At 56.0% G+C, this 67,449-nt stretch overlaps 5 protein-coding genes and 1 long non-coding RNA gene across 10 annotated transcripts; 2 read left to right on the forward strand and 4 right to left on the reverse strand.

The window, feature by feature from the left end:
* Positions 1-4,923: 4,923 nt before the first annotated feature.
* Positions 4,924-15,900, reverse strand: OSBPL7 (oxysterol binding protein like 7). Of its 3 annotated transcripts, none has more exons than XM_082678489.1 (22): positions 15,773-15,900; positions 15,539-15,664; positions 15,311-15,364; positions 14,586-14,699; positions 14,120-14,230; positions 13,907-14,024; positions 13,126-13,229; positions 12,680-12,772; positions 12,464-12,596; positions 12,281-12,375; positions 12,002-12,097; positions 11,194-11,331; positions 10,506-10,599; positions 9,339-9,571; positions 9,056-9,193; positions 8,143-8,206; positions 7,966-8,044; positions 6,857-7,001; positions 6,614-6,758; positions 6,401-6,527; positions 6,068-6,190; positions 4,924-5,899 (listed from the first exon to the last, which is right to left on the reverse strand). In XM_082678489.1, the coding sequence occupies exons 1-22, from the start codon at positions 15,845-15,847 to the stop codon at positions 5,791-5,793; spliced, it is 2,514 nt and encodes an 837-aa protein (XP_082534615.1). In that variant the 5' UTR covers positions 15,848-15,900; the 3' UTR covers positions 4,924-5,790. The 3 variants fall into 3 exon arrangements, with proteins under 3 accessions (XP_082534615.1, XP_082534616.1, XP_082534614.1); XM_082678490.1 differs by having other exon boundaries at positions 9,339-9,586; XM_082678488.1 differs by having other exon boundaries at positions 12,002-12,375.
* Positions 15,901-18,626: 2,726 nt separating this feature from the next.
* On the reverse strand, positions 18,627-24,940 carry MRPL10 (mitochondrial ribosomal protein L10). 2 transcript variants are annotated; one of them, XM_082679048.1, is made up of 5 exons: positions 24,864-24,940; positions 22,812-22,981; positions 21,411-21,575; positions 21,012-21,156; positions 18,627-20,291 (listed from the first exon to the last, which is right to left on the reverse strand). In XM_082679048.1, the coding sequence occupies exons 1-5, from the start codon at positions 24,913-24,915 to the stop codon at positions 20,035-20,037; spliced, it is 789 nt and encodes a 262-aa protein (XP_082535174.1). In that variant the 5' UTR covers positions 24,916-24,940; the 3' UTR covers positions 18,627-20,034. The 2 variants fall into 2 exon arrangements, with proteins under 2 accessions (XP_082535174.1, XP_082535175.1); XM_082679049.1 differs by lacking the exon at positions 24,864-24,940 and adding an exon at positions 24,702-24,819.
* Positions 24,941-25,404: 464 nt separating this feature from the next.
* On the forward strand, positions 25,405-29,619 carry LRRC46 (leucine rich repeat containing 46; the record flags this gene model as incomplete). The annotated part of the gene is given in 9 exon segments (XM_082679422.1): positions 25,405-25,414; positions 25,515-25,620; positions 26,883-26,897; positions 26,899-27,040; positions 27,883-27,929; positions 28,221-28,330; positions 28,520-28,589; positions 28,891-29,039; positions 29,288-29,619. Coding segments are annotated over 9 exon segments (981 nt in total).
* A 592-nt stretch (positions 29,620-30,211) lies between these two features.
* SCRN2 (secernin 2) lies at positions 30,212-33,857 on the reverse strand. 2 transcript variants are annotated; one of them, XM_082679182.1, is made up of 8 exons: positions 33,777-33,857; positions 33,220-33,393; positions 32,735-32,916; positions 31,941-32,140; positions 31,281-31,496; positions 31,019-31,184; positions 30,746-30,926; positions 30,212-30,515 (listed from the first exon to the last, which is right to left on the reverse strand). In XM_082679182.1, exons 2-8 carry the CDS (start codon positions 33,391-33,393, stop codon positions 30,357-30,359), a joined length of 1,278 nt encoding a protein of 425 aa, XP_082535308.1. In that variant the 5' UTR covers positions 33,777-33,857; the 3' UTR covers positions 30,212-30,356. The 2 variants fall into 2 exon arrangements, with proteins under 2 accessions (XP_082535308.1, XP_082535307.1); XM_082679181.1 differs by lacking the exon at positions 33,777-33,857 and having other exon boundaries at positions 33,220-33,567.
* On the forward strand, positions 33,740-37,827 carry LOC309838175. The gene is made up of 3 exons (XR_014298326.1): positions 33,740-33,832; positions 35,270-35,432; positions 37,672-37,827. It is a non-coding gene; the product is annotated as an uncharacterized lncRNA (long non-coding RNA).
* A 2,518-nt stretch (positions 37,828-40,345) lies between these two features.
* On the reverse strand, positions 40,346-41,473 carry SP6 (Sp6 transcription factor; the record flags this gene model as incomplete). Its single annotated transcript, XM_082679631.1, has 1 exon — positions 40,346-41,473. The coding sequence occupies one exon, from the start codon at positions 41,471-41,473 to the stop codon at positions 40,346-40,348; it is 1,128 nt and encodes a 375-aa protein (XP_082535757.1).
* Positions 41,474-67,449: the final 25,976 nt, after the last annotated feature.

Below are 67,449 nucleotides of genomic sequence, written 5' to 3' on the forward strand. Positions count from 1 at the left end.
AGAATCAGGGTGCATCAGTCCCTGAACTCTTCAGGCCAGGTGGCCGGGTTAAGAGTCTGTACCGGGGGCTTCCCTGGTGGCACAGTGGTTAAGAATCCGCCTGCCAATGCAGGGGACGTGGGTTCAAGCCCTGGCCCGGGAAGATTGCCGCGGAGCAAGTAAGCCCCGTGTGCCACAACTACTGAGCCTGCGCTCTAGAGCCCACGAGCCACAACTACTGAGCCCACGTGCCTAGAGCCCGTGCTCTGCAACAAGAGAAGCCACCGCAGTGAGAAGCCCGCGCCCCGCAACGAAGAGTAGCCCCCACTCGCCGCAACTAGAGAAAGCCCGCGCACAGCAACAAAGACCCAACGCAGCCAAAAATAAATAAATAAATAAATAAATGAAAATATAATCTGATCCTGCCTGCAACCTATTCAGAGTCCATATTCGGGAAAATTCTAAAAAAGAAAGTCTGTACCAGGAATAGGTGAGCAAGACTTAGCCCAGAGCAGCCTGTGAGGGTCCCTCTGAAGTCTCTGCTGCCCTCCCTGACCACCCAAGGGGCACAGAGACAGGTCCCAGGGGGAGAGCACTAAGCCCCACCTCCTTTTCTGCCCATGCGGGAACCAGAGGGTCTCTGAAGGGGGAAGTCACTTGTGCAGTGGGCCCTTTCCAGGAAGAGGGCATCGTTAAGCTAATGGCCAGCCACAAGGGGCCCCCTGAGCTTTCCCTAAGGAGGATCCCAGGCAATGTGACCAGGGATCTTTAAGGTGCCTGTGAAGAAGGGGAATAGTAGGGCCTTTGTGGGACAGGCCGAAACCAGCGGACCGAAACCAGCGGACTCGAAGTCAGGCATCAACACCTTTGCATCCCAAGCAGGCGCTGCAGACCCTGAGGGTATCCCCACCACTGCCCCATGCTGCTTTCCTTCTCCCTGTAGCAGAGCCAGCGGGAAAAGCCCACTCACAGCCACCTGGGCTGCATGCCGTTGGGGAGCAGGGAGGTGGGTGCCTCCAGCTTCAGGGGATCAGATCCGGACCCTGTCCTCCAGGAGAGGAAGTGAGGTGTCCCCTGAGAGCTGCAAGTCAGCACATAACGACTCCTCCCAAACCCCTGCACTAGATGACCAAACTCTAGCAGAGCTTCCAGCAGCCTGTGTCCCTAGGATGAGCCCAGTCCCCTCAGATGCCTGCCTGAGAAAACTCCACACTGCCAGCAGAATTCACTGCTTGTTCTAGCCAACACCTGACACCGGGCCCTGACTTCCTTTTCTTAGAGCATTTACTAAGAAGGGCTTGTAATTGCGACTCCTTCCTCCGTCCCTCCTCCTTCTACAACAAGAGTGTTTTTCTCAAGGACCTGAAAACCACTACTTGAAATGCAGCCATCAGGAAGGACAGAGGTCCTGTCTCCCAGTCTCTCTCAGAGGACAGGATCCTAGGATGATCGCTGCTCGCGGGCACCCTGGCCTCATCGCACTGACACTGCCGACCCTTTGTAATTTTCTCTTCTCTGAGCTGCTTGAGGCCCTGCTGTCCTTCCCCACTCCTTCATTGTCCCCTTAACCGCCCAGTCTCCTCTGCACAGATCAGAACAGAGCTCAGCTCTTTCCCCTCCTGTCAGTAGTCACCGAATAAAATCTGTTTTCACCACTTCAGCTAATGTCCGACTATGTTTACCTTTGACACTGGCTCCTGGCCTGGTTCAGCACTCCCTCCTCTCTGCGACTCACTACAAACACACAAGCACGCACCCCCAACCACCCTTTATTCAGAAGATCCAGGGACTTTGGGAGGGTGCAGGTTATAAGTGTTCTGGTCTTTTTTTCTGGGCTTTTTTGCCCCTTGCTACCCAGGTATCCCCATCAGCAATACAGTAGCTAATTTTTTTTTTTTTGGCCATGGCACGTGGCTTGCGGGATCTTATTTACCCCACCAGGGATCAAACCTGGGCCCCACCAGTGAAAGCACCGAGTCCTAACCACTGGACCGCCAGGGAATTCCCTCAGTAACTAAGTTTTAGGGTTTTTTTGATTTTTCTTTATGAATTTTTGAATTGTATTTTATTTTTTTACAACAGGTTCTTATTAGTTATCCATTTTATACATATTAGTGTATATATGTCAATCCCAATCTCTCAATTCATCACCCTGTCCCCCGCCGCATTCCCCCCTTGGTGTCCATACGTTTGCTCTCTACATCTGTGTCTATATTTCTGCCCTGCAAACCGGTTCACCTGTACCATTTTTCTAGGTTCCACATTTATGCGTTAATATACGATATTTGTTTTTCTCTTTCTGACTTACTTCACTCTGTATGACAGTCTCTAGATCCATCCACATCTCTACAAATGACCCAATTTCATTCCTTTTTATGGCTGAGAGTAACTAAGTTTTAAAAGACGATTCTAATCTGTCTCTAGGTGGAGCGATTTGGGGTTGGAGGGTCCACGGCAGGTGAGGTCAGGACGGTCAGCTCTCACCTGCCCCCCTCACCCTCTGCCACCACCCTCGGGTCCAGGTTTTCCCCTGCTGTTCAAGCTCTGACCTTTGCTCATCTGGGAAAGCAGGTGCCCGGCTTTACAAACCGGTGTGTCCCACCTTGCCTCTTTCCCAAGCCGAGTCAGGATGTGGACCGTTGAGCCCATATCCTGCCCTCGGCCCAGGCCCGCCACATCCTCCCAACAAAGCCAGGGGTCTGTGCCTGGGCTGGGCTGCCCTGAGGCCCCACGGTGAGCAATCCTGCTGTGAGCCCTCAGCTCAGACTAGACTGAGAGGGATTTGAGAAGGAGGCCCAGCACTTCTTTCTCAGACCAGACTTGAGCTACACCCCCAACTGTCTTCCTGGTGCCCAGGAGGTGGCCACCACCCTCTGTACCCACAGCTGCTTTTGCCCCTTCACACTCTGTCCACAGAACACAGCCTGCAGTCAGAAATCCAGGCTCCCCTCAGCCTGGCCTTAGCGCCCTGTCAGCAACGATCCACCAAACCCTGGCTGGATGGGGAGGGCTTCTGAGAGACGACAGTCCTCCAGCAGGGAATGCCCCCCAGCAAGAGCAAAACCAACCTGACCACCTTCACCGCTGAGGGGAGAGGATACTGGTCTCGACGGCAATAGCCACAGACGGCTTGGCTCCTGTGGGCAGAGGAGTTGCTAGTCTCCTGTCTCCACTACAAAAATAACTTTGGAATTTGGTCTATTTGAAACTCTAGTTCTTAAAATATGTGGAAGTTGAACACAGGCTGGTCAGTCAGGCTGTGTGTGGCTCTGGGTAGAAAGGGTGGGGGAGGAAGACAGTGTACCTTGTTTTAAAAAAGACCCTGAATGTGTGCAGGCTTTGGCTTTTTTCTGGAATGGGTTGAGGTCATTTCTGGTGCATGGTGTCAGGACAAGTGTGTTCCTTTTAGCACCTTCTGTAAATAAACTGTGGAAATGTGGACCCCACCCACCCACCCCAGGGGCAGGGGTGGGGGTGGGCTGGAGGAGAGGGAAGAAGAAAAGGACTAGGATTGGGAGGGCTGTTGTAGCTCAGGGGTCCCCTCTGTTCTTGCTGCCCCCTGAGAAAGCATGACCAGCTCTTGGGACATCCCTGCTTCTCCCTGTAGCAGAGCCAGTGGGAAAACCCCACTCACAGCCACCTGGGCTGCATGCCGTTGGGGAGCAGGGAAGTGGGTGCCTCCAGCTTCAGGGGATCAGATCCGGACCCTGTCCTCCAGGAGAGGAAGTGAGGTGTCCCCTGAGAGCTGCAAGTCAGCACATAACGACTCCGCCCAAACCCCTGCACTAGATGACCAAACTCTAGCACAGCTTCCAGCAGCCTGTGTCCCTAGGATGAGCCCAGTCCCCTCAGATGCCTGCCTGAGGGAGCTCCACACTGCCAGCAGAATTCACTGCTTGTTCTAGCCAACACCTGACCCCGGGCCCTGGCTTCCTTTTCTTAGAGCAGGGCCTGTGTGTGCAGTGCGGTGGGCTGAGGGGCTAGGAGACAACTAATGAAATCAGGAGCCTGGACATACATTCTCCTCTAAGACACAAAAGAAGCCAAATGAAGGACCACGGAGTCCCTGAACAGAAAGGCAAGGCACTTGACCAAGATCAGAACAGCTTTGGAATAACAGAGCTGGGACCTGAACTCAGTCGAGGCGGTGCGGGAGGGGGAGAAATGCAGCTCGCCCTGTTCTCCCATCCCTTAGTCCCTCCCCCCTCCCCCCTTCCCTTGAAAAGTCACTGAGGGGGTGAGAGGGTGAGTACAGACCTGACCGAGGATGCTGGGGGTGGGGGCAGCTTCTGTGCCAGAGGGCGACAGGGACCACACAGTTTTCTGCCTGCTTAAGGAGTTTGGGTTTTCCCCTGAGGCGCTCAGAAGCAATGGATGTATCTGAAGCAGGTATGAGGTACAATATTTCTCTTTTAAAATATCACCCTGGAGCTTCCCTGGTGGCGCAGTGGTTGAGAGTCCGCCTGCCGATGCGGGGGACACGGGTTCGCGCCCCGGTCCGGGAGGATCCCACATGCCGCGGAGCAGCTGGGCCCGTGAGCCATGGCCGCTGAGCCTGCGTGTCCGGAGCCTGTGCTCCGCAACGGGAGAGGCCACAACAGTGAGAGGCCCGCGTACCAAAAAAATAAATAAATAAATAAAATAAAATAAAATAAAATATCACCCTGAAAGCCAGCATTAGAATGGAAGTGACTGGAGGCTCCAAGGATACTGCAATAGTCCAGGCGAAAGTTGATAAGGGCCCAGCCTAAGCTAGGTGCAATCACGAGAAGGGGTCAGAGAGACACTGAGGCAGAAGTGACGGGAGGTGAGGATTCAGGGAGAGAGATGACATTGGGTCTTTAGCCCAGGTGAGTGGGGAGCTATGGGCCTTCACGGGGCTTGAGCGCACGTGTTTTTCAATGAATGGTCACAGGCCAAAGTTTGGGACAGTCTTTACTGGAGTTTGGAATGTCATAGCAATTCACCTTAATCAGAGGCAGACTGGTAAAATGAGCAGCAATGGTGGCGGACCCCCCACAGGGGACATCCGGCCTACACGAGGAATCCTGCTCGCCCGCAAGCAGTACACAGGCACACGCACACACTCTCCTACACAAACCAACACTCTCATGAGTGCTCGCTCACTCCGGGTGGGTCAGAGGCCAGGCGCCCTTCCTGCCCTGTCTGCTCTGGGGGATCCACTGAGCTGAGACTGTAGGAAACCACTTGAGGACCAGGGACGAAGGAGCTGCAGGCGTTTTGCAGTTTGGGAGAAGGGGATCCAGGAGGATAGGAGAAATTGCCAGGGCCAAGCAAAGGGAGCCCCTCTGGGCCAGGGCAGGGGGAGAAGATGCTGGAGATGGGGCATGGGAGGGACGGGGGTGGGAGAAAAGGCCATCCCCTCTCCTTCACTCACTCCAACCTCACAGCTGGGGCCTGAGTCCTGGGCATGGGAATCCTGGGGAACGTCGAGGGGTCCCCTGTGTCCTAGGAAGGCACTGAAATGGGGAACAGATCCTGGAGGGCCTGGAGTCTCCCCCAAGTACCCCAGGGGGTAAGGAAGGGGTTGACAGAGCAAGGAGGGTCTTACATGCTGGTTGTCTGGGGCAACAAGACTGGGGAAGCACGAATACTGCTTCCCACCCCAAACAAGGGGTGGGTGATGGGCTGAGATGCAGCCCCTCTGGCCGGCAGAGGGGAGAGGGCCAGAGCCAGGGCTTCCCCTTTGGTCTCCAGGGCAGTGAGTGGGAGAGCCTGGCCTCGCCCATGTGTCCGTGGCGGGGTGGGGGCAGGAGGGGGGACCGGGGCCTCCTGCCCCTGGGGCCTGGGCTACCAGAGCACGGCCCCGTCCAGGTTCCCGTAGCCCGGCTCGGCCCGCAGCCGCCAGTATGTGTTGTTAGTCACCCACCACTCCTTCCCGCTGCTGTCTGTCTGCCGCCTGGGGGGAAGGGGGCCGTGGAAGAAGAGGGGTGAACACCCAGCACTGAGGCCGGGGTCCCGAGACGCTGCCTTACGCTGCCAGCCCCACTCAAAGCAGGAAGGGGCTAGTGGGGAGGAGGAGGGGGGCCTGGGTTGCAGAGAGACCTGGAGAGGGGGGCAGAGGCACCTGAAGAAGCGAGCCTGGTGGACAATGTTGTTCTCCTCCATGACTTTGCGCCTGTCTCGCTGAAGCTGCTCGATCCTTCTCTTCTGGGCCTCGGCGGCCTGTATGTTCCCCTCCTCCAGGTACCTGAGCAACCAGACGGCAGTCAGCGGAACTGCCCACTCTCAGAGGCCCCCAAATCCAAGGCCGCTGTGCCTGCCCAGTTCTGCCCCCAAACGGGTCCCATCTCCCCGAGGCAACTCAAGGAAGGAAGGACATAGTCCCAGGTCTGCGTGGAAACCCACGTGGGGAGGGAGGAGCCCGGAGCTTCCGGAGCGGCACCCGCCTGGCACTGACCTCTGGTCTGGCCGGAGCCGCGTGTCTGTGGAAGGTAGGGACCGCTTCAGCTCTGCCGTCAGCTCATTCAGCTCCAAAGCAAACTGAGTGAAGCCGAAGTTGCGCTCATAGTTTGGGGGCATTGAGTCTAGGGGGAAGGCAGGGGGCTGGGGCAGGTGGGCTGTGCACAGCTGCCCTCACCTCTGCCCAGCCCACCCCAAGCGCCCCACTTACTGGGTTTCCAGATGCACTGACTGCCCGGCGGGGGTCCCCGGTACAGGCCCTCGGGCCACTTCCCGAAGAGTCGGTGGAGGACGCGGCCGCTTCGGCTAAACACGGCACCCTGCACCTCATGGACGTTGGAGCTCCAGTACTTGGCCTGGGGTGGGGGTGGGACAGAGGGCTTAGGGAGGTGTCCCCTCCTCTTCCCCGGGGCGAGCTGCTGGGACGGACAGGTGGGGCAGGGAGGCCACCCACCTTGCAGAAGGTGATCTTGCAGTGGCAGGAGCTGTCCTGCGTGTTCCGGATGAGCACCTCCCCGTAGTGCTCAATCCAGCGCTGGCCACTCAGGATGTTGTGAATGCAGGACGTCACCTTGTTCCACTCAAAGTGGTCCCCAAACCTGAGAGAGACAGAGCATGGCGGGGGGCAGCTGGCCGGCCCTGGGGAACAAGTGCCACCCTGAGCCGGGGAATGCCTGTCTCATCAGAGCAGGTCATGCGGGTCTGGGAAAGGAACCCTGGGGTCCTGGTTCCAGCTCATGGTCCTTCCATGAAGGATGACATATTTATAAAGGAAAGCAGCCTTCACAGAAAGTATTCAACTAACACATCTCCATCTGTTGAGAAAGCTCCAGAGGGCCTAAGTCACAGGGGTAAAAACATAGACGGGTCTATGTCCTTGGGATATATGTCTGTTCACATATATCAGCCTGTTTACTCCCCACTTCTGTCGAATATTACTTATTACTCTTATTTTATAGACGAGCAGACTCAAGGCTCTGGGGCATCAAGTCTTTCTGCCGCTTGTCTAATTAAGCAGCAGAACCAAGACTCCCGCCCAGGACTTCTGACCCTGAAGTCCAGGGTCTTCCCCACCCCTGCACTGGCCTCTGGTTGCAGTTCCCCACCTGTAACATGGCGAGATGAGGGTGCTTCAAATGTGGTTTGTGAGCAGTCCTGAAATCACTTTAGAATCACTTTAGGCTTGTGTGCGTGTGTGTGCGTGTGTGTGTGTGTGTGTGTGTGTGTGAGTGTGTGTGTGTGTGTGTGTGTGTGTGTGTGTGTGTGTGTGTGTGTGTGTGAATGGGTTACTGTGCACTGACTTGAAGTCTCAAATGCATTCCTTACTGTGAGTCATGGTCAAAAAGTGCGAAAGCCACTTGATCAGGTGACCCTGACGAGCCCTTCCAGCTCTAAGACTGTTCACCTTTCTTTACTGACAACTGCTGTTAACCCAGGTATAAATGTACAGACACTGCCCCACCCTGAGCCGCTTCAGACCAGGCCTCTCTCTCCTGTCCCTCCCACGTCCCCATCCCAGCCCGGGGAGGATGGCCTGTAGGCTGGGCCTGTGCCTACACTCACCTGGGCAGGCTCACATTGACCATCCCCACAGGCACAATCTCCAGGGATTTGCCCCAGAACTTGTTCTTCCACTTCATGTCTGGAGTTGGGTGGGGGAAGGAGAACGACTGCAGAGATAAGACCAGAGTGTTCCAGCCCCTCCCCCATCTGCGCTTCACCCCCAGCCCCACCCTTTACCTTGCCAGAATATGAAGTTCTCAGACTCCGCATGGCACGCCGAGATGGGGGGGTGGTGGGAGACCTTGATGAGCAAGGAAGTCTTCTAGAGGCTGCTCTGAGGACCCTGGGGTCTGCTCCTGACCCCAGGCCCCCAACATCCCTCACCCCCATCCCCAGTTCCCCTGGGAACCAGAAGACCAGTTAGTTCCAGGTCTCTTGTCTAGGTGTCCTTGGCCACCACCCAAATTCCATCTCCCTCTCCTTTCCCACGAGGCCCCTATGTTCTCCCTTCTCCCTCCCTCCGCTCTAGGGCCCTCCTTGCCGACCCTGTGCATGGTGTCCTCCAGAGATCCTGCCCAAGTCCTCTAGCAGTGACAGGTGGGGCCTCCACCCATGGCCTGCCTGAAAGCCAGCCCTCCCATGAGGACCCTCTTCCCTAATCATCTTCTCCCCCAAAGCCGATTATCACCCTGCAATCTCCACAACACACCCTCGGAAAAACTCGGCCTTGCCCTCATTAGAACAGCTCCCCATCTGGAACCTTGAACTCAGGGATCCCACAGCCTGCCCTCCTTGCCTCTCCCCATCCCCTGGCGCCCACGACTGCCTGAGTGTTCCCTACAAATTGCAATTCTAAGCATGTCACTCTACTGCTTAAAACTCTCCCGTGACTACCCGTGGCCTTCAGGATTTAAAAACCAAGCAACCAACAGAGCTGAATAACCTCCTATGAGCTTCCAGAATCCCAGCTCTAGAACATGGTACAGTAACTCCTTGTTTGAAGTCCCTCTCCCCAAGGAGCGGGGAGCTCCTCCCTTGACGGCCCGACTGTCGGGTGTTCTCACCCACGCCCTGGCCCCTTGAAGCCCGGGTGTTCCCCGGCCTTGGCCACATGGCTGCCCCAACCAGCCCACTTCTTCCAGGGCCTCACCTGCTCACTGATGAAGCGGAAACCTCGGTCGGGCCGCTCGCACTCGTAGGTCTCCCCCAGGACAGGGTTGAAGGGCTTGCAGCCCGCCCGGTGGTATGTGGAGGAGTAGGCTGACACTGCGAAGGCTGCGATGTACACCTGCAGGGGGCGGGGCGCCGGGGGATCAGAGGAGATGCCGCCCTGCCAACACCCTACCATGAGCCAGGACGGGGGCCTGGGGTGGGCCCGGTAGACCGGATCCTGGGAGGTGGCGGCAGCCTGGGCGGGGGCTGGGCGGACCCACCATGCGCTCGCAGGGGTCGGTGGTCTGGCTGGCCTGGTCCAGAAGGCTGCTGTACTCCAGCTCCTCGCAGAGCCGCTGCAGGGTGCTGAGTGGCTCGTTGAGCTGCACGGGCATCGACACCTTGGACAGGTCCTTGCCGATGTTGTTCCACAGGATGTTCCACAGGCTCACGTCGGCCCCGGGCCCACTGGCCGCAGGTAGGCATCGGCGGCGGGGTGGTCCCACGGCTCCTCCTGGAACACAATCCCGGGGCCAACCCGCCTGTCACTCTGCCTTGGGCACCTCGCATGCAGGCTCACGGCCTCCCGAGCTCCTGAGGTGCTCCCAGGTCTGCTCGCTCCCAGGCCCCAGGCTCGACTCACTATGGGGCAGGCGGCTGGGGGCTAATTCTTTTTTTTGGGGGGTGGTGGGGAGTGGTTCATTCTTGATGAGCTCCTGGGGATTTAGGTGAGCAGCAGAGTTAAGAACCAGAGGACAGTTCCCACTGTTGGAAACAGAAACCCTGCACCCCAGAAGCCCTTCCTGACTCTCACCCTTGGCTTCTGCTCCGTTTCATGAGCACAGAAACCAATGTCAAAATTATTCAGCCCAGGGCTTCCCTGGTGGCGCAGTGGTTGAGAGTCTGCCTGCCGATGCAGGGGATGCGGGTTCGTGTCCCGGTCCGGGAAGATCCCACATGCCGCGGAGCGGCTGGGCCCGTGGGCCATGGCCGCTGAGCCTGCGCGTCCGGAGCCTGTGCTCCGCAAAGGGAGAGGCCACAACAGTGAGAGGCCCGCGTACCGCAAAAAAAAATAAAAAATAAAATAAAACAAATAAAATTATTCAGCCCATTTTATAGATGAGGAAACAGGCTCCAAGAAGGAAGATGACACGTACAAAGCCACACTGCTAAAAAGCGGGCCCTTCTGCCTATCAGGCCCACGCGAGCCTTCGCAGAAGCCCAGATTGGAGACTAGCCCCAGGCTGAGCCTGCCCCGCCCCCAGGGCCACCCCTGGAGCACAGTCACAGCTTAGCCTTACTCACCCTCAGGGTCACCCCTGGAGTCAGCACCCGAAGCCATTAGCCCACCAGTACTACAAGGGACTACTTCCCAAGGGGCCTGGGCCTGGACGAACCCCGTTGCTGTGCCCACCTCCTGCCCTCCCTCCTGCCCGTCTGGCTGGCACCTTTCTGACAGCGCTCAGCTCCCCTGAGGTCGAGCACCTCCTCGGACAGGCTGGTGGTGACTTCACTGGTGCACGACTCCTCCTCCTCTGAGCCCTGGGCCAGGGACAGATGACAGGCTGGGCAGACTAGGCCTCCCCCAGGCAGCTGGACAGTGCCCAGGGCCTGGCAAGAATCTGCCCAGCTAGCCCTTTGGTGGGAAGGGGAAGAGAATATATTTGGGAGGGTCTGAGCCCTAAGACACTGCCCTGGGAGGCCTGGAATCACGGCGTGCCCTGCCACCTTGGGAGGGAGAGGGCCTGGCCTTACAACTAGCAGGGAGACAGCTCAGGAGCTTGGCGGGACACTGAGGGAAGGGAAGCTGGGGATTACTGGGATTCAGGGTCAGGAGGGTGAGCATCAAGGGAGTGCTAAGGCTGAAACGAGGTCACAGAAAGATGACGGGGTGCAGCTGAGACAGCAGTTTCAGTAGAACCCATGGGGATGGAGCACATCAAACTGGAAGAAGGGTCTCCAGCAGAGATTTCTAAGCAGGGCCGCACAAACCCAGCAGATCTGGACGTGTTCCCAGAGAAGTGGCCGAGGTGGTTAGAAAGGACTTGGGAATCCACAGATTCCAGTCTCCCGGGACCGCACCCCTCTATTCCCAGGGTCCCTCCTCTCTCACTACCAGCTTCCCCGCTCCCTCACCTCATTCTCAGAAGAGCTGGCAGAGAGGAGAACCTCACAGGCATCAAAGAACTCTGTGTGGGAATCAGCGAGGGAAAGGACGCTGCTCTGGGACAGCTGAGGGGTCAGCTCTCGCCCCTTCATGTACAGAGCTTCTTGCTGTGGGAGCGGGACAGGTGTCAGGCCCAAGGCCCAGCCGGGAGAGTCAGGCAGGGCTCCCCTGGCCTGACAGCTCCCTTGTGAGGGAAGTGTGACTGGGGACTTTTACTATCTGAGTCTGAGACCTGCTGAGCAGGAGAAGATGCGGAGGGGAGCGAGTGTAGTGGGGTACGAAGGCCTGGTGGAAAGATCCTGGCCTGGAAGTGAGGAGACACGGGTTGCATGATAACTGCCTGGGCACTGACTCTGAGCCTGGCTCCAAGCCCTTTGCGTGTATCAACTCCATCAATCCCAACACTCACCCTACCAGGGAGGTGCAATTATTACCCCCACTTTGCAGATTAGGACACTGAGGCTCTGGGTCATGAAGCCAGCATACAGTGGAGCCAGATTCAAACCCATGTAGTACGGGAGCCTGGGCCCATCAACTAGATCCTCTGAGTCTCAGTTTCCTCATCTGTGAACTTGAGGGTAAGAATCACTGCCTCACGGGACTCTGACTTAAAAACAAAAGCACTCTGCACGCTGTTAAGAAATGACCCAGATGTGGCTGCTGCCCGTGTTCCGTGAAAGGGGCTGGAGTTTCAGGTCTGAACGCCAACCACGCCTTCACTTCTGCTGAGAAAGAAGGCCCAGAGGAATGGTCCCCACAGCCCACCCCGGCTCCCACCTCCTCGGGGTTGAGGGAGCTGAAGGAGTCTGCAGTGGTGTCGGAGGACACGGACAGCGAGTGGAGGCGCCTCGGGCCAGCTGCGGCCTCAGAGACCTGCAGGGAGAGGGTGAGGGCACAGGTGCCGGGACGGGGCGGGTGAAGCCCTCCCCAGCCTGCCGGGCACAGCCTGCCTCCTCCAACCTCCCTTCCCGGCCCAGGTCCGGGACCACCCCCAGGCCTGCAGTCCTCGGGGCTCGGGCCCACTCCTCCCACTGGCCACCCTGCCCCCAGCCTCACCCCCAGCCTGGATGGATCCGAACCCTGGTGCAGGTCCCTCAGTCGGTCCCGTTCAGTGGTGAGGGCGGCCAGGACACTGCTGAGCGAGCTGTGCACTGTGGGGGCAGGCCGGCCATCAGACTCCCTTCCTCTCCCTCTCCCTCTCCCCGCCTGCCCCCAGCCACCCCCAGGGCACGCACTCACCCTTCTGAGCCAGGGCCCAGAAACTGCGCTGCACGTGGGCATAGTCTGGGGGTGGCAGCCCGCGGGGGCCCGAGGGGTCCCGGGACTCCAGGTAGCGAGATAGGTTGGGAACAGAGCCGTGGAGACGACCCACCTGTAGGCGAAGGGGAGGGGTTGAAGGGTGCAACTCCTTCAGAGCCTCCCACCCAGCATCTCGGGGTCCACACCCCACCTCACCCGCCCGATGGTGTCGTCCTTGGCAAAGCTCTGTGTGCACCATATGCGGCTGGTCCGCTTCCCCTTCTTGGGTCTCTCGGTCGTCACCGAGGCCTGGCAAGTCGAGGTGAGGGAGTTTCAGTCTCAGGGTGGGGAAGACCACCAAAGCCGGGAGAGAGGTAGACGGTCATGAAGGAGGACGCAGAGACACCAGCATCCCGGAGGCAGAAGACCGACAGCCTGGCAGCCGCCTGGGCACAGGAGGAAGGGGTCGCTCCAAAGGGGCAGAAAGACAACCCTGAGGCGGTCTGGACACGGTGGGGAGGGGCAACGGGGAGATGGTGGCTCTCCAGGAAACCGCAGCATATAAGGGGGACTGGGGACCTGTCCGGGGAAGTGATGGAGATGAAGACAGCAAGAGCGGAGATAGCCCTGGGCGGGCCCCTGCCTCCTCCCCTGGACCTTACCTGGTGTGTGGGGATAACAGGGGCTGAGGGGATCCGGGGCAGGGACTCCAGGCTCTGGAGGAGTCTGTGGAGTTCCTGGAGCTTCCCCTGACACTCAGAGAGCTCTGCGGGAAGGATGAATGAGGAAGTCCCTCTCCCAACACTGGCCAGGCCCCCCAGAGTCTGTCCGTTAGCTTCCCTTCCTCCTCCAAAGACTTCACCAGCAGCCACGGAAATGCCGACACTGGCTGCCCTCCCCCACTCACGAGCCCAAAGCAGTTCCCAGCTCCCACCCTTTGGTCTGGCCTCACGGAAGCGCCCGCACCCCAATCTGCACTCTGTTCCCAGACCACACCTTACCTCGGCCACCTCCACACAGGCCAGGGGGCTCCCACTCTCGCTCTCCCCCCTTGGTTTGCATTTCCCTCTCCCAGGCCAGCATCGCAGCCTGCAACTCCAGGAATCCGGTTCTAGTGCACACCCCTTCCCTGGCCCTACTCCTCAGGACCCCTCCCTGTGTTGGCATTCTGGATCTTCTTTTTCATGAGTCCTGGCCCTGTGTCCGGGTCTGTCTATATGCCTAGAGCACGAGCCCCATCATTCTCTGTAAGCCTGAGGCTCCCCAGGGCAGGGCCCTAGGAGACCTGATCAGCCTAGAGACGGAGGCTGTCTCCCCCATCAGACTGGGTCTCCCAGAGGCAGGGATGGAGGTAACATTTTCTCCTCCTTGTGACTGCTGATGCCACCTAGATGCAATAGCATGGGCCCTTCCCACGGAGGCGCAGTGCCAGGGGCCCCTCACCATGAGAACAGCGGTCTAACCCATCACTGTCCCTCAGCCAGGAAGACACCTTCTCCTGAGGTCCAACCCCTGGCAGAGCCGAGGCACTACCCGCTGCCGGAAGCTGGGCACCAGGAACCTGTGGGGTGAGTCAAGGGTCAGCAAGGTGCCTGCCTCCCTGAGTCTCATCCTGAATCCCCACATCATCTGTCGCTGCCCCAGGGCCCATCTTACCTTCCGGTGAGTGGTGCTGGGCAGCAGGCTTCGGGGCACATCCAGGTGCTGGGCCAGGCGGTGGGCACGCAGCTGAGCCACCCAGCTCTGGAACAGGTCCTGTGATTTGATCTGCAGAGGTGATGGAGAAGGGGAGGGATGCATGAAAGGGAGGATTGCTTTCTAGAGGCAAGAAGTTGGGGCTCTGGTCCGCAGGCAGGCAGGGTCTCTCCCTATAGCACACAGCTTGTGCAAAGGTCCCTTGCGGGGAGGCAGAAACAGCTTCTGCAGGTCTCCAAGCCTTCAGCTCTGTTCCTGTTCACACAACAGCCAACAGGGCCAGTTTGCCATTGGCTATTGTACATGGTAGGAACTCCCTTCTGGTCAAACTCAGACAGACCCTCGGCCCCTGTCCCTCTCTCCTGCGTGCCCCAGTGCCTCTGACAGGCTGGGGACCAAGCCACCACCTGGCTCCCAGGGATGTCACCTTGAGGTGGTAGATGTTGTCTTCAGTGTCAAGGTCAATGCGCTGGGCCTTTTTGTTGATGGACATGACCGACAGTCGGACATCAATGGAGCCATGGAGCTTCCCCTTGGTGATCTGGGGTGGAGAGATCGGAGGGGGAAAGGGGGACTTGTTTTAGGCCACCAGGGCCACCATCACTGAGGTCACGCTAGGCTCAAGGGCCAGGCAGCAGGTTCACCCTCATGCCCAAGTCACAGTATCAGCAGGACTTGTCAGTCGTCCTCCTGCGCACAGGACACCCCGCTATGTCAAGTCACAATCTGAGCTCTAGGCAGTCACAGAGTGAGGAAAACTTTTCCCACCCTCAGGAATCTGCGAGGCTGAGAAAGGAGCACCTTCTTGGAGAGAGCCTGGGTGTCCAGGCCTTTAGTTCCTTGTTCCTGCAAGAGCAGAGGACAAGGACGACGATGATAAAGCTCTCATGCCTTGGGTACTTATTTTATGCCCGGCACTGTCCTGAGAGCCCTCACCAAGACAAAGACTCTATAAATGGGTGGCTGCACTCTCTCCACTGTAGAAGTGAGGAGCTGAGGCCCAGGGAAGTAACCTGCCCAAGACCCCACACCCAATAATTGGTGTCCCTGGGATTCAGACCCTGCTCTGGGGGATTCCAGAAGCCCCCTGCCCGCGCAGGGCACTCTGGGGCCAAAGTCCTCCCTCATCCCCCAGCCGAGGCCCTGACTCACATCTTGCCGAGTCGTTGCGTAGTGAAGGATCCCATCCTCGAGCACAAAGTATCTCTGTGACGTTGCCCAGAAGGGACAGGGCCCGGGGGGCAGAGAGGAAAGGATGTGGGGAGAGAGCAACCATACAGAAGTTTCTTCTGACACACAAACAGACTGTACCCCCCGGCAACCCCACACATCCCCGTCCGGCGTCCCCATCCGGCCCCTCCCCTTGCCCTGCCTCCTTACCTTGTGCCAGCCTTTCAGAGGCCACTTCCTCTTCTTGAGCAGGTGGCCTTCCTGCCTCTCGGGCATGATACCCTCTGCCCCCAGCCGGCCCCGAGGCTCCTCCACTACCTCCCACAGCTCGGAGGCCTGCAGTCCAGGACAGAGTTGGGGAGCGGCCGGTGAAGCGACCAGCTCTGCCTTTTTCCCCTGTGGGCCAAGCTCGGCGCGCCCACTGCCTACTCCCCACCCTCAGACCTGCTGGGCACTGCTGGGCTTGGCGGACTGTGTGCTCTCAGCCAGGGAGGGAGGGTCCCGCTCTTGGAAGTCCATGGGGAAGGGAGTGGCCACTCCCTGCTGAGGACGTAGAGGAGAGTGGAAGGGGAAAGATGTCACCTTGTCCTGAGGGGGCCCTTGAAGCAGAGAGAGACCCTGTTAGCACAGACTCGTCTATCACCTTCCCCACCTCCAGCCCCTCTTGCACCCTCTGGGATGAGAGCCCCCGAGCACATCTTCCGCTCACCTGCCACACCTCTCCCAAGCCTGTCCCCACCCCACTCTGGGCAGGTCTCAGCGCCCGCTGCCCAGAGAGGTGGAGCGCGCAGCAGGCAGGCCGGTGCCAAAAGAAAACCTCGAAAAGTCAGCCCTGCCCCACCTTAGGCACTCACACGTTCCCCGGCTCCAGGAAACACCCCATGCTTTCTCTGGAGGATTCCCTGGGGGTAATCAGAGGTGAGGCAGGGGAGTGAAGGAAGAGGCCCCAAAATAGGACAGAGGAATCCAGAGACTAGACATGCGAGATCTCAACCCAGCTCCTCTTCCGCCAGGATCCCTGAGCCCAGCACCACAGCATGGAGACTCCTCTGCCATCCCTTTACAGAGCCCCCCAACCTCTTGACCCCAGCTCCCCACCAATTGGCCTCCATATCCTCTAGTTCCTGGGCTCCCATTTTTCTGCCTGAGGAAACTGAGGCCTGAGACAGCCCGCATTTTCCCCTGTGCCTCCCATCAATCGCCCCCCTAGGATGCCCACTTCGGACCCTCTGTCCCCCCGTCCCCCAAGCCTCCTTTCTTTCATCCCCATCCCTGGGGCTCCTAAGAAGTACCATCCACCTGGAGAGAGCGGGGGACGAGCCACTGGAGACACATGCCAAGGACCGCACAGGCCCCGCAGCAGTGCCCACAGGCGCCCTTGGCACCAGCCCTGGCCATCCTGGCTCCACGGGGAGATCCATAATGCATGAGGCTGTGTGTGTGAGATGGGGGAGGGGACTGGAGGGGCAAGGTTGGCCTGAAGCTGGGGAAGCAGCCCAGATCTTCCGGTGGAGCTGAGGCCAGGAGGGGACAGGGACGTGGTGGGGTGTGGGTGGCCAGGAGGTCAGGGCAGAGGGGCCCATGCTACCAGAGGCTGACCTGGGGGGAAAACTCCTACATTCAGCCATTGAAAGTTAACAAACTCTCCAGTGTTTTGGGTGTCTCTGTGCCCTTTTCCTGGCTCCGTGGGATCCTGGCCCCTCACTGCTTGCGGGTGGAGGGGAGGCTCTGTTAGTAGAGGGTGCAGGTCGAGGTGAGCCAGGTGGGTGCCCCCTTTCCACCTCCATTCCCGCCCTCATCTCTGGAAGAGCAGACCCACCAGCTTCAGGTGAATGTCCCCTTCTTGGGGAATGTCAGCTGATGCCAGCGCGGCCCCCTTACCCCAGGGTCCATGGACACCAGTGCTCCTTGGCCCGCGCACCGCTCCGCCTCTGTCACCGTCTCCGAGCCGCCAGCTCCCTGCTTACGGAGCTGAGCAGTGGCGGCAGCTGCAGCAGGAACCAGGAAGGAAGGAGACGTCGGAGCCTCCCCTCTAGCCGGATCTCCTCACCTCCCCCTCCCCCGGCCCCTCCTCCAGCCAAACTCTGGGCAGCCGCTCAGCTCTGCCCCCCTGCTCCCCGGAGGACTCAGGGCTGAGCCGACTCCCCAGCACCCAGAAAGCTTGGGAGTGAGAGCAGAGTCCCCAGTGGGCACAGTTCCAGATAGATCACAGAGGACTAGGGAGCTGCTGGCCCCAAGCTAGTGCTGGTAAAGAATTTGCTCACACTAGTATGGCCTTGACCCCAATTAGTACCCAAGGCCATTTCCTTATTAACCCCTGCCTCTCAGTTTTACATCTGAAAATAGATTGTGGAATTTGGAGCCAGCAAAGCTTTCAGGTTGACAGAAAGGGAGGGGTGACCCATGGAACCACAGCTGACAGTGCCAAAGGCAGTCAGCAGGGCATAGTTCAAGAGGGCCACAGTGAGGCTGTCACTGGGGTTGATGCCCCACCAGGTCAGGACCCATGGGGGCCGGAAGCACCTATGTAGTAAGACACCCCCCACCCCCCAGCCTACCGAGTCTTTGGATGGTGGGCAGGTCTGGGGCGGTAACTACCTGGCTGTTAAAAAGCTAGCTGGAGCCAACTCTAGTACCCTTGGCCTCCCTTTCTGAATACCTTTGCCCTTCTGCCGGAGTACTGTGTGCAGTTGCTCAATTCTAATTAAAAATTACCTCTTGAGAAAGGTCTAGAATTCATTCAAATGAATATGAACTGGACTGACAGCTTTAAGTGCAGTGCAGCCACTTTCTGGAAAGAAGTGGGTTTAATGCTGTGGTTTCAGGCAACGCCAGCAGGCGAAGGATGCAATTCGAGGTTCTTCTTTGATTCCCAATATGACATAGGCCACTTCCCCAACCAGCCGTCCCATGGGCCCTGGCTTACACATCTCTCAGGAGATGCCTGCTCTCTGTTCCATTCAGAACCTCAGCAGTCCCTGCCACCCCAGGAGGGCGTTGTTAGCACCTGGCAGGGTTCTGGGAGTCAGGGAGAGCACTGGGCACCACTGGCCAGACCAGCTCTGGCATCCAGGAGCCTCAGGGGCCTTTTAATTCAGCATCCCTGGGCAAAAGGCACAGAGCTGGGCACTGTGGAGAGCTGGTCCTGAACCAGGGAAGGAAAAGCTGCTGCAGACCATCACTGCCAGAGCAGTGTCTGCCCAGGACTAAGGAAGCTGTGGCACTGCTCCTAGAGCAATGATCAACTAACTCCCCGCATCACCCGCGTCCACCCGGAATGCGCTCCAACCAAGGACAAGGGCAGGCTTCTTGTCATACACCCCCTCTCCATTAAAAACCTCCAGTTCCCTGAGACTTGGATGAGGCCTCCTACTCAAGAGCCCCCAGACCCCCTTATTAAAACAGAATCCTGGCTTTCCCTCAGCTCCTTTTTTTTTTTTAATAAATTTATTTTATTTTTGGCTGCGTTGGATCTTCGTTGCTGTACGCGGGCTTTCTCTAGTTTCCGCGAGCGGGGGCTACTCTTCATTGCGGTGCACGGCCTTCTCATTGCGGTGGCTTCTTTTGTTGCGGAGCACGGGCTCTAGGTGCGCGGGCTTCAGTAGTTGCAGCACGTGGGCTCAGTAGTTGTGGCACAGGCTCTAGAGTGCACGCTCAGTAGTTGTGGTGCACGGGCTTAGTCGCTCCACAGCATGTGGGATCTTCCCGGACCAGGGCTCAAACCCGTGTCCCCTGCATTGGCAGGCGGATTCTTAACCACTGCGCCACCAGGGAAGTCCCAGCTCTTTTGTTTTGAACCACCTGAGATGGGCCAGATACTGGACAAAGTGGGCAGCTGCCTTCAAAAGGACAAGCACTTAAGCAATGCCATTTGTGGGAGCAAGTACAGGGAGGTAACAGGCTTGGACATGGGAAGAGGAAGGATTTTCTAGGAAGAGAAGTGAGTCAGAGATGACCTTGGGAATAAGTCTACAGGGAGGATAAGCTTGTCAACAGCAAAACACAGTAAGTAAAATGCATTTCACTTTATCATAAAGCAGTGCTCCCAACTTTTCCACGACATGGCACACCCTGAGGGTGCAGAATTAACACCCAAGCACACTTGGGACCCTAATGAAAAAGCTTTAGTGTAGAAAACCAGGCAGCATCTTCAGAGTAGCAAGAGCCTGGCTCAGTCCCTGTGCTGACTCTTGCCAACTGCATGACCGTGGGCGGGCTATTGAACTTCTCCTCCCCTTAGTCTTCCTCTCTGTGAAATGGGGATGACATGTGAGGAATACAGGATCTAGCACATGGAAAGGGAGCCTGGCACAGTAGGCTCTCAACAGATGCCACTCTCAGCACAATCAATTACTCAGTTGCGCTATTCTGGCACATTGGAGCCACGAGGGGATAGGCTGGGAGGCACGTGCAGCAAGGGCAGTGAACACAGAAACCAAAGGCTTCTCCGCCTTGGACCTGGAGAATGGAAAGAGACCGCTGCTATCAGGTCCCAAGTTGGGAAAACTAGGGACAAAGACAGTGATTACGAGCCACCTCCGTTCTGAAATGGGATCCCTCTGCATCTCTGGGTTGCCATGTACTGGAAGAGATCTTTGTCAGTGAAAGCCAGGTAACAAACGCCACTCCTCACCCCAAGTTCCCCATCTCTCTGACAGCCAACGGGGCAGAGTGTATTTATGGGCAGGCTGGGTACAAGAGGCTGGCTACGAGTCCGGAACAGCGTCGGGAGGATCCGGCTGCCCACTGGCTGGCACGACAGGGTCCTCCTCGTGTTGCTGTCTGACGTACTGATCCAGCAGGGCAGTCAGCCGGAGGGGCTGGTGCTGAAGCAGGGAGTGGGTCTGGGCCGTGAGGAGGGTAAGTCCTCCTACCAGCTCCCCCTGCACCAGGGCCAGGCTGGGGAGCTTGGAGTAGTTGATGAAGCCCTGCCTGCTGAGGATGGTGTCATCAACGCAGCCACCTGGAAGAACACAGGATCAGCGATGCTCCCACAACTGCTTTTCTTCTCCAAAAATAATGGTCCAACCCTAGGAATCTGCTCTCCATTGCCCTTTTCTACCTCCCAGCCTTCCCCAAAATCTGGTTCCCACTTGTGCCCCGCCCCACTCCCACTGTTTCAGATCAATCCTCTCCCTTCCTTCCTAACTCTTCCCTAGAATCCCTTACATAATACATCTACCTGGTCCAACCCCCACTAAGTCAGTTTCCTAAACTTCCTTGAAGAACCATGGAGTGTGTGTTTGGGGCGGGGGGGGCGGGGTGGGGAGAGTCTGTATAATAAACACAGATTCCTGCCCCCCAACACAGACCTGTGAAATCAGTACTCTCTGAAAGAAGCACCTCCAGGGACTCTCGGCGCCAGGGGAGTCTAGGAAACATTGCTCACTACCCCTCAGCACCCTTCACTTGGGCTATTTGTTTTAAGTATCTTTGTCTTTGTGGGTTTCAATACCCACTACCCCCTTGCTAGACTCAAGGTGTCTGAACGTCCCCTCCGCGGAGTGACACACACAAGCAGCCCTCATCAAATGGTGCTACCGACGCAGGCTCCATCGCGAGAGGGTGTCTCCTCCAAGCATGTCCGCAGTTTTACCCACACAAGCCTTGCAGATGGCAGCAGGCTGCTCTAGCACCCACTCCCCTTCACCCTCACCCCCAACTGGCAGGGGAGCTTGCTCACCCAACAGCGGCAGGAAAGGCACACTCTTCAAGATTCGCACCATCTCCTTGACCTTGGGCTCTTCACTGACCAGCAGCAGGTTGTGCCCCACAAAAAGGGGCAGCAAATTTGGGTACTTGGAATCTTCCAGGAAGGACTTTAGGATCTGGAACAGCAAGAAAGAAGGGCTTACTGGGGTCAAGTAGGAGAAGGAGTCACCCACCTTGGTCACAGGCCACACCAGGCTGAGGGCTCAAGCCGAGGGTCTCCTCAAACCCTAATCACAGATTAGGCCCCGGACTAGAGGGCTGCCGTGGCAGGGAGGAGTCAGGAGTGCCACATCTTGGGAGAGATGCTGGGGTTTGAGATGGGGGTGAGGGAGGGGAATACGGCAACCCACGCCAGGGAGCCGTTCTCTACCTGGTTGGGGAAGACCTTCATCAGGATCTTGTGCCTCCGCAGCCGGTGCCGCATGAGAAGCTTGTCCTCCGCGCTCAGAGCCACGTTCTGGCAGACAGCTATCATTCGGTTGTCTCGGAAAACTGCTGCTATCTCCCGACGGAGGAGCCGGACGAGGCCTGTCTCCTGCAGTCAGAAAAGGAGGACCAAGGGGATGTAAAATGCCCCGTCTCCTTACAACCCTTACTCCCTCAGGGACAGGTGCTGGAGCTTCCAGTGATGCCCTAATGAAGATCAGGGTACAGGCAGGAGAGCTGGGCCCCTGACTCTGAGACATGTTCTATCTCCCACTCCATCCTTTCATTTCCATTTGATAACCACAGGCTTTACAGCAGTGTTTTTATTTTTTTAATTTAAAAAAATTTTATTATTGGGACTTCCCTGGTGGTCCAGTGGGTAAGACTCTGTGCTCCCAATGCAGGGGGCCTGGGTTTGATCCCTGGTCAGGGAACCAGATCCGGCATGCATGCTGCAACTAAAAGGTCCACATGCCACAACTAAAGAAGCCCACAGGCTGCAAGGAAGATCCCATGTGCCACAACAAAGACAAGGTGCAGCCTAAATAAGTAAATAAATATATAGTTTTAAGTTTTTGTTATTATTCTTTTTGGCTGCATCGTGTGGCTTGTGGGATCTTAGTTTCCCAACCAGGGACTGAACCCGGGCCTTGGGCAGTGAAAGCACGGAGTCTTAACCACTGGACTGCCAGGGAATTCCCTAGAGTAGTGTTTTTAAAACCTGAGAATGCTCAGTCCCCTTGGACTGGACAGCAGTCTGATCCAGCAAACATTATTTTGATAATAATACTGTCAAAATCATTTAATTATCCCTGACACTGTACTCATGCTGAACTATTTTACCAATTATAAATACAAGATCACTCTTTTGCAATGTTAATTCAAAATTGAGGTATTTTTACAGGACAGGACTTCGTTTTCTCAAGACAGTGTTTCTCAAAGTTGAGAACTTGTGGAGCTGAGAACCACCATGAAGTTACCAGTTCTCCACTGGTCTTTTTCAAGGACAAAAAACCTCGTGTTGTTCCTCTAAGAAAACATGGAAGCTTCAAGACGGGAGCGATGTTCTCTCCTACCTCCGCCTGTGTGGATAGCTTTCACACACACATTTTTGGAGACAAGAATGAAGGAAATCCAGGAACCCTGTCCAAACCACAGAGCCCAAAAGGCCGACGCAGAATCAAGTGCAGATTTCATTTGAAAGTATCTGGACTACAGGGTCAAAGTGGGGAAGTAATGATGTGGATGACCATGTCCTGGAGTGCTACTTCATTATGGCCACAGAAACAAGATCACTTTAATCCACCATCGCACCACCAGGCGACATGCCCAGCCTGTTTCTTACCTCCTGGGGGGGCCTGGGAGGGGGCGGCAGGCATCTGGGGTTGACAGCAGGTTTGGGGGGGATATACTCAGTCACAGCCATCAGCTTCTGCCGTTCAAAGTGCATCACACGACGGTGACGGGTAACAGCCTTGGAGCCATAGCGGACAAGCTGGCGGATGGGCAGCTGGCCTGGGAGAAGAAACGGCCATATGGTGAGAAGCAGCCTCTTAGTCTGCACCAGATGGACAAAACCCACCCCCTAGGCACAGACAACCAGAGTTCACAGAGCTAGCCTCAGCACTGAGTGGGACAAGGAACTCTGCTAGAAAGCCTGAATCCCCGAACCTTCTCTTCTCTTTAATTGGTGACCTTAGCTCAGGTGCTTGATCCTTGGAGGTGCCCATTTCTCCAGCTCTTTATGCAGAGATAAGGAAAAAATGAGAACAAAGGAGAAAGTATTTTGAATACATTTTAAAAAGGAGGAGAGAGCTGGGCAAATGTTTCCTTAAATGACCAAATAAAAATTTTAAGTTTGAGAGCCATATGGCCTATCGCTACTACTCAGCTCTGCCACTGTATGATGGAAGTAACCATGGACAATATGTAAACAAACAGATATAGCTGTGTTCCAATACAACTATGTAGGAAAGATGGTGACTAGTCCTGCCATAGTTTGCCAACCCCTGCTACAAGCCAGTGGTTCTCAAAGTGTGCACCACCACCACCCCTCCCCAACCCAACATCAGCATCACCCAGGAACTTGTTAGAAAATCAAGTTCTCGGGCCCCATCCTAGATCTACTGAGTCAGTAGCTCTGGAGCGGAGCCCAGAAAACAGTGTTAACAAGCCCTCCAGGTAACGCTGATGCTGACTAAAGTTTGAGAACCACTGCTCTATGCCTTGCTCCTTCCCCCGTGATTTGAAGCAAGAGGGAAAAGTTATACTGTCCTCGCAGCTCCCCCAAACAAGTCTCCCTCCTCTCTATGCTTCTTGTTTACAGGCATTGCTGGAAAGCACCCCTCAGAAGACAAGGGAGCCACTCGAAAGCCCTAAGCCAAGGTAACCGCTTCACGCTCAACAAAAGGACCCAAGCTAGAGCTTCCCACTTTCAGCCCTTCCCAAGGCCGGAATGGGATCTCAGAGAAAGGTGCAGCCAGAAGGTGGCTCTAACAGTCAGAGAGCATGGAGATTTGCTTAAGTGAGAGGTTTTCTTGCCAGTGGCCACAAAACCTAACTGTTAAGTTAGATCAGATGGAACAAGATTTTTCAAAAATTTTTGCAGTTTTATTGAGATATAATTGACACACATGGAACCAGATTTTAATCTCTCTCCTGCCACTTACTAGCTGTGACCTTGACCAGTCACTCAATTGGTCTAAACTTGAGTTTCTTAATCTGTAAAGAGGGGAAGATAATGCCTTCTTCAAAGGACACTTTAAGGTTTAAATGAAATAATACATGTAAAGTATTTATCACTGTGCCTGACCTATATTACATACTCAAAATCATTCATTAAACAAATATCTATAGCCTGCCTATTACTGTCAGGCACCATGCCACATGCTGGCTATGCTGAATGAACATGGGTTCTGACATTATGGAGTTTATAGTCTAACAGAGAAAACAACAAATAAAGAAATGCTAAATTAGATTGTGATAAGGCGAAGGGGTCAGTAAACAGGGTGAGAGATACAGATTTAACAGGGGAAACCTTTGCGGAGGGTGGCGAGGGAAGGCCTGAGATGACATTTAGGCTGAGACCTTAAGGAATCTCTGGAGGCAGAAAGAGCTGGGTGGTGGGCTAGAGAAACCCCAAACAAGGCAGGGGGACTGGGGCGTCGAGAATAAATACTGCGGTTGTCGCTGACGTTTTTGCTGTGTTGTCGTTATTACTAGAGTCTGGACTCACAGGAAATTAGATGGGGGAAGGAGGCCGGCGATCTAGCTGGGGTCAGGGGTCATCAGGAGGTGTCTGGGATCAGAGATTTCGGGACGGGATTAGTAGTAGAGGAGGGAGACGAGTAGAGAGCATCGGCCGGAACGCGCCGAGAAGACGTGGGCCGCTCCTTACCCGCCTGGGGCAGGAGACCCCCTCGCAGCATCCCAGCCACGGCCGCAGCCATCGCCACCGGAAGAACGGCCCGGAGCCTAGCGAGACGGAAGGAGCTAAGGATTGTGGGTAGTCCCAGGGCCGGAAGCGGAGGGCGGAGCCGTCGGCTGGAGCAGCAACACGAATGCGCCGAGCCCGGCACCGGCGAGCCCGCCCTCCCGGATGACCCATCTGGCGTCCAGTCTCCTAGCAACGACGCTAGACTCCTCCAACCGCTCTTGCCCTCCGCACGCGCCACCATCTACCTACAAGCCCCCTGTAGGCGGCCAGTAAAGCCCCTATACACCCCTCAAACTCCAGACCCTCCACTTCGATTTACTTTCGTCTTCTATGCCACCCCAACAATTTGCTCTGAATCAACCCCTTTCCTTTGTCCCCCAATTCTCTGAGCTTCTCTATCCTCATACCATCCTGGGGCTCCATTCCTCCATTCCCAGGGGCTGTCCAAGCTGCTCTGCTCCTCTTCGTTCAAATCCCTCCCCAAGCCAGCAGCTTTTAGATCATGCCTGGAGGTGAGTAGGGAGGTGGGATGTTGGGTAGAACAATTGACTAACAGTAGAGTCAGGCCTCCAAGAATCAGGAAATGTAACAATTGGACTCTTCTTTTCACAGATAAGCCTGCCCAGAGTCCAGAGGAAGGCGGTGTGTGCATTACTGAAGCCCTTATCACGAAGCGGAACTTGGCCTTCCCTGAGGATGAGGACCTGTCAGAGAAGATGTGAGTGCATGGGAGAGGAAAGGGGTGCTGGAATATTGAAACACACAGGATGACCAGTCCCCTGAGCTCTACTGATCTGTCAACTTACCTTTCTTTGTCCCTCTCTTTACTTAACTCCACACATTCAGTCAGTGGCAATGTCCAACTTATTCTCCCTCCTTAAAAATCATTCTATTTCTTTTTCACCATGCCCACTCAATTGCTTTCAGTCAGGGTCTTAAATAAGTCATCACCTCTCAACAAACTCCTAATTAGTCTCTCTACCCCCAGTCCAGGCACCTTATACTGTTGCCAAAGTGATCCTTTTAAATGACAAATCTTATAGAACCTGACTCCCTGGTACCTCCAGAATAAAATCCAAACACCTTAGCCTGAGTTGACCTCTGCTGCCTTTTCAGCCTTATTTCTTGCCACTCTCCATAAGTGTGTGATTTCTCTAAGACCCCGTGTTCTCACATCTTAGCACCTTACTACTCAGAGTGGTGCTGGGACGAGTGGGAAGCATCTGCATCACCTAGGAGCTTGTTAGAAATGAAGAGTCTCAGGCCCACCTACTGAATCAGAATCTGAACTTTAACAAGACCCCCTAAGGGATTCATGGGCACATTAAAGTTCAAGGAAGTCTGGATTCGCACATACTATACCTTCTGCTTGAAATGCCTTCTCCTCATCCCCCCTCACCTTCCTGGCTAATGCCTACTCATATGTCACCTCCTCCAGGAAGCATTCCCTGAACACCCCAGTCTGAATGCAGTGTATAATCCATGGTCTCCCTTAGTCCCTTGCACATGCCTCTGTCATCCACTTGTCATAGATGTTTGGCCAGCTTCCCTAGTAGTGATGGGCAGGGACTCTTTCATTTGTCTCTGATGGGCACTTACTAAATGTTTGGGGATTAATGAATGGGTGGGTGGAACAAGTGATCTTCCCTCCGTGGACCACTCAGAAGGGAGGTGAGGAAGGATCTTCCTGCAGAGATTGTCCCCTCTCTGTCCCAGCCCAAGCTGGCTGGAGGAAGTCTTCCCCTGCCTCTGCAGGAACCGTAAGCTGCCATCACCCAGTTTCCCAGTCCAAGGGCCCTTACTCACCTCTCACTCTTATCCCTCCCAGTGCTACTGGCAGATACCCAGGTCTCCAAGTCAACCCAGGTTCCCCGATCTAGACCCCGCCTCATGAGTCAAGCAGGTGTGCCTGACATCTGAGCAATCACTGAGCCATCCACCCCCTCCTTGAAACACCCTCCCCTCCGTCTTCCTCCTAAGAGACCACAGAAGTGGCCTTGTTAGCCAACCCTGCTGACCGTTTGCCCAGGTTCCACACGCTTGCTGAACTGCAGACTGTCCGCCTGGACCGGGAGGGAATTACCACTATCAGGAACCTAGAGGGCTTCCAGAATCTTCACAGCCTCTATCTGCAAGGGGTAACTTCCTGCCTCCTGCCCTTACTCCTCCCTGTGGACAGGACTGCATCCCCTGTGGGCCATGTCTGTCTAATCTGAAAGGAGCCAACCAGGTCATCTTGCCCATTTACTGGTGTTCAGGCAGGCAGACCTTCATAGAAACTGTTTCCAGATGAATCAGGAATTATCTTGAATTGAAAGACCAATCCACCCAAAAGACATGCTGACCATGCTCTTGAGTCACTGTTTTTTTGTCAGACAATTCTCTTGTTCTAGAAGTCCTTCTTGATGTCTGCCCTAAATCTCTCACGTTATATAGCTCAAGTCCATTTCCTGTTTTGAAAAAAAGGAAGAAGGAACCACAAGATTCCTCAGCATCCTTCAGAACCTTGAAGGCTTTTTGGTGGTGGTGGTAGTGGGGGTGGGTGGGTGGTTGATCTCCAGCCTCCCTCAGGTTGAATATACCCAGATCCCTTAACCTTCCCCCACAGAAACCTGACAGACCAAAGTAGTATAGGTACACTGTCCCCTCCATGTGTGTAATCCACCACCAAAGCCTTTTCCCTTTCCCCGTTTCCCCTTGGTTTCCTTCTCTGATGTCCAGGTCACTCTTTGGTTGTGGGGTGATCAGGGTACTTAAATCAAATTTAGCCCAGCCCCAAGTTTATGCCCTCAACCATCCACCTGGAGAAAACAAATCATCCCAAGGTAGTGACAACCAGTTCAAGAAGTGGGATGATCATTCCCAAAGTGCCACATCTCCAGCCTCAAGAGTAGACATGGTCTTGGGGCTCTGTCCCTTTAAAAGGCCCCCCATTCAGCTGACCTCAGCTTGGTTTCCCCAACTCGGTTTCTTCCTGCAGAATAAGATCGAGCGAATTGAGAACCTGGCCTGTGTCCCCTCCTTACGGTACGTGGTGCCAGGGCTCAGGCAGGGTGGGGGGAGGGAAGAAGAGGGAGGATGAAGGGGAGGAACCTTCGGGGGTAATACCCCGAAGAACTGGCTCAGATCTCCCCAAGCCCGGCTGCCGGTCAGCCGAGGACCCTGCAAGCCTAGCTCTGCTTCCCTCACCCCAGAAGGCCATGCGTCCCCACTTATCATCCGGCTGCCTAGCCAGGGGGCCCCGGACGCCTGGTGCCCCCGTCCCCCGCTTCAGCTGTTCTGTGATTCAGCTGTCTCTCCCCCTCCCTTCCCCTACAGCTTCCTGTCTCTGGCAGGAAACCGAATCAGGCAGGTGGAAAACCTCCGCGACCTCCCACACCTCCAGTTTCTGGACCTTTCTGAGAACCTGATAGAAATACTGAAGCTGGGTAGGAACGTCCTTGCCCTGGCTCATGGAATAAGTCCCAGTGGTGCCCTCCCTCCTCTCTGCTCTCCCTCCCCGTGCCTGCATTATCGGCACATCCTCCGGGGCTCTGAGGGGCTGTGCAAAGAGGCAGTGGCTTTAGACAGGAAGGTGGGTGTGAGAACCTCATTATTCCTCTCTTTGCTGTGTGCAGATGAATTCCCCGAGAGCCTTCTCATCCTCAACCTGACTGGAAACAGCTGCACTAACCAGGAGAGCTACAGGTGAGGAGGAAGTGAAGGTGGGAAGAGAGGGGTGATGGCCTGCAAACCTGGGGGGGGGCCATCCCTGGCACCTTCTCCACCCTCACTCCAGCTCGAGTTGGGCCCCTTTGGCCTTCCCACCCCCCATAATTCCACTTGGGGCCTGCCCTCAGCTGGCTGGCCTGACCACAGGCCTATCTTCCAGCTCGAGAACACCTCCCCTCCTGGCGTGGCTGCTGTGGCTTGTGTCTGTGCATCCTCCCAGGCTCCACGCGCAGGCGTGCCCTTCTGAGTGGTAGCCTCTGTTCTTTCTGCCCTGCAGGAGGCTGGTGACAGAAGCCCTGCCACTGCTCCTGGACCTAGACGGGCAGCCTGTGGCAGAGCGCTGGACCTCGGATGAGGAGGATCAAGCCTCAAGCAATGAGGACGAGGAGTTCCCAGAGCTGAGAGGCCCGTTCTGCTCAGAGCGAGGTGACCCTGCTTTCCAAGGCTCGCAGCATCCCCAGAGCACACCCCTGCCTGCCCTGTGGGATCTGAGAGAAGCTAAGACAGCAGTGGTGTCTGGGGACGTGGTCCCAGGGCCAGACCAGTCTGGGCATGCAGGTGACTCGTCCTCCCCACCCCATCTTAGGCTCCTCCTCATTAGGGATGGTAGGGGAGAGTCTGTTCCTGCTAAGCCCGGGGCTCCATCCACCACCCACCGTCCTGGCCCCTCACAGGCTTCCTCAAGGAGCTGGAGCAGGAGACGAGCAGGCACCGGGAGCACAGGCAGCAGACAGCCCTGCTGGAGCACCTACTGAGGGTGGAGATGCGGCCCGCCCTCACCGACCTCCCACCGCTGCCAGGGGCGCCCATGGCCGGGAACAGCAGCCCTTCCGTCCCTCCCAGGCAAGGGAAGGAGACATCCCCGGAGCCCGTCTCCTTGCCACAAGCCTCCTCTGCCACCAAGAAACCATGCCTTCCGGCTTCCAGGAGCCAGCAAAGCACTGTTCGGGCAGGGAAGGGGGCCCCCAGCACGACCAAAACTGTGACCGAAAAAATCAAGAAGTGAAGCGCAGCCCATCGCTACCAGCAAAGCCCCAGGAATACGGACGAGCGAAGAGTGGAGTGGGTCTCCCCTCCCCCACAGAGCCCTCGCCTGTGACAGGAGCCTGTCCCCAGTAAAGTATGTCCAGGCTCTGCATGTGTCTTCCGTGTCACTTGGGGGAATCTCAGGGGAAGCTGTCAGTAAAAGCACCCAGAAACAGTGGCAGGAACACAGAGCCTGATTCCAAAGAATAGGATCTTGCAGGAACTACCCAAGGGACTGGCACCCCGTCTCAGGCCATCTCGCGGTGCACACATCTCACCGCCCCCCCCAGGGAGTGCCCTTCGGAGGTTCAGATCAAGGACCAAAAAGCTGGTTCTAATCCTCCCCACGTAGCGGCCACCTGCTGTGCCAGGCATGCATGCTCCTCCGTGTACACACACCCACACGCCTGGCGGCCACCTCCTCTCCCCACAGGGCCTCCCAAGACCTTCACCAAGTCAGAAGAATGCACCGCCCAGCAAGGCACCCAGAGGCCCTGCAGCCACCTCAGGGCTGCCCTTTGCCCTCTCTTGGCTCTCCCACGCCCACTGGCCCTGGACACTGAACGAGGAAATAGAACACATTTATTAAGGCAAAGGCTGACACGGCCACTCAGAACAAGGCGGAGGCAGTGAAGGGGTTGCTCTGTCCCTCTACCCCAGGGGTCCTGTGCCCACTGCAGCCCGCTGCACCCCAGGCCAAGCCGGGAGGAGCCGGGCTCAGGCATATGCCCGGCTCTCCTTCTCCACAAAGGCCTGGAAGAGGCTGCCCAGCTCCTGGGGCGGTGGGGCCCACTCCCTGGCCAGCAGCCCCCGCACAGCCTCCAGGCCTTTCTGCTCCAGGTCCCGCTGCTTCTGCCGGAGCTGCTGCCCACGATCCTGCCCGGGAAAGGTAGCGCTGAGTCCCTGGGACCGGCTTCCCTCCGGAAGGGGGGCGTGGCTGCCATCTCACAGAAGCAGGAGAAAGGACAGAGCACCCAACATTCTCCTGGACAGCTGGCTTTGAAGGGAGAGACTCCTCTCCCCAGCTCTGCAGTCTTTCCTCCACTCCCAGGTCCCCTCACGTTTCCAGAGTCCCAGCTGGGAGTGGGGGATTCCCTGGGGGTTACCTGCTCACTCTCCATCAGCCCCAGGGCCACCTGGTGTCCGCGGTAGAGGGCATGCCGGCGATCCACCTGAGTCTGGAATCGAGGCAGGCTCCGAACAGGGTCCTGTGCTCCAAAAGTGGGCGACAGCACCTGGGGGACCTGGGCCGCTCCCACACCGAAGATGAAAGGTTTGAACACCGACCTGATGGGACAGGGATGGAAGGATTGAGGGCTATCGCACCCTTCCGTCTCCCCTGCCTGGCCCGTTCTCCCCAGCCTTCCCCACACTCTCACCGGGACGGGTCTGGCGTGGCAGTGAGGAAGTGGACGCAGGGCTGTGTGGGGTCCTGGGGCAGCACAGACACCATGCTGGCCGTGGTGCGGAAGCCTCCGGAGTCCATACAGATGCCACTCTCCTTGCTCCTGAGGATGCCCATCATCGCCTCTGCCGTGATGCCCCCTGCCAGGGCAGAAAGGGGCCCTCCGGCCTCAGACTAAGCCCCCTGAAGCTGTGGGAGGGGAGGGAGGCCGGCCCCCACCCCATCCACTCACTGACCTTGCCTTTGCTGCAGCAGCTCCTGCCCGGCCCGGAAGCGGGCCTTGGCAGCCTCCATGCGCACAGGCTGCTGGGTCAGGGAGAAGGTCTGGGCAAAGTCAAAGGCACCTTGCCCATCCCACCAGCCCTGGGCCCGGGCGTGGGGCCGGAGCTCAGGGTGTTCTGCTGAGATGTCCGTGCCGATGCTCAGCTGGTTGGAGATGTTGCGGGCCCCCTCTGCGGAGGAAATGGGGAGTCGCTCGTTTATCGTTAAGCCCCTGTCCTGTGCCAGGGTTTCAGCTAGGTGCTAAGAACACAGTGGTGAAGGGAACAGACAACCCTCGTGGAGGGGGAGACAGACAAACCGATCACAGAAATAACTGTGAGCTTGCAGCTGTGGTGAGCATCAAGAAGAGGAACCTGCTTGCGTTTAAGGGAGAAACCTGGCCACCAGGAAGTCCAGGAAGGCTCCCCAGAGGAAGCGGCAGGGTGGAGCACAAGAGGACTCAACCAAGTGAGGGGGGAGGATAAGTTCCTGAGTGGACTCATTTCCCATCTCCCTGGATGCCCCCACCACCCGAGACATTTGCTCCTGGATCGGGCCTTCCCTGCCCCCAGCACTGTTCCCACCCCAAAAGGGGAACACCTCTGGGAGGCAGGCCCCAGCGCCAGGCCCCTCACCCTGGATCCTCTGCGCAGCCCACAGCCTCCCCGCCGTCTCCAGCACCCATGCCTCAGTCCGGTCGGCCAGCAGGAAGGTGTTGTGGTAGCAGAATGGCACGGGGTCCTCCCGGCAGCTGCCCCCCTGCCCGTAGCGCTCCAGCAAGCCTGTGATCACGTGCAAGGCCTCCTGGGCTGAGCTGCCACGTTCTAAAGCCAGCCTGGCACAAAGAGAGTCCAGGGGACAGAGGGCGATGGGGTATCAGTGGCTGGTGGCAGAGCTTCAGTGGACAGAAGAGGCCCAGAGAGGTTTGGTGACAGGCCCAAGTCACAGAGAAAATCGGCCAACATTGGTTGTATTAAGCACATATAGGCCAGTGGTTTTCAAGCTGTGCTCTAAGGGGTTCATGAAAAGGACTGAAACATATTCTTGGAGAAAGAAATGCCCTGAGCCCTCCAACCTCTTCAATCAGAGCTGCTCCATGTTTAGTGGTTTTACAAATCAAAATTCTCCCTGAGATTTCATTTGAAAAAAATTTCACTTCTATTGAAAAAAATTTTAAACCACTGTCCTATTTCTGGGTCAGCAGAAGCCCAGAGATGGCCACACTTGGGAGCTCCTTACCAGACTGTGGAGATGGGGCCAAGAGAGGGGCGGGGCAGGGACAGCCTCCCTGGAGATGATGACAAAGTGGGCAGAAAGGGGGAGGCGCTTGTGAACCAGGCTTGGGGGCAGGGCAAGGAGGATGGCCTGGGTCAGTACTCAGCCCCAGATTTCTGGTATATTGACGGGATGAGGGAGGCAGGGTCCACACCTGAGTAAATCCATGCCCAGCAGGGCTTCCCCTGTCCCAACTGGCTCCTTGGTCCACACCGCCTCGTTGCCAATGCAGACACCATGCTCATTGGCACCCATCTCAGCCCCCCACAGCCAAGAAGGGCGGCTCAGGATCACAGCATGGGTCTTTGACACCTGTTCCACCTCAATGTAGGTGCACTGGAGATAAGGGAGGAGAAAGGGAGAGTCCACTCAGAAAGGAGGTACCTATAAAGTGGTGGCACTTATGCCCATCACCTTACACAGTCCTTCACGGAAGGTCTTATTATTCCCATCTTACAGATGAGGGAACTGAGGTCGACAGAGGCTAAATAATAGGTTAGGTTCCAGTCGGTAGACTCAAAGCTCATGCTCATTTCACCACATCTGGCAGCTTCCCAGGTCGGGGGAGCAGAGGAGGAAGGTCTTAGAAGAATGCCTAGTTCTGCCACAACTCCCAGCACCCTATAAGGCCTAACCCACCTGGAGCCGGCTCCCAGGGACGTGAGTGCCTGCCGGTACAAACACCACCTCCTGCACCTCTTCCCGGGGCCGGTCAGAGTTCTTGGCAAAGATCACAGCTGGGATGGCCGAGGCCGGGGGCACCGAGACAAAGCAGTCGCAGGAACATGGGGTGTCAGGGCTCCACGATGCCATCTGCGGAGAGGTGGAGATGAGTGTGTCCCTCTCGTGCCACCTCTCCATTATCCTGAGCGGGGCGCAGTCCTAGGGAGCCCTTCTCCCAACACGTGAGACACTCAGGGAAGACACTGCCGTCGGGTTTTGGACGCTCAGCACCGCACGCACACTCGATGCCCGGCGTGCGCGACGGAGACGCCCACTCTCTCGCCAGGCTCCAGACTTGGGAGCCAGCAGACGGGCGCAGACCGCATGCTCCGAGGGCCGTGCTCTCCCAGAAGTCCTGACCCTTCAGGGCAGTCGCGGGAGCGTCTCCCTCGCTGCCCAACCCCTCTCCAAGAATCGCACGCCACTCTTCTGTCTGCCAGTTTCTCGCTTCCCCAATACTGTATGCCCCTCACCCTCTCTCCCTCCAGGATCCGCAGCCTCGTCCCGAGCGCCACTGGCTCCGCTTCGGGTAAGGTCGGTGTCAAGGGGCGGAGGCTCCTAGATGACCTGGAAGGCTTTGGGCCTGGGGGCGGAGTCGGAATCGAGCACCTGCAGTTCCTTGATTTTCCACCAGGGCGCGCGCCAGCACCACTTCTTGGAGCGAGGCGGCCTTCGGAGTCCTGCTGGCTGCCTGCCCTACCCCGGGCGCAGCTTTCAGGCCAGATAAAGGCTGCGACGAATCCGCTAGCTCCTCCAATGGGGCCACGGTCGGGAGAGGGAGCTGGGGGGTGGAAAGGAGCCCACGTGAAAGGGGAGGAAAGAAAAACTTGGCTGATTTGTTAGAGAACGGGGAATGCTAGGGCATCCGGAGATGACGGAAGAACCTCAGCTACTTGTGACCTGGTTTGAATTACAAAGGTACAACGCCAGGCTGGTGCCCCCTCCCCCGCATCCTCTCTCTGTCCTGTCCCTCCTACTCCTCCCCATCTCCCACCTCCCACTCCCCAACCCCTCGGAAATAAGATCTATAAGAGTGGTCACACAGGAATAAAGACGCAGACGTAGAGAATGGACTTGAGGACACGAGGAGGGAGAAGGGTAAGCTGGAACGAAGTGAGAGAGTGGCATGGACATATATACCCTACCAAATGTACAATAGATAGCTAGTGGGAAGCAGCCGCATAGCACAGGGAGATCAGCTCGGTGCTCTGTGTCCACCTAGAGGGGTGGGATAGGGAGGGTGGGAGGGAGACGCAAAGGAGATATGGGGATATATGTATACATATAGCTGATTCACTTTGTTGTACAGCAGCACCTAACACAACATTGTAAAGCAATTATACTCCAATACAGATGCTAAAAAAAAAAAAAAAGAATGATCACAGGTCAGGAGGTGTAGGAATAATTTAATGCATTTTTTAAGGCACATAGGCACAAAATCCATCCGACCTCCAAAAGGCCAATTCTGCCCCGCAGTGCTCAAACTCACTGGAGGTTAGCTTTGAAAGGAAATTTGGAAATTTCTAGCCCAAAGATTTGGAACTGAAACAGCAAAGGAGAAATCCTGGCCAAGGAGGCACATATCCATGTGGAGGTAGACTCCGAGCCCAAATGTTCTGCTTCCCAGGTCATTTTCCTCTGTAAACCATCTCCATAACCAGCATTTAAGCGAATGCATCTCACGCCCTCTTGCTCTACGGAGCCCTCCAGGAAAGGGGGGAGGGGAGACACGGCAGATTATATACTTCTCCCACATCCACCCTGCCAACCAATCAGGGCTGCTGATTGGAGCCCTGGCCACAGCATCCCAGCCTGTGGTCACTCCTGGGATGGCAATGAAGGCTGAGGTCGAGGTTTCCCCAGGAGGCAGGCTGCGGGCAGGTGTGCTGGGTGATGGCCGGGGAAGACCTGCCAGATAAGGCTGTTGGGACATCTGAAATCTGAGATATTTTCTGATTGCCTCTAGATAAACAAGAATGATTCCCAAGAGGGTGCTGTCTCCAGGGAGATGGACTTCACTTTCAGAAAGGAGACTGCCACTTGCACAGAAGGTTGACCTAGAAGCTGGGCTGGAGGCAGAGAAGAGCACTACCCGGAACTGTGCAGACTGGCATCTCATCCTGCTCCTGGTATGATATAGCTCCGCGGGTCTCTTCGGGCAGGTCACTTTACCTGCCAGGGCCTCAGTTCCTCCAGTAGCAAGTGAAGGCATTGGACTAGATCCGTGGTTCTCAGCCATGGTTGGGATGAGGAGGGATTAGTTTTCAACGACGCAACTCCCACTGCACAACACAATATAACACTTTGCTTCTCCAAGTGTCCTGGGATTGCCAGCAACAGCGTTATCTGGGAGCTTGTTAAAAATGCAGAATCTCAGGCCCCACCTCAATCCTACTGAATAGGAATCTGCATGTTAACAAGACCCCCAGGTGTAAAGTTTGAGAAGTGCTGCTCTACTGCACCCCCAAGGGACATAATTCGGTGGGATGTTGGGGAGTGAAGTGGAACATCTGGAAAAACTCCATGGGTGACTCTGATATGCCCTCTACCGGGTGGAAGCAACTGGACTATTTGGCGCCTGAGATTCTTTTCAAACCTACACTGCTCAGGTGCTGAGCAGCCAGACTCGCAAGGATTAATGGGAGGTGAAGGCTGCTTCTGGTGTGACGTATGGGGTGGGGGTCGGGAGGTTGCCATTGGACGTCATTCCAGAAGCAAACGTCAAGACTGTGTGGTGATAAACGTGAGTCCCCGAGGTGGCTGACCTGAAAGCCGGTTCACATCCTGAACTTCCCCAGCTGCCCGCTGGGGGGCAGGACCGGGCAGGACAGCACAGTCCCAGGCTGCAGTCCCCAGGCTGCAGGTTCCTCGGTCACTTTCCCATTCCTGACTTCACTCACCCACCCTAGAGGGATTCTATTCCCACTTCCCAGGAGAGGAGAGGGTGACTCAGAGACGTTGCCCAGAGGGCCAGCCCAGGTGTTTTGACTTCCCAAACTCCCTCTCAGCCCCTCCAGGACTGTCCTGCCAGGGGTGCCAGAACTGAGGGGTTGGAGGTGGCCTGGTGGAGGGGGGGGGGGTTGTGGCTGCAGCCAGGCAGCATTGCCGTCAGAGCGAGCAAGTGAGCGTCAGGGCCCCACCAAAGGCCCCCGATAAGAACGCAGGTCAGGGCTTCCCCGGTGGCGCAGTGGTTGAGAGTCCGCCTGCCGATGCAGAGGACGCGGGTTCGTGCCCCGATCCGGGAAGATCCCACATGCCGCGGAGTGGCTGGACCCGTGAGCCATGGCCGCTGAGCCTGCGCGTCCGGAGCCTGTGCTCCGCAACGGGAGAGGCCACAGCAGTGGGAGGCAGAAGGATCTGCGAGGGGAGGAGGGGCAGTCCCAGCCCTGCCCAGACAGGCCCAGCCGGCCCCACAGCTGCCCTCCTGTCCCTGGGGGCAGCAATGGGGGAGAGCAGGAGAGGACTCGCCAGGCTCCTGGGGTCTAAGTCCCCCAGAACCAGGAAGACAAAAGCGGAGCCCCAGGGAGTGGGGTGGGCCTGAGGTCCCCGTAACACGCCTGTCCCTCCTCCACCCAGGCAGACAGAAACAAACATTTGGCCCCCTCAAGTGGTCTGCTTTCCTCTGTAACCCCTAAACCATTCTGATGCCCCCATTTAAGAAACTTTGTGACCCCACACTCTCCCAAACAAGTGGTGGAATGGGCCAGCCTGGGTACCATATTTGGCTCTGAGAAATTGGGTTAGGGTTAGAGTGGGGGGAAACAGGAATCCCACTGGGGTAGATGATAATTTTGGCCAAGATGTAGGATGGAAAGGTGAAGGAACGTAATACCCTACTCTGCCCCCTTGGCGCCAAAAACTGACCCTGTCAACTTTCCTAGGTTCGGGGCTCTGGAGCCATGAGGCGTTTACTCATCTGACGTGTGTTAGGCACCAACTGCGCACCAGGCGTTTGAGCAGCCTGGGAAAGTGTGCATATCCGGGGGTTCCCGATGGGTCCAGTGAGGAAATTCTGTGCACACCGTGGTTGCATAACTGTGGCAGGTCTCTAGCTGGGAGTTGCGCTAGGAACCTTTCCCTCATGCTTTTCAGCTGGGTGGGAGCCCATCAGATATCTTGGCTGCCTTTCATCACCTTGTCCCTGATAGGGATCATCCTGGGTGAAGAAATCGCTGTCAGTCACCCCCACCTCTCTCAGAGCCAGAAGGCCTGATTGACAGGCACACACCCACGGGGGTGGGGTGAGGGGGCCAAGGGGCTGGCCATCTGTGGGAAGGCAGGGAACTGGCCTTCTTGGCAGGGGAGGCGAAAGAGGGGGCTTCCATGTGGAAGAGGAAGGAAATATCTAGAACCTTTTCATCTCCACAGGAGAAGACCAGGGAGGGACAGTCAGCCCAGCTACCAACCCCGAGGGAGCGCCACCCTCCTTCTGCATCAACAACCTCCGGGCAGGATCAGACCCTTCAATCAGCTCAGCTCTGCCCCCAAACAAAGGGAGGTGAGGCTGCCCAGGGCTGCAGGATCAAAGAGAAGTGTCCACCCCACCCTGCAGCCAGCCTGGTCCTTGCTGCTGAGACACCATGAGTCAAAAAGGAAACCAGAGCTGGAAGACAAATGAAGCAGTGATGTGTTTGATGACTTTATTGCGGCATAAAAAACACAGGCTGTTTCTTCCTCCTCCTCCCCCCCAAAATGGGTTCACAGCACTTAAAGAAAAAAAAAATCCTACATTTCTCCTCTAGGGGGCTGCCTAGAAGGGGGCAGACAGCCAAGCAACCTAGATCTATAAAAGAGGGGAGCAGAAGAAAACCTATCCAAAGCCCTCACCAGCACACCTTAGAGCTCGGGGCCTCCATGGGGGGAATATCCGTGCTGTCCTCTCCCCAACGCACATTTGGGAGTTCCCCTGAGGATGGTCACTGGGAAAGGCTGTCCTAGTAGCAAAGGGAGAGGTGGCTGGTTCCTCAGCTGGAGGAAAACGGCATCTCACACCCACAGTGCCCTCCCTCTCTCCCCCTCATCCACCTGGCTAGGCAACTTGCAGGCACTGCCAACTCTCTTCTGCCCCCAGCCCTCTCAGCAAGGAAAGGGACCTCTGGTCGGATTAGCAGGAGGTAGGGGAAGAGGGAGCATAAAGAAAGGACATTACTTCTTAACCTACCCCAGGCCCATGGGTCCTTCAGGGAGAGTCACCCCATCCCTCTTAAGAAGGGCTCTCTTCTACACAAACATATTCCCACCCAGATCCCAGCCCCACTTCCCAATAGCACCCAATCCTTGGACTGATATCCCCAAGGAAGGAAGAGATGCTGTGGGCCTAGGCTCCAGGACCTCGGCTGGGGTGAACAAGATGGGGTCTCCCTGGCTGGAGACCCCAGGCTCAGTAGAGAAACACACACACACACAGAAACACACACATACACAGGTACACAAAACATGAACACACATGTCCTAATATTAAATAAAATACCCTTTGCTTATAACTTAAAAAATCAATACACAACTAATCCTTGCACAGGGCTCTGGGTGGAGAAAGAAAGGCAGGGAAACGGGAGGTCGGGGGGAATCTTAAGGCCTCTACTTGGAGCCTGGGAAAGCCCACTAGTTCCAGGCTCCTGTGGCCTGTCAGTCCCTGCCCCCATCAGCTTTTTTCCTTTTGCCTGGCTCAGCCTCTTCTGGCTTCCCCCCCTCCCCACGTTCCCCACTCCAGGATTACCAACAGGATGTATTTCTAGCATCTAAAGAAGGGAACAGGGACAGCTTCCTGGACATCACCTCAGAAGGCAGGCCCCTTCCAGTGACAGGACAACTTCCTCCTATGGAAGGGGAGCCCCACAAGAGATGAGATGGGGAGGAGCCTCCTAACACACTCTACAGGAGGGGCAAGGCTTTTAGGCAGCACGAAAGGGGAGCGTCGAGCTAAAGAAAGAGTGGGGCTTAGCTTCTCTGCAAGCAGATGGCCAGGCAGGGACAGAGTCCTCCGCTCTGAGCAGGAACCGCTGGAGGTCCCTCTGCTGGGACACCCCCACCTACCCTCACCCAACCGAGGTAACCCTCTTCCTTCCAACCCTAAGGGGAGGGCAAATGCCAGGCACCAAGGGTGAGGAACTACGTCAATTCTGAAGCAAGGGCTCTTGGCTGTCTTGAAGGCCTGCCTGGGGTGACAGATGAGAGTGGACTACTGAACTTTACTTTTATAAAGACCAAGAGTTAAGGACTGAATCAGAGTTAGAGAGGGAAGGGCTTAGTTCCACTCCCTGACCAAATCCCTTTCTCTCATTTTAGAGGAGACTTCCTTGCTCAACCTCCACATCTAGCTCCCTCCTCCACCCCACAGTTCTGGCTGGAAGCTGTCGCCCATTCTGGCCCTCTTCCCTTCTTCCCTCGTGGCTCCATCAGGCCGGGTCTGGAAGGCTTAATAAGGAGGCACATCAGAGACATTATTTCTGCGATGACAATCCTCCCAGCCAGATAGAAACTCCTCCCTTAGGGGGACCCCCAGCCTCTGCTACCCCATCTCAGCTCTCCCTCCGGAAACCCCGGGGTAAAGCACTCTAAGGGGGATGAAAGGGACCCGGGCTGCAGCGCGGCTCCAGTGGCCCTTTTATGTCCGGGTTCCCAGGCGCTAACGACGTGTCCAGACAGCTACCCGGAGCGCCCGGGGCGGCCCCACTCCTCTCTGCTCCGGGGACGCGCCGTATCCTCCAACCTATCCCCTCGGCCCTCCAGCCACCGTAGGGGTAGTCCGCCCCAACCCCCCAGCCCAGGGGCGTGAGTGAAAGAGCGAGGAAGGGGAGAACCGATGGGCATGCGCAGCTCCTCCCTGCCCAGTCAAACGCGTCCGTCCTGTCCAGCCCCAGAGACTATGAAATCCCTAGCGACCCGGCTCCCTGACCCCCGCACCACTTTCCCTCCCTCTCAATAAATAACCACCTTCTCTTACTCAAGCCACCCCCACAAGGGCATCAGGCCAGAGGGCTCTCTTCTGATGGCCCCAGGGGAGACCAACGGGGAGGCGGGACGGGGAGGCGGGACGAGGAGCTCAGTTGGAGGGAGCCGCACTGCCCTCGGCCTCGCGCTTGCCTTTGCCCCCGCAGGGCTCCGCTCCGCCGGCCTTGCCCTCTCCCGCCGCCGCCCCGGCAGCCTCCTCTTTGGCGCCCTCGTGGGTTTTCATGTGTTTGGCCAGGTGGTCGCTGCGCATGAAGACTCGGCTGCAGACTGCACAGGGGAACTTCTTGGTGCCGGTGTGGGTCTGGAGGTGGCGCTGCAGCTCGTCGGAGCGCGTGAAGCGCTTGCCGCAGAAGAGCCAGTTGCACACGAAGGGGCGGTCGCCGCTGTGCCAGCGCAGGTGTGCCTTCAGGTGCGATGTCTTGGCGTAGGCTTTCCCACAGCCTGGGATGTGGCAATTGTGCAAATGCTTCTTCTTGCCCCCATCGGGCCCGCACGGAGCCCCCAGTCGCTCCGCCTCCAGGCAGTTGGGGCAGCGGCACACGGTCTGGCCTGAGCTGCGGGGTACTGACCGCCGGGAGCCTTTGGGCCGGGCCGCCCCATCCAGACTGGTATCCAGCCCCTGGGATTCCGGGGCGGCTGCTTCCAAGGCCTTCGCCCCGTCGGGAGGCCCGAGGAGGTGCTGCCCTCTGGCGGCTGGGAGGAGATGGTGCGGGTGTGGGTGGGGCGGCTGGGCACAAAGCTGGTGGTCTCCGACGTAGCCCCCCAAGCCAGCCTGAAGCGCCCCGGGGTGGCCAGGTGAGGTCAGCGTGCCCTGAGTGTGAGGGAGGTCCATCCAGCTGGTACCCGGATGAAGGTCCCACCACGAGCCATCCTCGGTGCCTGGGTGTGTCGGCCGGAACCACGATTCATAATGGTGTGACATGTCCGGCTGCAGGAGCTTGGAAAAGGGTCCCGGGGCCAAGGGACTGTCGCTTTCCAGGTCCTCGCAGGTTACCCGAGAGGAGGCCCCCGGCAGCTCATAGCCCTGTGAGAAGTCCACCTCTGGGCCCAGCGGGAGGCTCTGCAGCTCTCCAGGCTGCAGCGGGGAGGGGTAGTCCCCAGCCTCCGGGCTCGTGTGGCCCTGGTATGTTTGGAGAGGCTGCAGGTCGAGGCGCGGCGGGGAGGCGGGAGGCGCGTCCGAGTGCTGGCTGCCCAGAGAGCCACAGACGGCGGTTAGCATTGCCGGGATCCGGGGTGGGGTGGGGGACAGGGATGGTCAAGGGCACCTCAGGTGGGACCTAAAGGAGGAAAAGATGAGGTAAAGTGAGGAAAGTAACTGTCTCATTTCCCGTCCTAGCCCAGTTCCCTTCCCTGTCAAATGCTTCTTTCCCATCCCCAGGTGAAAAAGAGGAAGGCCTGTCTGGGTGGGGACTAAAGATCGGTTAAGAGAACTTGGGAGTGCTAGGAAGGGTTGAGGGTGTGAGGTGCAGAGGACGATGGACGTCTACCTTCCGCTAGGTGATCCCTCCTATAGGACCCAGCTCATCCTGGAAGTTGGGCTGGTCCCAGGCAAGTAGGTCAGTCAGATACAACTAGAGTACAGTGCTGGAACCACTGTAGCTGCCCAGCCCAGTGGGAGGGGCAGTGGCATTGCCCCATAACCCCTGCCCCCATGCCCGCCCACCCACAGATCTGCTGCCAGCCCAAATGGAGAATCTAGGCCCATCTCAGCTTCCCCAGTTTAACTCAGGACGCAGCTGGGGAGAGGGAGGTGGTCTAACCCAAAGCTTAAAGTGACCTGACTTCCCGAAGCCCAAAGCAGGTTCTGAGGTTTTGGAAAAAGAGCTCTCCTTCCATCCCTGAGGCCTGCTCAGTGAAGAAAAGCATGTCACTGCTCTACACCACTCACCCCAGCTCCCTGCCTGGCTGGGTTGCCTCAGCCCCACCAAACCCACTCCCATGCCCCTTTCCCTCTGGCAGGGACTTCACCTCCCTGGGGTGCAACTGCAGTGTCAGTTTCCAGAAGACTTCTCCCTGCCAGAGAAACTAAGCCCCCCTCCCTGTCCTGACCTACACCAGTGCCCAGCCAGCTTTCTGGCTGCTACCCCTGCCCTCCTCCAATCTAGGGGAGACCAGATGTGAAGCTCGGAGGGGTCGGCTGGAGAAGAGCTTACCAGCACGCTCGGGAAGATAAAATTGCCACCCCTTAAGGGATTCGGGGACAGAGTGGGGGGAGCAACAGGAAAAGCCGGAATCACACAGAAATTAAGAGGAAGAATTTACCCAAAGAGATTATATAGGGCATGCATTCTAGGCCTGGATCATTTTTAGGAGCTCTCCAGATGATTCTAACATGAAGCCAAGTGTTGAGAACTACTGCTCCAGGCCAGTCCTCTTATTTCAGAGAAGAGAAAACTGAGGCCATATTTGGAGAAGTCACTTGAAAAAAAATGTATTCATTCAGTCAGTAAATATGTACTGTATATACCTCTGTGAACCAGAGGTATATACGGTATATTCCTGGTCTGTTTCTCTTTCCCTAAACCACTGGGAACCTAAAGAACCCCCCACCCCTCTCTGGACCACATACCTGTCGCTTGAAGTTCCCCCTCGTCTCACCACCTCTCCCTAAGGTCTGGAGCCCTGCTATGATGCCTGGAGTATGTGGGTTTGGGTGCCTGAGCCTTCTCTGATGATGGGGGAGGAGACGCAGTGGTTTAGGGCAGGGACTTTTCCTTCCTAAATCAGGATTCAGATGACCCTACCACCTTCTGCTTCTGGGACCAGGGAGGTCGCCCTGGTGGTCTGGGAGAGGGAGGGAGAAGGGGATTGGGGCGCCTACTCAGGCTCCTGCTGCCTCACCACAAGAAAGGAACAGGGTGAAGCGGCAGGAATGGAGCCTCAGGCCCAGGCGGGGCAGCCCAGCAGGGGCTGGGCGGGAGCAGTGAGGCCTGGGACCCTAATAGCTTTTGGCGCCTGGGAACGGCCCCAGGGGTTGGGGGCGGGGTGGGGGGGGGGGGCTAACGATCCAGGCTCCAGAGTGGCCTCTCCCGCCACAGGGTCGGGGAGCCCAATCCTGGGATGCACTAGGCTGCTACCGAGATCTCGGGAAGGGAGACAGCCGGGCGCGTACCCCTGCTTGCCTCTCCCCAAGGCGGGAAGGCTGGTAGAGACACCCTCCTTCCCCCTTCCGCCGGCTGCCTCTCCCATCACCGGTGCTCAGGTGGTCAGGACTTCCGTACTCCCGGTCCTCAAGGTTCCAACCCTCCAGTTGTCCCAGTCGCTCCAGTTTCCCCAGTCTCCAGCCTCGCCCGTCCGCCCCGTTTTCACTCCTCCGGGGCTCTAAACCCCTCGGATTCTTTAAGACCACCTCCCCCGAGGCCGGAGGAGGCTGTGGCGCGTTCCGGGCGCGTCTTTCCGAGACGATCCCCGATGCGCGCACCCCTCGCCGCCCTGACCCGGGTTCCTACCTCGAGGCTGCGCTCGGGCGCCTGGCACGGCAGGCTGGCGCCCTCCCGACGGGCGCTTCTGGGCCTCGCGCGCCGGCGGGCTCTCCAGCGGCGAGGGGCAGGAGCCGAGGGCGAAAGGGGGCCGCGACAAGACCCGGCGGCTGGCGGCGGAGGAGGGGCGGAGAGAGGCGGCGGGAGGGCGGAGGGCGGGCGGGAGCCGGCGAGCGAGCGAGCGAGCGAGGACAGCTCCGCCCGTGACTCACCGCTCTCTCTGCCTTCATCCTCGGCCCTGCGCTCCTTTTTCCCGAATTCGCGGCCCCGCCCACCTCACCTGTGGCCGCCTTTAACCCTTGCGGGCTCTGCCGGACCAGAGGCCGAGCCGGGCCGGGCCAGCGGGGAGGGGGCGGGCGGAGGGAATCGCTATCTAGGTGGCACCCTGCCCCCTCCCTCCCTCCTCCCTGGCCCCTGCACTGCTGGGGCGAGGGGCCTGGGCGGAGTGTTTCCCAGGTTCTGGGGCCCGCCCCATCGAGTGGAAAACTGCCCTCGAGCTGTCTCGGTTTGGCGGGCACCCAGGACTCTGACCCTGCGGGAATGGAGGAGGAGGCGGGTCCTGGGGGTGATACCGCGTCAACCTAGGGCGCCGTTTGCCTCCACGGCCCTCCACCCACCCGCCCCAGTCGGGCAGCGCTGCCCCAGAACTGAGAGGATAGAAGGAAACAGGATTGAGCGCCAAGGATGTGTCCGGTCTACACCCAGACCTGGGCCGTGAGAAGCTGGTCTTGGCCGCTGCCCTCCTTCACCATTCCTCCCGCCGCTTCTTTGCACCACCAGCACCTTCCCCGGTCCTTTCTCTCTCTCTTGCTGCCCGGCTCTCTTTCTCCGGCCACTCACCTTTTTTAGAGTAACCTCCTCCTCTCCTCTTCCCATCCATCTGGCCCCTCTCTATCTGCGCCTCAGCCCTCACTCTCCATCTACCCTTGGGCAGCAACCCCAGCGCCTCCCAGGTCCGCCTCTCCAATACACCCGAGCTCCCTTCGGTCCCAGAGGTGCTCAGCCTGCGCCCAGCCACCCTCGCCCCCGGCTCTGAAAGATGGGGCAGGAGCCGGGATAGCTCTGGGAAAGGACACTTCTGCAAACATTTGCGCGACCTCTTGCCACCATTCCTTCCCTATTCTCATCTGAATGTCTAAACCCAAGGTTCATAATTTTGGGGAAGGGTCTTGGATTCCTTTGAGAAAAGCAAATGCACGTACACAGTGCAACCGTCTGCAACACAGTGCGGAATTTCAGGGCGTTTGCGACGCCCACCTAAAAACTTCTCTCAAGATCAGAGTTGGTTGAAATATCCAGCGCGGTGGGTAGGGGTGTTCCCCTCTCCTTCCCCGCCAGGAATGGCCTGTGCGACCGGGTACGAAACTCCCTTCCCGGTGGATGCCTCCCCGAACCGGCCGCTTTGACCTCCTGAAGTGACTCTTGTTGCAGGGGGCACTCTGATCAACTTCCTAATTTTTTTCGCTGCCTCGGTTGGCTTTCCCTACGGACTCTGCCATCTGCTTTTTTAATTTCGTTTTTGTCTTTACAGTCTATTTCGTACAGCCCGAGCAGAACTTAGGCTGATTCGTTTCCGCGGGTACAGCCCCGATTCCACCACCGTTGGTTTACCTGTCCTGAATACAAAGTGCGACTATTAAACGGCTAAACTCATCCACAAGCCACTTGAAAATCGATCTTTTTGTGTATGGTTCCCCCCACCAAACATACACATTCTCGTATCCAGAATCAGGGTCTGATTCATTTGTGCAAATCCCTCTTTTGTAAGACTCAGTTTCCTCATCTGGACAACCTGAGTACAAGTTGGGAGGGTTTCCTGGGGCTTAAAGGAATTGATGTTCTTAAAACACTTAGCCTGTGGGGCCCCTGGTAAGCTCAGAGTAAAGGGAAGATATCGTTGGTAGCGTTATAATTATTAAATAAGTCGGTTCCCAGCAAATGTTTGTTGGATAAATGTATAGTCACAAAGATCTTTGGGCTAGAAGTTGACAGACCAACATTCTAGCTCCAGCCCTGCATTTGCTAAGCTGAGCTGGCAGATGAGGTTGCTCTGAGCCTCAGTTTCCTCATGGGTGAAATGCGGTTAGAGCAGCCGCCCTGCGGGGTAGAGGACAGGCACTTGGGAAGACACGAGGTGCCTCCCAGATGTCAGGGATTGTACTTTCAGATCAGTCAGATTTCATTCCCGACTCTTGGGCCCCTGAGATGTAGATTCTCAAGAAGCGCTCTGGGTCTTTGTGGCCACGGCTGAATCCACAGCCCTCTCTGTCCATACGGTTTTATCTCCGTGCGCTCAGCCTGCAAATCTTGACTTAGTTGGTTTTGCACCTCAGTTCCCAGCCATGTCCGGAATAGAGTTACGGACTCACATTGCAGAGCCTGCTACTCGAATTCCTGGGTTAAGTCTGATTCGACCCCTAAGCATTCTCTTCCTCCTCCTCCCCCCTGCAGCCCGCTGGCCTCTGGCTGTTCCCCAAAGCTGCAGCTCTTAAGGTGCTAACACCTGAGCAAGGATCTGACTCTCAATGGGAAACCTGAGCCCCCTCTCCCATTTATTTATAGGCACCAGATTGTCTTGTCTTCCTAGCTCCTTCCATCTTTTCCCGGAAAGAAGATGGAAAGGGATCCAGCCCCTGGACAGTAGACATCCCACTCCACTTTCACCCCACCTGGTCCTGACTCGCAGCCAGCCGGGTTTCCCAGAAGCAAAGACCCTCCATCTGCCTGGCACTCATCAGCATTAAATTCAACCGCAATGCAGTTGTCTCAGAAAACTCAGCTGCTCTGACGTCCTGCACTGCCTGGGTTTCTGCCTCTGACTCAGGGCACTTTCTTTTCTTCCAGATACCCCTCTGCTTTTGTTCCTTTGATTCCAGCCCTTTCCAGTTCCCACTTTCTAGATGTTTCCTTACTTAATGGTGCTCATGATCTGTTGACATGACTGCCAAGATCACCACTGCCCACTGCCATGTTCTCATCTCACCTCAAAGTTGAACCATGCAGCCCACTGAGATCTGCCCAGGACTTGGGCCATTTCTACTCCTTTCCCTCATTCCACTAAAGGGGTAAACGGACAGATTTTGCCACAAGTGTCTGTCTCCCATTCTTGCTGCCCCTCTGCTTCTCATGCCTCATTTTAGTCAGCAATCCACTTTGTACCTGGAGCAGCCTCATTGGTCTCCATGCTTATAGTAACCAGCATTTATTTATTGGGCACCTACTACGTTCCAGGTGCTTCACACAAATATCTCTAATTTTCATGAGCATGGAGCAAAGTAGTTGTTATTATGCCCCCATTGTACAGATGAGGAAGCCGAGGATTAAAGAAGTTAAATGACCTGCCCAAGATTACAGAGCTGTTAAGAGACAGAAAGAAACTAAGTCCAGATCTGTTAGGCTCTAAAGCACACGTTCTGCCTGCTGTTCCATCCGGCCTCACTATGGCAGCAGTGATGGCCCCGGCAGTCCGGCTCCCCTATATCCTGAAGGTGGAGAGGACGACATTTTTAAACTATTCCCCAGATCAAAGCCATCAGGATCCTGTTACTAAGATAGGACAAACTGGTCCCATCTTGGATTGGATTGCTGTGGTCTCTTCCAAACCTCAACTGTCTCTCCATGGAGATTGGACTATAAGAATATAGATATCTGCATTCTTATAGTGCAGAACACTATAAACTGTTCTGCCCATAAAAATTGTCCAGTGCAAACCCTCATTTTGCTAGTAGGGGAAATTAAACCCCAGAACAAGGAGGCAAGTAGCTCAAAGTCACACAAGTTAGAAGCAGAGCAGGGACCAGAACCCCAGTCTCCTGATTCCTGGTCTCCTAGTTGCTCACCCTTCTCTTCTCCCATCCCCCGCTTCCAGGCTGCACTCAGCCAGCTGCGAGCTGGTGATCACAGACACTGACACCTTCCTCATATCCCCTCCTCTCCCCCACACTCTTCAAGCCTCCTGGGAAGCTGGACAAGGTCCAGAGCTGGAGCCAAATGGTTTTCTTTCGTTCATCCTTTATTCACTGAACTAACACTTACTGAGGGTCTACCCAGGGCCAAGCACTACCCTGAGTACCAATTCTATTATAAACCCAAACGTCCCTATAGCATCGCAACCACTCTTGGTCTGAAAGATGAGCCCAGCTGAGGCTAGTGCATTTATGTGTGTGTGTGTGTGTGTGTGTGTGTGTGTGTGTGTATCTACAGATGTGTGTGTACCCACCATGCCTGTGTGTAACCACCACACCAGTGTGTACCTACCCACCAGTGTGTACCTTTGGGGCTTGAATGTGGGGTGTCTGTCCTCTCTCCTCCATCATAAAGGGTGTTACCCACAGGCCATGCACAGCGGTTTCTCCCTTATGACTTCTGCAGATATGCTCTCATGCATGAACTTCCATGTGGTGAGTGTGTGCCCTGTATGTCTGTTATATTAGCCCATCTTTTTCCTCAGAATGAAGTCCCCAGTCATCTATAACCGGTGAAAGTGGTGAATCACCACTCTACTTCTCCCTCAGATCTCAGCCCAGTCCAGAGACCTCAAGGAACCCTCTTTCGTTCTCCATGCATCCACTATCTCCCTCTTACGTCCCCCTCCCCAATACAGAGAGAATCAAGCCTTTTAACCCCTTCTCAATGATCCCCACTTTAGAGTGAAGACCTGATCCTCTTGTCCCCTGAACTGGACAGGGAACAGCCCCTCTTACCAGTCCATGGAGCCCAGAGTTGGCAGCGGCAGTGAGGGGCAAGTGGGGGTGATGGAAGAGCCAAGCTTTATAAAGGAGGCAACAGTCAGAGCCAGAGTGGGAGGTGAGAGACTTGGGCAGGGATGCTGCCAAGTCCTCATGGCCTCGGAAGCTTCTAGGATAATCCAGGAAACAGTGGCCCCCGGCTCTCCTGGGGGAGTGGTGGGGCTGAGATCTGAGTCTCTGAGGTCTGCCAGGAAAGGAGGATTTCAGCTGGAAGAGGCAGCTGAGGGTGGGGGTGGGGATCGGGGTGGGGAGGAGCAGGACATCCTTCCCTCCCCAGAGGTTGGCCAGGTGGTGGGAGAGGGACAAAAGTGTTTCTTTCAGGATGGAGGAAATGAGAGCATCGCCAGGGGAGAGAGCTGGGATGGCTGGAACTCTCCAAATTCCAACCCCCTCCTTTTGTTTCCTCCATGGACATGGTGGGAGAGAAAGAAGTACCACTTTTAAGACCTGACACACACACACACACACACACACACACACACACACTCTCCCCTTCACATGGTCCCTCCTGCAGAGCTCCCCAGCAGTCTTTCTGGCTACTCTGGCAGCTGAAGCGGGTCTCTCCTCCTCTGCTGGAGCCCTGTCCCTCCTCCCTTTCCTTTGTCTCCTTTTCAGTTACTTCTCAACTTGGAACCACCAGGAGGGTCCAATAGAATTCACATTTTGGATCTGGGATCTCTCATTGTCAAATAGGGAGGGAAGACCCTCTCCCTGGCTTAGGGTAGCATGGTGCACTTGGAATGGACAAGAGTTCACCTAGAACCAGAGGCAGAGCCCAGCCAAGAACTTTCATGGATAATTCAGGAATCCCAGAACTCCAAGAGAGTGAAGAGGCTGGGAACATGGCTTGGAAAGGGAGAAGGGGCCTGGAGGTGAATTTAGGTGGACCCCCATCGTCCCTAACGAGTTACGTGAACTGAATTTTAGGCTAATAGGAGCATGTCCTGGAGCAGAGAGGGACAGAAGACCAGGAAGGGGAAAGCAGATGAAACAGGATAAGACTGGCTTCCCAAAGTACTCTGAAACTAGGAATTGTGACCCACATAGGAGAGTGGCCTGGAGACTTTTCTCGTGACCACATCCCATTCAGTCAGGGCATCTTCGCCCTGAACTCTTGTCCTGCTCCTCCCCCTACACCCCTAGAAATCTCTAGACTGAAGATTCCCAGTCCTCTCTTTAGCTTTGCAGTAATTATCCTGTAAAGTCCCCAACAGGTCCTTCCTCTACCCATTTCAGAGGTGAGAACATTGAGGCCCTTAGGAGCGTGAAAAAGCTCAGCAGAAAGCCACTCATCAGGCAGGAGAGAATAGAGTGGTCGGGGGCTTAGGAGGCAGAGCTGCACCCTTTCCTTTAATCCCAGGGAAAATTAAGAGGACAGGGCGCGAGTACAACTCCCTGGGGGAGCCCAGGCGTCAGGACGGAGGCAGGCTCCAGGGAGGGGCTTCCCTGGCCCTCCCCACCTTCCAGCCCAGAAAATCAGAGTGAGGGGGGAAGCAAGGCGAGGAGACCACACAGGTGGAGTAAATAATGTTAATACGGAACATTATCACTAGGGCATTTCCTCATGGATAAATGTCTCAAATACCAAAGGATGCCTCCAAATTATAGTTAATTACAGAGTTGATTTGCATAAATTATAAGGTGAGCATACAAATTCTTTCAATCGGTTCCATATGCTTAGGTAGCAGGTCCAGTCCAAAATGGGAGAATCTTGTGGGGTGGGGGGTTGGGCAGAGGAAAAGGATGAAGCCCTTGGCCTGGACCTGCTGGCCCACACCCCTCCCCAGCTCTCTGATCAGTAAAGAGTGCGTGGAGACCCTGCCTGGTTGGCGGGGAGGGGCTTTCCCGGATCCTGGTTCACCTGGACCCTGTCTGGCAGGAGACCCCCTTACCTCCTCTCTATTTGCACCTTGGAACAAAGTGCTCTCCCACCACCAGTCATGAGGTAGGCAAGTGCGGGGGGCGGTGCCCAATGGGGCCTCAACCTACATGTCAGGGGTGGGACTCTGTAGCCCAGGCGTTCAGAGGAAAGAGCCAGCAGGGTTCGGGGTAGATTCAAGCCCCTCTCTTGCTCTCAGCTCCCCCTGCAGCCACTCCCACCCAGCTCCAGCTCACTCCCAGAGCCAACCTTCCAATCCCAAGTTTGATGTTGCCGCTGCCTGCACCTTCCAGGCGGCTCCTCAGAGGCTCAGACGCCCAGACTTTTGTCTCCAGTGCCTGGGCCCATTTCCTCTGCCCTCGCCTCCCAGCCCCACCTCCTCCCTCACCCACCTCTAGCTGCTAAGACTCTACTTCCTTCTCCAGCTCTCTAATTTGTCCCTCCCTCCCTCCTGGCCCCCATTCTCACCCAGAGGCCTGTCTCCCACTCTTCTCTCCACCTCTCTCCTCCTCCCCCATCCTCCCTCCCCCAGAGATCCCGGGTTGCCCCTACACTCAGCTGTCAACTTTGCTTTTTCCCTCCCATCAAGAGCTTTCTGCTGCCCAAGCTGCTTACCCTCCTGCCCTCAGATTTTCCTAACTCGTGCCATCCCCCAAATCCTTACTGTGTGTAGTTCTCTAATTTTTTTCCATATACCCGCTCCAAAGGCAGAAGTTACTGGATTAGCTTGGGGGTGGGGGGAAGGAGGAGGCTGGGCTAAGGCCCCCAGATGTGCGCAGGTGAGAGTTTACCTGAGAGAGAGAGAGAGAGAGAGAGAGAAGAAAAGAATGAAGAAATAGCCTAAAATGGTTTTTGGTACTTGGTAAGTGTGGCTTAAATAGTTGTTGAATGAATGAGCAAATGAATGAGTTGGAAATGAGCACTGATCTGTGAAAATTCTAGACAGGTGCCAACTTGGTGACAGGAATTACTTTTTTTTTTTTTTCCTGACAGAGCACAGCGAGGATTTATTAAGTGGTAGGTAGTTCGCTCTGAGGGGGACAGCGGGCCCACCTGGGTGAGTAGCTGCCAGGAATTGCTTCTCATTTGGATTATTTTTTAGGTCTCCTATGGGTTTTCTCCCACTTCTCTGCCCACCTACCCAAGGTGTCCAGCAGACCAATACCAGATTAATCATCTTGAAATGTCCCTCCACCTTGGCACACTTCATCTCAAACACGTCCAATTGGGGCTCTTCCCTGGTGGCGCAGTGGTTGAGAGTCCGCCTGCCGATGCAGGGGACACGGGTTCGTGCCCCGGTCCGGGAAGATCCCACATGCCGCGGAGCGGCTGGGCCCGTGAGCCATGGCCGCTGAGCCTGCGCGTCCGGAGCCTGTGCTCCGCAACGGGAGAGGCCACAACAGTGAAAGGCCCGCGTACCGCAAAAAAAAAAACAAAACACGTCCAATGGCTCCCCAGTGCTAGCCATGACATTTAAGACCCTCCTACTGGGCCTCCATCACCTTCCCAGTCTGCACTTGCAATGGTCTTTGTACAGAGCCTCCAGCCCAGCCCACTGGACTTAATCTTCACTAAACATGTCTAGCCTTCCTAGTTTGCTCCAACTATTTCCACCCCTGTCACCCCACCTGCCCTCAAGAAAGCTTCTCATCCTCCAAGCTCCAGCCTCATGCTTTCTCTATGAAGTCTTCTCTCACCAGCACGTCACTGGCTTGCTCCTGTGAACTTCCCTGGCACTGATTGTCACGTGCCCCGTTTCCACAGAGTTGTCTTATCTTCCCTACGGTCGGTAGGCTCCTGAAGGGCAGGAACCATATCCTTTTCATGCCACACAGTCCTTAGCTCAGCACCTTTCTTTGAGAAGGGGCAGATAGGGCACAGATGAGTGAATGGAAAAGTGCTTCCCTGGAATCAAAGCTTCCAGAAGCTCCTTAGTCGGGGAGGGTAATGGTGAAGGCAGAAACCTGGGTAGGGAGGGAAGACACAACAGAAGGCTTGACACCCAAAAATTCATGAAGGAACCGAGCCCAGCTTCCCCACCAGCTGTCCCATCACCTAGCCCCTCCCCCACTTGTGTGATGGAGGTTGAAGGACCTAGCAAGGTGTCTGAGACATGAAGGGTTGGGGTGAGAGCTGGGAGAGAGTGAAGCGCTCTGCCCTGTCAGCCTGCTTGGAACAAAGAGTTGGAGGTTTGGGACAAAAGGAGCAAGGATAATGAGTGGGAGCTGGGAGAAAGGGCTGGCTAGACAGCAGCTATGGAGAAAAGAAGAGGCAGAAAAAGCAGAATCCTCTTTGTCCCTCTGTGGGCAGTTAAAATTCTTCTTACCAGGGTGGCAGGATCCTGATCATGTCATGCCTCAGCTCAAAATCGTTCAATAGCTCCCCATTCCTTGCAAGAGAAAGTCTGTACCATTGGTCCTGGAATTTAAGCCCCATTTCCCCATCTGGTCTCAACCTACCTTTCCAGCCTCAACCCTCTCACTCCCTAGGCTCCAGCCACAGGGGGCTTCTACTCCATCCTATTGTTCATACAGTGTTACACCCTATAGTCTTCTTTGTCTGAAATGTTCTTCCCCATTTCTCTGCCTGTGAACTCCTATTGATCCTTCGAAGCCCAACTTATATGTCCCCCTCATCTATGAAGACTTCCCAGTTCTCCAAGTTACCCTTTTCTGTGTTCCTAGAGTTCTATCATATAGAGGCCTTAACACTGCCTGATGGGTGATACGATTAGTTGTGTGTGTGTGTGTCAGCTCACGAGCCCTTCGAGAGACTGGAGTTTTCTCTATTCATCTTTGTATCCCCCCAGCATCTCGTACAATGACTAGTGCTGAGTGTGCAATAAATATGTGTTGCACTGAATTGAATTGCACCCTTTGCAGAGAATGGGCTGCCAGGCCGGGGGTTGGTGGGTTCTCTATAAATCCTATTGTCGCAGCCATGCAGAGTTTGCCTCATGGGCATCAAGGTGTGGCACCAAAAGCACAAAAGCATGCCTTGACCCTTTGTCTTTCACCCCTCACTGTGCCCAGGGCCCTGTCAGGAATCCAAGATCAGGCTGGTGGACGAGGCTCACTGAGAGGTCCAGCATCCTGTGTCGTGGCCAGCCGGGCACTGCCACCAACCTGCAGCCAGGGTCACCCAGACAACCTCCAGCTGGATCCCACGAGAGGGGAATTAGAGGGGAGGGCTGGGATTCAGGAGCTGGCAGGCGAAATCTGACAGGGAAGGGGGAAGGCAGGCAGTGCCCTGGAAAGGGGGCCAGTCTCATTGTTGTGGTCTGTCTGAGAGATTCCTCCCCTTTTTAATTTGCTTCCTGATTGAGGGGTTGGCTCTGCCTGCCCAGCTCCCCAGTCATTATCTGCTGCCGGTGGCTCAGGTGCTGGCGAGCCTGGCATGGCCCCTAGGTTATTACCTGGAGCTCTGGGGGTGGCAGAGGGCTGCCCCTCTGGCCAGGGTGGGGGCCTGTCTGGAATTTGCCCTGATCCTACCACCCACAGGGCAGCCATCTTGACGCCTATCATAGTGGACATGCTCGCACAGCGCGGGCATGGGCTGCTTTTATGGGAGACAGCTGGTCCCAGGGGGACTTTAAAGTCTAGAATAAGCTTCATCTGTAAAGTCCCTACAATATTGATTCGGGAACCTGAGACACATAAGACGTGGGTGCTAAAGCACCCAAAGTCGGAGTCCTTCCCCAAAGGCTAGTGAAAGGTACTCAAGTTAGACATCAAGAAGAACTTCCCAGCCATGTTGAGAATGAGAAACAGAGGGCAGTGAAGCATGGTGATTCCCACCCTGAATTCCCCCTGTTCTGCAGCATTCAGAAAACCAAGAGTCATAGAGGGGAAGGAATATCATTGATCCGAGAACCTGTGACGACCAGAACCCAGAATCTAGAAACTCTCTATAGTGTGGGCGCAGGGGGCTCAGGCTCCTCACTGAGCACCCTGGAATATGACACCTCTGACCTCTTCCCAGTGTCCCTGAACGTAGCCTAGAAACCTACAGGGGAGGGCACCCTGGCCTCTCCCTCTCTCTGAGTTCCCCAAAGCTCTGGCCCTTTGCCCCATCCCTGACTGGGCCTGTGGGCTTCAAGGACAGAAGACAATATCAAGACAAACAGGAAGTGCTGAATTAGAGACATGAAGTTTGTTGTTTTAGAGGGCGCCCAGCGCCAAGCAGCGGTGCCAGGTTGGCAGCCGGGACCCTGGCATCTGCCTGCTCTCCAGGCAGCAGCTGCCCCTTCCCACCCTCGCTCAGGACCTCGGCAGGAGGCCTCCCTGGAGAGGAAGGGAGTGGGGAGATGGGGCATGGCAGGGAAGGGGTTAAACAAGGGATTCTTTTTTCCTTCACCGGCTGACTTTTTGCAGTGTTACCTCTGATTCATATTGGGCATCTAGTCACTCGTTCGGCAGATGTTTGTAAGCGCCTGCTTTGTCCTAGGAACGTGCTGAGCACAGCCCCTTCCCCCTGTAGCTAACAGACTCCTTGCTGGAGGCAGGGGGTTTTGTTCATCGCTCCACACTCCCAGTGCCTGGAAAGGTAGGTGCCTGGCACTCTATGAAGGCTTTATGAGTTTGCTGAATGGACTAACGGAAGGATGGATAGGTGGAAGGAAAGAAGGAGGGGGCCCTTAGAATGAGTCTAGGAAGGTCCATGATTTTTCAGTCTACTGGACTTCTTAGTGGAGTCTAGGAGGGTCTTAGAATGAGTCTAGGAGGGTCCATGATTTTTCAGTCTACTGGACTTCTTAGTGGGGGCACCGGTGATCCACAGGTGTTCTCCTCCCCATCCTGGCTGCCCCAAATGAATCTTTTTATTTATTTATTTTTGCTGTACGCGGGCCTCTCACTGTTTTGGCCTCTCCCGTTGCGGAGCAGGCTCCGGATGCGCAGGCTCGGTGGCCATGGCTTATGGGCCCAGCTGCTCCGCGGCATGTGGGATCTTCCCGGACCGGGGCACGAACCCGTGTCCCCCGCATCGGCAGGCAGACTCTCAACCACTGCGCCACCAGGGAAGCCCCCAAATGAATCTTTGAGTCTTGACGCCAGTAGGTGGCCATTGTCCATTCTCTTGCCCAAATGCCACCTGGGAATTCAACTTCTAGGCTGCAATCAGAGAGGATGAGGAAGGAGGGCTGATCAGGAAACATGGGTGGTCCATGGGGTAAAGCCCACCAGGCCACGACAGTCCCCTCCCTGGGCATCAAGGTACTAGTGGTCTCCCAAGCCCAGAGCTGTTGGCCCTCCAGGGCCCTGGCGAGCCGCCCTCTGCCCTGGCTCCCCTGCTCCCTCCGTGGTGGTACCAGGTAAGGCTTGGGGCATGGCAGAAGCTGAACTGAGAGCCACTCCACCTTGTTCCCGTGGCTACATCCCCCATCCACACCCAAGAGGTGAGATCCTGCGGCAGTTCACATCTGACAGTCTGGCATTGACTCATGCCAACGGCTTGGAAGCTGCAGTAATTAGAAGGGAAGAGGGAGAGAGGGGGAGAGAAGGAGTGCGAAGGCAAGCTCAGGAGAAACCTTCTCTTGCCTGCCGCAGGGCAAACTACTTCAAACGAATTCGTTTCGCTCTTGTGAAACTGAAGACAATTTCCTTTTCTGTCATAAAACAAATTATTGCTCATCAGAAGTGCTGGGCTAGTCTCTCTCCCTCCCGAGGGTTTTCTCCTGCTCCCGTGCAGGGCCCCAGGTGGGCAGGAAGATGGGAGTGTCAGGGGAGGGGGCCCAGGGAACAGGAGGCACCTGAGGAGGGGCAGGGAAGGACGTGTGGAGAGATTAATGTCCCCACCAGGACTGAAACAGCACTCTGTCCTCCTTGTCAAGCTCCTCCGCTGACCAGGGAAAGGCTCTGACCACCGGCATCAAAAGGGACTCTGGGGAGGTCATCTCACACCTCCTCCTGCCTCAGAGCCAGGCAGGAGAAGCTCCACTTCCTCCCTCAGGCACCTGTTCATGGGATGGAGGGGTGGGGACAGGAAAGGGAGGCCCAGAGAAGTTGAGGAACTTGCCAGAGATCACTCAGCAAATTAATTAATGGCAGATCCGGGATTAGAACCCAGTGGGTTCTCTTCCAGGCCAAGATTGGAGGATGCCTGGGGACTTTTGTTAGCACTTTATGACTTGGAATGGCTCCAGTGAGCCCATGGCACCCCAATACTACTGCCAGGCAAGTAGGGCTCAAGAAAGAGAGACCAGTGGAGCAGATTCCCTCCATCTCAACAACTGACCCCCGAAGCTGGCCTCCCCCATGCCTGGGTAGGAAGGAAACCTCACCTCTCTCAGCCTTTGCTTTGAGAAACTCTTCTAGGGAACCTCCTGTCAGACTCACCAGAGAAGCCATCAGGACTTTCTTTCCGCCCCGCCGCTCTCCACTAAACTTTCATAACTCTTCCTTCCTCTTCTCTGCCCTGCTCCCTGGGCCAGAGCTCAGGGACACACCATCCTTATCTATGCTTTAGCTCCTGTCAGTTTTTTCCCATCACCTCCCTGATAATTGCCCTCCCTCACATCTTCCAACCCTGCTCTCATGGACTTTTCTGGGAATTGGGAAAATATCAAGGTTCCTATCTCTGGGGTGTTTCTAATAGGGGTGGGGGGAGATCCAGGCCGCGTCCTTGGGGAACTCCTGGCTTACTTCTGTAAGACCCAACGCACACACCAGAAGAGACGCTGGCAGACTCTGGCTGAAAACACAGGGGACACCAGGACTAGGGAGACAGGGCAAGGCAGAAAGGAGGACGCATGGCCAGGTGAAGACCGACTCCCTGGAGAAGGAGGGGAAGGAATATGTGAGGAGATGTCTGGAGTAGAAAATCCAAGCCACAGAATTCTTGGAGACGAGGAGGAAGATGGGCCTGGGTTGGGGAGGTATCATGATGCCTGGGAAGGGGCTAGGAGGCAGGACATGGGGTCACCGGGCAGCTGGGAGGGTCCAATATTAGCAGCCAGACATCTGTGGGGAACGAAGGGTTGGGGACAGCATTAAGGACAGAAGGGAGACAGGAGAAGTCCCCCTGTCCACTCTCTGCCCAGGCACATGCTCCTGACCGGCACTCCTCTGCTCCCAGGAGAAGTGGGCCTGCCACCTGCCCAAGTTCCCCACCGGATGATACCCCTAAAAGTTCTTCCTTGTGTCCGACCGCAATTCCCCTGGTGGCCAGTGGGGGCTTGGCAAGGAGAGGGGCGGGAGGGAGACTGCAAGCCACTGCCCCCACCTCACCCCACCCCCTACACTCCCACACCCCAAAAGTGGCTTCCCCATGGCTGGGAGGGAGACAGGAAGGAGGAGGTGAGCGGAGGCCAGGGCTGGGAAAGGATCGTGTCTGGGCAAAGACTCTGGCTCATCGGACATGCCACGCTGGGGATCTGAGAATCCACGGTGGGAATGGGCCGGGCAGGCAGAACAAAGGATGAAAGGGAGGTTGTGTGGCCGGCTGGGACATACACACCCTCTGCTGACGTACTTCAGCGGCCGGTGACCTCAGCCGGCCGTCAGACCCCGTCTCATCACGTTGTTCCAGTGGGGTCCCCCTGCACCCAGCCCCCAAACAGGCCCTGAGAACATGAAGTCAGTTAGACTCCTGGAAGGACCTGCTATCAGGATGAGCTTGGGGAATTGACTTTCCAGAGATGGGTAGAATCAGAGGAGGGGATGTGGGAAGGTGAAGAGAAATGATGAGGCTTAGAAGGAAAGTGGGGAAACTGTGATATCGGCGCCCTCTGATTGAGGATCCAGCGTACCCACGATCAATGATTCATGTCTAGGTAAGCACTCTGACAAGGACAGGGCAGGGCCCAGGTTGGCCTGGGATACAGGAGATTCGGGTTAGACACCAAAAACTTCCTTGCTTTTGGTTAGTAGGACCATTAAGGGTCCGAATGCAGAACCCCACAGCCAATATTGAAAGTGTGGAATCAGGTCTCCTGTGCAAGGGCAGATTGCTGCTTGGCTCCACAGCCAGTCAGGAGGGGACTCTGACCCTCCTGCCCCCAGCTCCTCTGGACCTACCTTAGCTTCCTGGGCCCCCCAAGGAAACCCACCTCTAGCACCTCACCAGTTCCCATAGCCCAGGATGGGAGGACTGTGGTGTTAGGGTAGTGGCAGCCTCCCATTTACCCCACTCTGGGGAAGGAGTGGGCTCTTACCCAGAAGCCCCCCTAGTTGGGGACCTTATCTGCTTCTCTAAAGACCTCCCCACCACTGGAAGCCCTCACAGACTCTCAGGTGCAGCCAGACTTGCACGTGACCCCTGCCATCCCCACGCGCCCAGACATAGATGGATACCTCTCCTCCTGCACCCTTTCACATGCAATCACATAGATCCTCTGCCATGACACACATACACACACATGCACACACCCCTTCACTCATCCACCACTGAGAGGCTCATTCAGACTCAAACGCAGAAAGATGCTGTGGAGTCACTCCACTCCCCGTCTGCCCACAGCGACCACTCGTGCACGAGCCCACACACGGACCCCCCTCACTATGTGCCTGTTACCTGCAGCAGTCAGATACGCTCTCTTGCTGACAGAGCGACCCTCACTCCAGAGGAGCCCTGCATCATGTACCTCCATCCCACACTGGCAGATCCTATAGTGAGCACCTGCTCTGTTCTGGGCACTGGGCTGGAGGCAGATCCAATATGGCGCCCCGAGGAATTTGTTCACAAGGTGATAGGAGACTCGGACCAATAAACAGATTGTTGCAAAGCAGTGTGTTAAGGGTGGCAGGGGAGTAAGCACCAAGTACTATGGGGACTTTTACCCAGTCTTGGGAGTCCAAAGAGCCTTCCCACATAAAGTGACATCTTTCCCATGCTCAGATGCACCCCTGCTAAAGGCTCAGGGCTTCACAACCATCATGAGGTAGGTATTAATAGCCCCATTTTACAGGAGAGAAAACTGAGGCTCAAATAAGTCAGAGCACAGTCATGCAGCTGGTAAAGTAATGGCACACAGACTCTAACCCGGAGCTGCTTGACTCAGAGCCTAGGTGCTCATGGTCACCATTAAACTGCCCCCATCGGGAACTTGAACTTTCATGCTCTCAGGCCCTCACCTACTCTCTAGAGCCATTCAGCAACCCTCCTAATGCCACCCAGACCCCTCAAGCCCCAGTCTTCGCGTACACACACAGGCCCACCCTCCCAGGAGACAGAGAGCCCGCTGCTCTCACGGGTCTTCCCTCCCAGGAGACAGGGCCACTTGTCACTAGAGGAGCCATAATAGGCAGGTGCTGGAGCTGCTGCTGGAGCTTTAGAGCAGGCAGAAGGGAGGGAGGAGAAGGGTTCCTGAGGCAGGGGGCTTGGGCGCTGGCACGGGGGAGGAGGGAGGGGGCTGGCTCCACTGCCCTCTCCACTCTGCAGGTGTAATTAGCCCTGGCAGATGAAAGGGCGTCTTTGAAAGCGGGCGAGATCCTTGTCTGTCAGCAGGGCGCTCTGGGTGGCATCGGCAGCTTATCCTGAAACCACACACGGCACCAGAGTCGGGCTGTCTGGGCGCTACCCAGGAGGCAGGGAGGCAGACCCCAGGGGCGTGGGCCCTTGACTCCCCACTCCCCAGTCTCTCGGCCCTGGGCTCCCTGCCTCTTTGGGCAGGAGCTTCTCAGAACCAAGAATCCTCCAGAACCTGGCGATGCCAATCCCAATAGGCTGATGCCCCATCCCTGGGGCCTGAGGGGATAGAGTACTTCTTCCCCTGCCCCACCAAGCTGGACAGCAGGCCAAGGACAATGGCTCTAGGCAGTCCTTTCATCCTGAGATCTCAAAGCGCTGTCTAATTAACCCCACCCAGGTCAGGGACTTCTTCTGAGTCCCTTTGGAGGGGTGTGGTGGGGGACCAGCAGTTCCCAGATCCCATCCTGGATAGAAGCCCTGAGAGGACAAGGTCTCCCAGAGTGTTCATCCTGTTTGGGACCTGGAGGTGCTGAAAGGGATCTCAGGGGAGCCTGAGTTTGAGACCTAAAGGGTATAATCTCTGATACATCCCATCCCACCCCTCACAGACAGGTTCAAACTCAAGCAAAGGATGAATCTCACAAACATGTGGGGTGAAACAGGCCATATACAAAAGAGTGCACAGTACACAACTGCATTTATATGAAGGTGGAAAATCGGCAGAAAAACAGTATATGCTCTTTGAGGTCAGAACATTCTGTTACTCTTGGGTGGGGTAGTAACTGGAGGGGACACAGCGAGGGCTTTGGGGTGGTGGTCATGTTCTGTTCCTTGAGCTGCGTGCTGGTTACCCAAGTGTGTTCACTTGGTGAACTTTCACTTCATTTTTTAATTTGTGATTTACTTATGTCATATACTTACGGCCCCTTTCTATATGCATCTCATAGTTCAATAAATGTTTACATTAAAATATTTTTACATGTCAAGCCAAAACTTTGCTTTGTGATTCCTTGAAGGGGCTCTCATATCTGTCTCTTTCCTCAGCTGGAAGATCACAGGGGTCACTCCAGAATGAAGACCCAGTGGGGTCAGATTCCTGGAGAATTTCTTGACTGTATTTGTGTGTGTGGATAAGAAGGGGGATGGATATGAAGCGCTACAGACTGAGCACGTTGGTGGAGGATCCTGCACCCCTTTCCTGCACCCCTTTCCTGCCACCGCCACCACCAATACTCACACTAACACACTAACCAGTTCTACTTTGCTGAAAGCCAATGGATGCTTTGATGCCCAAGGAACCAATGAGATTGCCGGAATCTCTACTCTCCTCTGCCCCACTCCCTCTATCTGCTCCTGAAATCCATTCCCAGTCAGCTCCCACCTTCTGCCTACCACCCCAAGTCAGCTCTGTCCCTTTGCTCTTCTTCCTCTGCTTCAGGGCCTAAAAGAAGTAGCTGGGGAGAGGTGGAGGGGTGTTTGTGAAGGAGCCTTTGGTCTCTACCTCATCAAATGACATCCCTGCTTCTTTGTCCTTCCTCCCCCTGGAAAAGGGTAGGAGGCATTGCTTTATTCCACTGCCACTGAGGGAGAGGGGTTTGAGTTGGACCTTCCAGAAAACTTCCTGATAACTGAGGTGGTAAGAAGTGCTTGGAGGGACCAGGAGGGAAATGTGTGAACACAGTGACGGTTCTTCCTCCTGATACTGCCTATCTGGTTGGAATAAATGTTTTTGGTTTCTCAGCTGGTACCCCAGAACCCACAGCCATACCAGATAGTGAAACTCTGCCTGCGCTGTGTGACCTCAGGAGGAACCCACTCTTTCCTGCCTCCGAACTCAGTGGGGAGACCTGGTCTACGCTGGTTCGATGGTCTCCATAACCTGGAGCCTCAAGCTCACCTTCCCTAGTTTTCTGGCAAATCCCAGCACTCCCTGAACTCATCCTCTCTAAGTAGCTCCCCTAAAACACACTGAGAAGAGGGATTTGTACTTTCTGAACTTCCTTCCAGCAGGCAGAGTCCATGACCTTCTCAAGTCTTCCCAAGGATCTTCACTTTATTCACCAATTGTATCAGAAACACCCAGAACAGTGTCTGGCACATAGTAGGAGCTCTATAAATATTTGTTGGATGACGAATGGTTCTTATGCTTGGAAAGTCCCTCCTCCAGAAGTCCATCCTACATCCCTATTGCTACCATTTAAATTTTCAGTTGTCTGGGCCTCAGAAGAGAGGGGTCATCTGCCATCAGTTATGATTCATGGCACACCTCCTGTGTGCAAACCTTTGTGATATGCGACTGTCTCTTCATAATTTAAGAGTCTTTGTACAGCATGGGGAAGTATACACATTATTTTCTGGTGACTTTAATTGGAGTATAATCTATAAAAATGTTGAGTTGCTATGTTGTACACCTGAAACTAATATGATGTTGTAAGTCAAAATACTTCAATTAAAAAAAAAAAGAGCCTTGGCCCATCCCAGTGTCTCTCACTACCTCCCTCCATCCTCCACGTCCAGCCTTCATTCAACTTCAATGGTCTATTCTCCAAGAGTTACCCAAGATTTAATAAAATACAACAAGAGAGGGTGGGAGGGAGGGAGATGCAAGAGGGAAGAGATATGGGAACATATGTATATGTATAACTGATTCACTTTGTTATAAAGCAGAAACTAACCCACCATTGTAAAGCAATTATACTCCAATAAAGATGTTAAAAAAAAATACAACAAGAAACAAGAGGCTTGCCTTTTCTAATTATATTTGTTCTTTCTATTTCTTCTTTTGTCACCATTTAAGTGAAGGCCTCTCCACTTCTCCATCCTTTTGTCTCTGTGTGCCTCTGGCTCTCTGTGTATCCTTCTCTGTGGCCCCTCTGTGTCTCTGTTTCTTTGCTGGAATCTGTTTCTTTCTTTGTCTGTGGGTGTGTCTCAGGCCCTCTCTCCCTCCATCTCTCTCTCTGTTTTCTTCCTTTTCCTTACAGCAAGTAGGTAAACAGGTGGTTGAGAAATGGAAAAAGGGTGGAGTGGGGGAAAGAAGAAGAAGCTAGAGTGGAGTGTTTTCTCCCAGGTATCAGGGTCGCAGGTAGCTCCAACCCTAACTGGGAGCGAGTCTGGACAGGTGCAACTCCTGTCCAGATGTTGCGCAAGGGGAGGCGCGTGCCCAGGGCCCGGGTCTGGGTCAGGTTCCCGGGCAGGGACAGTGGTGGAGGATTTGTTCAGACCAGAAATATCCTTTCAGGTCCCTGTCCTGGAGACAGACCGCGACCGGCCGGGACTTCTCCTCCCCACCCGGCTTGGGGGCGGCGGGGGGTGAGGAAGCGGGGAGGCCGAGAGGTTGTTTGCTGGGAAAGGACAGTTGGGGACCCGGGAGGGGAGTTCCCCGCGTCTGGGCCGCGGGGGGAGCTGCAGGCCAGCGGGGGTGAGTAAGGCCCAGCGGACGCAGGAGGCTCAGTGGCGGCGGCGGCGGCGGCGATGGGGAGGAGGGTAATTACGCTGGGAGGCTCTCGCCACAGCACGTCCCCACAAATGAGAGGCCCCGGGCCCCAGACACCACACAACAAAGCAGGACGCAATTATTTGGCTCCAGTGGGAGGGGACAGCCCTTCGCCGGCCCACTGCTGCTGAGCACCGGGCCTCGCCGAGGGCGTGGAGGCTAAGGGTGCAGACTCTGCTCTCGCCGGCCCCCCGCGGGCAGGGGGGCCCCAGGGACTCCCGCTGGGTTACCCTCAGTGGGGGTCCCCGTTCGGAAAGGCAGAGCTGTAGGAGGCCCTCAGCATGATTACAGCCATCGATCAGCCAGCCCAGAGCCTCCCACAAGGCCTCCAGGAGGCCTCCTGGGCACCCAGGGAGCGAGGCAGGAGGGCCGGGGCAGGACTGGGCCATGGGAGGCTCTTCGTCGGTCCTGAGGAAGCCAGTGGCCACCACCTGAACCCCACCCTCCACCCCTGTTCTCCAGCTGTGGCCACACAACTGGCAACCGGGAGGCTCTCAGGCAGGTGGGGAAAAACACAGAGGAGGGAGCAGGAGCCAGGGAGATTCCAGAGCACGTGGCCAGGCCTGGAATTCACACAATCGATATGCAAATCAAATGCAAATTTGTCTTCTTTTTTTTCCCCTCAAAAATCTTGGATCAGGCCCTTTTGGAAGAAGTGCGGTATGCCTGATCAGCGGGGGTGGGGGTGGGGGTGGGGGGTGAGGGGGTGCCCCGGCGTCTGCTGGCCTCCCTCTCTCTTTCCATCCACCCATGTTAGCTACAGGAAAACTGTTAGAAATCCTGTTACTACCTTGGATTCATTTAGGACCTTCCTGCAAAGGACTTTCCCCGCTCTAGATGAAAGGGCCCAAAGTACAGATGGGGCAAAAGAGGCCTTAAGAGATCCGGGTCCTCTCCCCTGTACTAACAGCCCACCTGGAGGATGGCAGGGCTCCTGGAACCTTCTGACAATAGCCCTAGGTTATCAGCGTGCTTACTGGGGGAGGGGAAAGAGTGCGGACTAGGAGCCCTAAGATCTGGTCTCTGGTCTCAGCTCTGCCCCTAACTGGCTGGGTCATCTTGTTCAAGTCACTTCTCCTCCTTAAGGCTCGGTTCCCCTGAATGTCAAATGACCAGCTCTGGCAAAATGCTCTTCCAGACGTGGAGTCTTCTTCTGGTACCAGGGCCATCCAATGCTGCTGCTCAGGGGCCTTTGAGACCACTGTCCCCCTCTTCATCCCCACCAGCTCTCACCCTTCCCTGCTCCAGGTCAACGGAGAGTGAACCCCTAACCCCTGTCTTCCTCTATCGTCAAAATCTCACTCAAAATCCACTTCAGGGAGCCTGCTGTGATTAACCCTGCTGAGCTGATTGCTCCCTTATGTTGGGGTTCCCACCAACTGTGAAAGGCTCTGCTTGTCCCCTAAGTTTGGCTTTGTTGTTATTGTTGCTGAAAGAACTCTTAGGTAATTTTGAGGATGTGTGTAATATCCCCTTGTGCCTCCACCCTCCACCGCAGGCTGCAGGCAAGGACTGTGTCTCTTCCACTGGACTAGGGCCTTCCCAAGGACCTGGGCTGTGTCCTGGGGACAGAGGCCCCCATCAGGGTGGAACTGTGTCTCTACCATCAGATTAGGACTTTTCCCTGGGGTTGAGGATTCTGCCTCCCCGACTTGCCCCAAGCCTGTTTCAGGAGGAGCCATTCTCAGGGGAGGAGGGACCCAGACAGCCTGCCTCTCCCAGGTCTTCACTGGCTGATTGCTCAACTTCTCCTTCAACCCTCTGCCATGGCCAGGGTGGCTGATTTTGCCAGCTGCCTCTCCTGCCCGGGAGTCATTCTGCCTCTTCCTTCCTCAAGAAACTCTGGCCTGGCACCTGCCTCCTCCCCCTCTTCCAGCCTCCTGTCTCCCTCATCCCTCTCTAGGGCCTCAGGGCAAGTATTTGCCATCTGCCATGTTAGTACATTCCTAGGGCTGGCTCCCAGGCTCTCGGCTGCCCTGGGGGGCCTGAGAACCCTGCTCATCAGAGCTGCCCTCGCCACCCCCAGAATGCTTGGATCCCTTGCTCACTCCCCTCCTAGGCTTCCTGGGGCCTGCAGTGCCAGGGCTCCTAAAGTCCTAGACTGCTCTCTCTACTCCAGAGCTGGAAAGGCTGTCAGAGTAAGCCTGGGGGTGCCACTGGAGCTGCAGGCATCTTCCTGAGCGTCTCTCATCCACATCTTCTCTGTCTCCACCTCAGAGAGACTCCTTACGTTGGAACCCCGCCACTTGATATTAATTTGTGTACTGCATATATTGGTCCAGCCCAATGAAATTAATGCAAACACAATGCAAACAAAATACAAAGAGGCAGCAACACTGGATGGCCAAGGAGAGGACTCCACATCTGAAAGAGCCTCTCCTTTCTTTCCAGAGATGGTAATTTGCAATTCAGAGAAACTGAGCCTTAGAGAGAAGTCACTTACTCATGTGTTTCTGGCTGGGATATCTGGGCCTTTGGAAAATTCCAGGGGCCACTGACCTGAGTTGTGCAACAGGTGTGCTCTCCTCTTCCTTAGACCTCATCCAGCTGTGGCTCTTCTTTCACACAGTTTCTGTACTTTTCCATCTCTGTGAGTTTCCCCTTCTCTGCCTCCTGCCACTCCTTGCCCTCGGCACAGGAGCCCCAAACCCCACCATCACTCCCTGTCGTTGGGTGACAGAGGTGGTTCCCCATGCAGACTCTGAGGGGTCTCACCTGCCCCAGTGGGTGCTCCCCACCAACCTGCCCATGAGCCTAAAATCCCTGCCATTAGAGTGTTCCTGTGGATGTCAGTGGTGAACGCAGACGTATTCTATTTAAAGACCTGTGACACTGGGGTGGGGTGGGGGCAGGGTCTGGCTGATGTGTTACCACCTCAGCAGAAAGCAGGAACTTGGAACTCCCCCTCCCTGTGGATTTGGGATTGTTGGAGAGGCCAGGGAAGAAAACTGGAGTGAAAGAAAGAGTAGTCACTGTCTAGACATGCATTCACTCAACGGGTGTTTATTGAACACTTACTATGTCCCAGGCACTGAGCTGGGCCCTGAGGGTGTGGTGGACAAGAGAACCTGCCCTCATATAGCACAAGCGGGTGTTCTCAAGCTTGAATTACACCAGCATCACCTGGGATGCTCATTAAAACAAAAGGTCCCACGCCCCTCTGGATTTAGTAAGTCTATGAGGTCCCAGGACTGTGCGTTTAGACAAGCGTCTCTCCCTCCCTTTCCCAGTGATGTTCATGCAAGTGGTCTGGGGACTACAATTTTAAAAGCCCTGGTGGTATGTTTTGGATTCTAAGAACAGCCTGAAGTTTCGAGGCCCCAGGGAGGCAGAAAGAGGGGAGGAGGGTGTTGAGAGGAAGAGTCAGCTGGAGCTGGAGGGGAGATGCAGGGTCTTCTCCTCAGGGCCGCTCTCTGCTTGCTGGTCCCCTCCCGGTCCCTCGCCATCCTAAGGAGCAGGCCTGCCTCCCTCTCCTGGGGAGGACCTTGCACATTCATGTCTCTCAGCAGCTTGTTGAGTCTTGCCCTTCACCTCCCTCAGGGCCTCAGGGCACCTTCTCTGGAGTCCATGAAGGGTCAGCGCCAGTGGGGATGGATGGCAGAGCCGTCTGGCAGAGACCCAGCCCATTCTCCCCACCCTACCTGCTCCTTCCCCCTGGTCTCAGTCAGTGACCAGGCTAAAGAGAGAGGGGCTGAGAGGAAGGGACTGAGGAAGCAGAAACAGAGGTAGAGAGCAGAGGCAGGAGGCTGCCCCCCTCCCCTCCACGCCTGGCTTTTGATGCTGGGGGTGCTGAGACATCTCCTGTCCCGGAAACTCCGAGGCCAGACAGATAAACACAGATGGAGGGAGAGACTCAGCTGCTTTATTTATGGGCCCGGTGACAGGCCCTCTCCTGTCTCAGAGTCACTAATCTACCAGGCGGAAGAGACATCCCACCCCCTCGCACCGTCTTCCCTCCCTCCTAAGACTGGGGCTCAGCCAGGCTCCGAGCCTGCCCCCCGCCACTCAGGCGCAGGTCTGTGGTGCTAGCTCCTGTGGGCTGGGGGAGAGGGTCCAGGGGCTCAGGGGATACCCTCTCCCTTCCTTTCCTCCAACGAAGTGGGGAGCACACATCCCACTTCTTGCCCCTCTCCCCCATGTCCCACCCTGTTGTGAGTGGGACATAGAGAGCCTTTGACTCTGCCAAGGAGA

The sequence above is a fragment of the Grampus griseus genome (genome assembly GCF_964374135.1).
Source record: "Grampus griseus genome assembly, chromosome: 20".
Taxonomy (NCBI): domain Eukaryota; kingdom Metazoa; phylum Chordata; class Mammalia; order Artiodactyla; family Delphinidae; genus Grampus; species Grampus griseus.

Bases quoted from the DNA above. Each gene is read 5' to 3' on its own strand.
- OSBPL7 (XM_082678488.1), bottom strand. From the start codon at position 15,847: ATGGACTTCCAAGAGCGGGACCCTCCCTCCCTGGCTGAGAGCACACAG. The intron at 12,773-13,125 runs GTAAGGTCCAGG...TCGACTTGCCAG, and splicing joins CTGTTATCCCCACACACCAG to GCCTCGGTGACGACCGAGAG. The intron at 12,376-12,463 runs GTGAGTGCGTGC...CTGCCCCCACAG, and splicing joins CTGGGCCCTGGCTCAGAAGG to TGCACAGCTCGCTCAGCAGT.
- MRPL10 (XM_082679048.1), bottom strand. From the start codon at position 24,915: ATGGCTGCGGCCGTGGCTGGGATGCTGCGAGGGGGTCTCCTGCCCCAG. The intron at 21,576-22,811 runs GTAAGAAACAGG...TTCTGACTGCAG, and splicing joins CTCCCAGGCCCCCCCAGGAG to GAGACAGGCCTCGTCCGGCT. The intron at 20,292-21,011 runs GTGAGCAAGCTC...GTGTTCTTCCAG, and splicing joins GCCTTTCCTGCCGCTGTTGG to GTGGCTGCGTTGATGACACC.
- SCRN2 (XM_082679181.1), bottom strand. From the start codon at position 33,441: ATGGAGAGGTGGCACGAGAGGGACACACTCATCTCCACCTCTCCGCAG. The intron at 32,917-33,219 runs GTGGGTTAGGCC...CCTTATCTCCAG, and splicing joins TCCCTGGGAGCCGGCTCCAG to TGCACCTACATTGAGGTGGA. The intron at 32,141-32,734 runs GTGTGGACCCTG...TCTTTGTGCCAG, and splicing joins CTGGGCATGGATTTACTCAG to GCTGGCTTTAGAACGTGGCA.